The sequence below is a fragment of the Carassius auratus genome, chromosome 9 (assembly GCF_003368295.1).
Source record: "Carassius auratus strain Wakin chromosome 9, ASM336829v1, whole genome shotgun sequence".
Taxonomy (NCBI): domain Eukaryota; kingdom Metazoa; phylum Chordata; class Actinopteri; order Cypriniformes; family Cyprinidae; genus Carassius; species Carassius auratus.
In genome coordinates this window covers 21,053,130-21,114,077 of record NC_039251.1, presented here as the reverse complement: position 1 = coordinate 21,114,077, position 60,948 = coordinate 21,053,130, and the positions used below count along the sequence as shown (strand labels likewise).

Sequence of the window (60,948 nt, the reverse complement as noted above, 5' to 3'; positions counted from 1 at the left end):
TCTCTGTAGCCCATTTCCTGCACACGCCGTGCACGGTGGCTCTGGATGTTTCTACTCCAGACTCAGTCCACTGCTTCCACAGGTCCCCCAAGGTCTGGAATCGGTCCTTCTCCACAATCATCTTCAGGGTCCGGTCACCTCTTCTCGTTGTGCAGCGTTTTTTGCCACACTTTTTCCTTCCCACAGACTTCCCACTGAGGTGCCTTGATACAGCACTCTGGGAACAGCCTATTCGTTCAGAAATGTCTTTCTGTGTCTTACCCTCTTGCTTGAGGGTGTCAATGATGGCCTTCTGGACAGCAGTCAGGTCGGCTGTCTTACCCATGATTGCGGTTTTGAGTAATGAACCAGGCTGGGAGTTTTTAAAAGCCTCAGGAATCTGTTGCAGGTGTTTAGAGTTAATTATTTAGAGAACCTTTTCATGATATGCAAATTTTTTGAGATAGGAATTTTGGGTTTTCATGAGCTGTATGCTAAAATCATCAGTATTAAAACAATAAAAGACCTGAAATATTTCAGTTGGTGTGCATTGAATCTAAAATATATGAAAGTTTAATTTTTATCATTACATTATGGAAAATAATGAACTTTTATCACAATATGCACATTTTTTTGAGAAGGACCTGTATATATAATGGTAGTATGTGCATATGTGTGTGTATATATATATATATATATATATATATATATATGTGTGTGTGTGTGTGTGTGTGTGTGTGTGTGTGTGTGTGTGTGTGTGTGTGTGTGTGTGTGTGTGTGTGTGTGTGCGCACTGTTATTAGTTTATATATTTTAAATGTATATAGACAAGGTCAAAATCGTCTCATCAAACAAACTGTGTAAAATACTGAAATAAGTAATTTGGCCATTAAGGTTTTTTTTTTTTTTTTTTTAGATTCAAGCACTTAACACCTCATTCCAAACACTCAAAATGCACCACACCTTTTCACAAGCCAATTTGATGGGAGACATTAATTTTGCATATATTAATGAGCTAAGCACCACCTGCAGTACTACGGCTCTCAAAGTGTGAGCTGTGTTGCACAAAGCCCAGTGTCATGTGACCATGGGCTCTAGCACAGAATAAATCTGGGCATTCGCTTCATGTACACTGAAAATATCTGCCAATATTCTCCCCTGGGTTACTTACCACTTCAGTCCATCCACCCACACATTTTGATTTCTTGTTATTTGAAGCATTTAATGCAAGAATGAACTCTACAGCATGGCCTCTCGGCTCTGCTTGGGCAGCTGAAGTTCAGTGCCTACTTTTGACCAAGACAGTATGAAATAAAACACTGAGGTGTGCCGCTATTATGATATAATTCAGATGAAACATTCAAATTTTAGTCCCATACAATGCAAACAAACCATTTTTTATCTCCTGCTAACAAAACCACAGACAGAGATGTCTGTAATTGGGTATATATATATAAGTTTTTATTTGTTATTCAAATGTCATTTAAAAGACAATTTATTCTCAATAGACCAGTGCACATCACGGGATGGATTTAAGGGGTTAAAGCAAAGCTTTGTCTGCATTAGAATCATAATCATGGCTGTCTGCACATTTTTTATTGTCCTGTAATACTTCTGGGTTCTTTTTTAATTATTATTTCTGGATTTTCTTGTCTAGCACTGAAGTAAGCGAGCCTGTCTGGCATGTTCAACTTTTTTTTTTCTAGGTGTCAAAACGTAATGACAAACTAAGCCACCACATTCAATACAGGATCCAAGCTCTCTGTAAACTTCTTGTGGTTGGAGAAAAAAAAAAAAAAAAAAAACAGTATGTGTGTATCTTTTCAAAGGTTCTGCAATGAAGGTCTTGGTGGCCTGCCGAACTCGTTAGGTCCCTGAGTGAAGCGCAGCTGTGCCAGAGAGGTCACTAAAAGCTGCATCTCATTTCACTGCGTTATTTTCAGTCGAAATTTAGAGAGACGCACAACCCGCAAATCTGGTTTATGTCGCCCTCCTGTTCCTCCAGTACCCCTTCATCATTACTGCTTGAGATGCCAAACTATGAGGGATCTGATGCAGGGAAAAAGCTACAAGGAGGGATAGCTCTTCCCGTAATTACAGACTCTCTCTTATCTCTGGGATGGAATTAAAAACACATTCCATGCAGACAGTCTCAGCACTGGCCTGCGGGAAGCAAATAAAAAGAGACTGCTGTTCGAGAATTGGAGAGGACTTTGGCAGTTTGATTAGAAACCGATGTGATCACGCTGTACATTATCTGACAATGCAAAGGGCCCACAGAGTGACAGAGTTTATGAAGGAGGCTGCAGGAAGAAGAGCAAAAAAGAAATAAGGCTTTTTTTTCTTTCTTTCTTTCTTTCTCTTTTTTTTTTTTTTACTTTTTTCAAAATAATTGTACAAATTTTGCTTAGCTTATAAAAAAATAAAAATAAAATACATGTACCATTAAAAAAACACAAGATCACAAATACCTGTTGCAACAGACTGCAAATATGAGCTGCCAAAAATAATCACAAGTTTGCTATCAGGTTTCTGCCAAATAAAAGTTTGACAAAAAAAAAAAAAAAAAAGCCTGCCAGAGACCGCTTACATCCAATTTATTTCAAACTAAAATTATCCATTAGATAATATCAGTGTACAAAACCCATTTCCAAAATTGGGTTAATTTCCCTGTCACAAACGACCATGTACATGTATATCAGTACAAATATACAGCTTTTTAATTTTGCCATTGATGTTTTGAGGTATGATACAATGCGATATTTGCATTATACAAAAATATAATTATATGTATTAAATTATAAATGCGACTTGTTTTATCCAAACCTTTTTTTTTCAAGGAGCAAATATGAAAAAAAAAAAAAATCAGAAGCAGGGAACACACATTCACACACACACACACACACACACACACATCATTTGTTTCCTTTTTTTTTTTCTTCAGTGTCTTTTTCCAGAATCCTCTGGGGTGACTTCACATGGCCTCCGGTCCAAAGATCTCCACACATTCAATGAGAATGGATTCCACTATTTGATTCTGAAACACCATATTGACCTCCATGTTTCCGGATTCAAGCTCGGGCCACATGAGAGTCGGTCCAAACACAATGCTGATGCCCTGAGTCGACATTAAGTTTTTCTTTGAGTTCATCAAGACTCTGTAAAACAGAAAAACACCAGATCATTGAAGCAACACAATAGCAATGAATATAGTTTCCAAGTCTTGTGAAGATCCCTAATGGAAGAACTGACTACGACGTACAAGTACAATCATTTAAGTGTGCATGTTTCCTGTCATAAAAAAAACTACTCAGATCGTCGGTGACGGACCAATGGCAGGGTGTTTTTGAGGACTTGTGCCTGGTCTTTGGAGGCATCTAAGCACACTTTTAGTGGAATCTCTCTGAGCTGAGGTTTGGCTGTGGTGGAGAAACAATCAATACTGGGGTATTGGAGGACTCTTAGAAGGAGCCAGATTGGAGCCCTCTGGCTCTGTTATGGGTTGAGGCCTGGAAAGGGGGGGAGGGATTGTGGTGGAAGGCTTCCTTCCAAGTTGTCAACGGGATCCTGACTAAGAGGTGGGAAGCAGGCTTAACATTTAGAAGCACACTTTGTATGGCTTAACCGCGGCCCAGTTCTGAAAGGTACTGATTAGGAGTGTGTTGGGTTTACTGCACTCACGTACATTGCACCGTAGTGTAACCGACGTCATGTGCCATCTACGTTTATGGTCACATCTATCAAAATAATGGTCTGCAATTATGCAACACAACTCAATGATCTATAATCGCTGCTTTGTTGTCAAAATACTCACGCACTCTGCTCTGAAAAAGGTAACGTTGGTGCTACATGTGACGTCCCTCCACATAAGTGTTATTGGGACTTTGGGAAGCCATTTCAGTCGAGAAACACAACTTAAGAGGCAGGCCAAGTGCTCTCAATAATTCCCCATTAATGTGTATAATTAACCTCGGCCATTTCGTTTCCCCTACATCACAGCTAGACGCTTGTCCTGCCATGAGCATTTTTAACCTAATTAGCGCACTATGATGTAAGGATCCCGGCTGCCATTGCTAATGGTCTGCTAATGATCTTAAGGAGAGAGACTTCATTTCCGAAGACATTTTTCAAAACATTAAATATGAAGCTTTTTGTCGAACCTTTTAGTGTTTTTTTGGTAATTATGCCACTGTGACACCACTATATACATGACCCCCACACCTCCCCCCCACCTTCACATTCATCTCTGCTATCAGTAATGCCAGATCGATTAAAATCATGATAGAAGCTTAATTACAGTCATTATCATTTTCAATTACGGTAGCAGCACACAGTTGGAAGAAGTGCAATTCGAAGACACTCTATGGAAGTGGAAAAAAATGATGTGACTCTGTACATCAAAAGAGAACCGCGTAAAAGACAACATACTGTTTTATATTTAAATAGTTTATATATAAATTATATCAAATTCACAAAAAAAATAATAAGATAAAAATACATATGCATAGGTATTTTCTAAATTTATTTTTTCCCTAAATATCCTGATTTTCTATACAGACACACACACACATATGTGTGTGTGTGTGTGTGTGTGTGTGTAGATACCATGTATATGAAAAAATAGTATCTATTTGTATTGTTTTATATAAAACATAAACATAATTTAAAGTGACAGTCCTGGTGACACTTGAAACATATTTACAAAAAAATAAAAAAGTAATTGCAAATAAATAATACAGAACAAACAACCAAACACATTAAATTAAGTACACATAAAAAAGTGTAGATATGTTATATTTCTATATCTTCTTTTTTTGATCAGATGCTTGTCCTAAAATAATGCATATTAAAAGGTATATATCATAACATTGTATAAATGCATACATTTTATATAAACGTTTTCCATTGTCATTTTAAAATCTTGAGTTAAAATAGTGTCTCGTCTAAAATACCTCAGATTTAGAGAATGTATTTGTTGTACACCTTGCCTAAATTAACACTTTCAATTAAGAAATTTGTTGATTTGGAAAAGGGAAGGATGCAATCTGGTCCTCAGTATCTGGGTATTTATGGCAAAATGCACTCATTAAACCATCAGCTGACTTGGAGCCCAGTGAAGAAGCTCTGGTGCCTGGGTAAGGGCCAGGCTGTGGGCAGCTTGACCGGAGGTGACTGCGTTACGCCTGGTTGAATCTGACAAATCATTGATATCCCGTACATAAGCCGATGTGTACAGCTCAAGATGCCAATGGTTATTAATTAGCATCTCGTTTGCAAGCGGGGCATGACAGGAAATGGAGGATAGCTCACAATGCCGTAATTCCCCGCCTAGGAGGCCAGTGCTAATTGGGTCAGCCTAACTGGCTCCTGAAGAATCATGGGACGAATAATAAATTGAGGCAGGGTGGGGGTTACAGAATCGCTCCAAGCTTTAAACTGTCATTTTCGTGTTATAAGATGACGGCCTTGACTGAACCTATAAAAGAAAGGCTCACTTTTATCAGAGATACTTTGATTTTCCACTTCCGATATTTGAAGTTTGCCCATTTTTTATTATTATTGTTTATTACTTCCTGTCTGCGCCGTAAAAGGTCATAAACTGCTGGGCATATACTTTGGTGGATATCAAAAATTCACACAACGGCAGTTTTCTTCCATCTAATTTGAGAGACACCAAACATAGATGAGAAGAAATGTTTTTTGTTTCTTGGCTTTCCTGATCAGAGGTTTCTCCAGGTTTCTTTTCCAGCACAAAGACGAACGGAACCTTGAATTACTAACAAAAAACAAAACCTGTGGCCTTTTAAATCACTTGTGGTAAACGGGAAATATGAGGGGTGGTGACAAAACCTCCCACAAAAAATGACATAAATAGCCCTACTGAGCAAGTGTACTGTTGAGAAAATCTGGTTGCCTTGACCACATCATCACAATGCGAGCACACAACTGGTTATTGAATCCAGGCTCCACGGACCAAAAGAAAAAAATGAACATTGGTTCCATGCGGGCACAGAAAGCGCCCACAACAAAGAGCTTTTGACTTTCACCACTTTAGATGAGCCAAGTCAGCGCAAAATATAACCCACGAAGGCATTACAGTAGGGGTTCAGAGAGCTGCTTCAGTTACTGTAGGTATACCTGTGTTATAAGAGAAAGACAGGAAGTGTACAAGCGAAAAGTTTGAGCAGAGATTACGCATATTGATACTTTGAGTGTGAAAGACGCCAAAGGCAACAAAACAAGAAAATGGTGTGTGCAATATTATGAATACTACCACAAGCTGCAAAGCATCTAACCTCATTGTTCTTTCTTCATCTCACTCTGGACTGCAAAATTACTACATTTGTCTTAGAAGGAAGGCAAATACAACACACACTCTAAGCTAATTCACTGCGACCGCACATTCCTTGCCTTTATTCATGGGAAAGTCATCCTGATATTTAGAGAGGGAAAGCAGTAGACAGAAACAAGTATGACTTAAGTGAGAATATAAAATAAACAGAACCACATCACTTGGCCGGGGTGTGGTGCCCACAAAGCAAACTGCGCTTTGGATCCGAAGCTCTCTTCCCGTTTATTGCTCTAATAGTGAGAGAAAGGAGCAGCGGGAACGTCGCTGTGGAGAAGGAACAGACTTGGTGGCACTACAGGGATTTTCAGTGTCACCACAAGTTCCACTGTAACAGCTCTTTGGTAAGCAGAATAAAAGCTGAATGGATTTTCTAATGCCACCATTCAGTGAATTTATGACAATGCTTTGTCCTCGTGCCTGTGTGTAGATCTGACTACAGATTTGGAAATGCTGCCGGTGATTCCCAACTATGGTGGTACTTAAGTAGGTTTGAGGGGCAGTTTGTGTAGATTCACAATGACAGTGAAATATATGTGCATATGTGTCATCTGTAAAAATATCAGAAGAAAATGCATCTAATAAACACAAATCAATACAAATCTGCAATAACGAGTTATATATTATCTTATAAAGCTTGACAAGTTTTTATTTATTTATCTGGTGAATAGTCTAGAATATAAACCTGCTGCCTCCTGTCCTACAGTATCCATCATGAGATTTACAAATAGTAAATACAATATTTTATATCATACAGCAGTGCTTTCCAACTTGTTTTGTCTCATTTACTTTACTACATCAAGCACCCTTTCATCAATTAATAGGTTATTTAAATTATTCTTTGTATGCAATTTTTTTTATTTTATTTACTTTCTGATTTTTTTTAAACTTTCTGAATATTGCTTAACATTGAATATTATTATTTTTATTATTATTATTACTGAAAATGTAATATATTATATTATATTATATTATATTATATTATATTATATGTTTTCCATTTAACATTGATGTTTTAGTTTTTTTACCATATGGTTTTATTATAAACCATAACATCAATGTTAAGTGGTAAACGATATATAGAATAGAATAGAATAGAATAGAATAGAATAGAATAGAAACCCTCAGTAATTAAATAGCAATAATAATAAATGTTAAACGATAGAATAATGCTTAAAAAAAGTTAATTAAATTGCATGAAAATATTAATTTAAATAACCTATTAATAGAGGAAAGGGAGCTTGATGGAGTTTTGTAAATAAAACAAAAAAGTTGGAAAGCACTGCTGTATAATATTAAATATTGTATTTAAAATTTGTAAATCTCATGATGGATACTGTAGGACAGGAGGCAGCAGGTTTGTGTTCTAGCATGTTCACCAGATAAATAAAAAACTTGTCAAGCTTTATTATGGAATGCAGACCTAGTTTTCTTTAGCACGTCAGACTCTCAGAATATCGTGTTCCTGTCTAAAAATCGACTGTTCAATGAGTGTCTCTCTGTCTCTCAGTCACACATTAGTGTTTTCTGATTGGGAGACCTGGCATGAGCTACCCAACAGACTTTAGCACTAGTGCCAAAGGGCATGTTCCATTGGGGGAAGGGAGGAGGGGGTGCTCATCAATCTGAGATGAGTCCTGTGGCCCTCCTGTGCAGGGTGGTAAATGTGCAGAAGGGTAAAGTGGGATAGAACACCCCTCCTGGGAGATGGAGACTAGCCATATGGCCTTCTGGCTGTGCCAGTAACGCTATCATGGACAAGGACTTGAGCGTTGACACACGGAAACACGCACACACACACACACATTATGGTTCATATTGAGTCCTCTCTTCATGTCACATCCTGTTAATTGAGGACTTTTGTGTAAAAGGTTTTCAGATTGAGCAGTATTTGTTGATTTCACTCTAAAAAAAACTACTTTGTAATCTGTGACCATCTTTAATCTGCTAACATTATAAAAATACGTCACAAACTTTCCATTTGTAAAAACGGGAAGTTTCCATTATAGTCTAGTCTGGTTTTGTACTGTCAAGGTCAGCTGGCAGTGCAGAGCAGTGTGATGGGTTACTGACATCTCAAAGGGATAGTTCTCCCAAAAAATGTTGTCATTAGTTCCCTCACACCCACATGCCATCCCAATCCTGAATGGTTTCTGTACCTACACTGAAGTTTTTCCTTCAATGCAGCTCAAAAAAAGCTGAAATCAGACTTTCAAAAAAAGGATAAAGTATTAAACAGACAACGTCTGACCAGTTTTTTGAAGAAAGCTGAGCCACATGCAGTTAAACGAAAAGCTAGAAAGCCTAATTAAGTTGATACAATTAGCTAGATAGTAAAGTAAATGTCAGTTCTGTTTAATTTCACAAAGTAGACAGGCGAAAAAAAAGGTAAACGTATAATGAGAGCTCATACGCAGAGAGAAGGTCAAGCACATTTTGTTGATCATTAGTGAACAAAGTGCAAGGTTTCAGACCACAGAAGTTTGTGAAACCCTCTGAAGGTGACAGATACCAGTGAAGCTCAGATAAACTAAAATTACACTGATAAGAAAGTTCTAACATTTAAATTACAAAATGATTAATTTACTGTGTAAAATGTCCTACTTGTGATTTCCAAAAATAATATAATAAATGTAGGCGTTATCCTCCTACCACCCACCTAAATGTCCTGTGCGAGACCCAATATTTGGTTTCCGCCCATGGTTGTGTGTATGGATGGAGACTTACCTCCTCAGGTGCTGGAAGAGTAGTTTCATGGTGTTGTGGTTGGGTTTGGGGAGTTGATGGATCAGTTTCTTGAAGGCCTGAATCTTCTGTGTGGGCTCCCTAATTTCTGTTGGCAGGGAAGAGATGATGAAATGTTTTGATTTGGGTATTGCTCCTTCATTTGAACCTCTAGGTTCAGAGAGAAGCTAATGTCTTTTCCATCACTTTTTCATTAACATAGCTCATCTAACATCAAAATATTCCCCAATACTGGACCATTACCCCTTTCTCTATTAATTATAGAGACATGCTTGAGAAGGCAACATGCAGAATATGTCCCATTCCAAACTGCTGACTTACCAAAACGCCAATATATAATCGAACAGATTACTCCATTTATATGAAATTTAAATCCTACTTTTGATTTAATTTAGTTCTTAAATATGAATTTCTTTAAAATGTACAGTACAAGATAATCTCTTTTTAAGATGCCAAAATTAGCAGCATTTAGTCTGTGCTTATGCAGCTGTGTTATGCAGCAATAACCTTTACGCAGTTATCCAAACACATTTAGTACAATTGCATGGATATCTGACACCATTACACTTCTCAGCAAAATAATTTTGATTCTGTGCAATCACTTTATAAAGCATCTCGCTATTAAATGGATGTAATTAAAGACGTTGTAGAAAAATAACCTATTCCGCCTATAAAATCAAAGCATAAACACCCCTAAACTTTTTCACTCTGGCGTTCAGTTTTCCTACATGAAAGCACATGCGAGCGGTGCTAATGGTCCGTAATAGTCCACGTCCATTAAAAGCTGTTGTGCTGTAACACAAGCTGAAACCGGTGACCTCTTGACCCCGCTGCTCTTTACATGTCAGATGGATGATGACCTCATGGCAAACTCCTGAGAGGCACCAACCTGTGCGCTGACTGTTCTACATCAGTGTCACTACCTGACCTTTGACACTGACGTTCCCTGAACCCATTATGATGGATATAGTAATATAGCTGATTGTATTATTTCAAACACTGTTAGTGTAAAAAAAAAGCTTGTGTGGTAAACTAAGTAAAAGGGTAATTTATTGTTGATAAGGCTTTAATTTGGAAGGGTATTTTAATAATTTAATCGATGCTTTTGATCAATATCTTTATGGAACCTGAGCAGATGTTGAAATGGAGCTTTCACAGGGCCACCTGTGTGCACTCCAAACTCCCTCAGCTCAGATTTCACCTCAACAGATTTGGTTAAAAGAGTATTAACAGACCGTAAAGATTATACAGCCAACTATACACTACCATTCAAAAGTGTCCATACCAAGATTACAGTTATTTGCTAGAATTAAAATACAAACAGTAAGAGAAATGTAATAATTATTAAATATTATAACAGTTTAAATTAACTGATTTCTCTCATTTATCCCCGTGATGTCAAAGCTGAATTTTCAGCAGCAGCAATTACTCCACATGATACTGCACAAATTGTTTTAATACATTCTATTTCCATCCATGATGTGTTTTTCAGCATTCTTTGACTAATATAAGTTCAAAATATTTTGTAACAATGCACAAGTCTTTACTGTAATTTTGTACTTTTAAAATGTAATGCACCCTTGCTGAAAATAAGTATATATATATATATATAATGTAAGTGCTTCAATTCTGCTTCATATCACATTTCCAACTACAATTGTCTCATGCAGTCAGTGTGAATGTGCATCCAGGCATCTACACTGCTGACATTCACAATTTCATTAGACTGTACAAATACCTTTTATAGCACGCCGTTTAAGGTTCAAAGTGCATCTTAAAGTGATACCTGGTATAACTGTATTGATTAACTATCACAATGAAACAAATTGCATTGTATTATTGTAAATCAATTTAGATTGTTTACATTCTAAACAGAGCAAAATCTCTTCTGTCTTCCTCCCGCTAAGAAAACATCACTGGTTATTCCTACTGTGGCTGGCTAACAGCTCCACCATGCTATTCATGGGATGTGCCATGGAAGGGAGCTGGCAGTAGTTATGCCCCCAGTCTACTGTACTGCCCAGGATGCCCCCTGGGCACTAATGGAGCAGATGTCTCCGTGTATACACCGCGCTGGCACAGGCTCTGCGAGCAGATGCCCCTGTCAGATGCCAGGTCTGTCAGTTGAGCACAGACAGAGACCATGTTCTAGGACAGAGAGCGAATCTCTGACCCGCTACTCTAGGTACCACTAGCAGAGGGACAATATTTTGTGCTTTTTAATGGAGTTAGCTATAACATTAGGGTTTAAAGCTGTGCGTACGATGCCCTAAACCACTCAAAATAGAGTGATAACATCAATTTTAATGTCAAGGCCACATAATTAGTGAAACAATGTGTGTTGGAACTAGAATTCTTCACTGCAGCTTTCATCAACATTTTGTCTTTTACTTTATTCAAGCAATATCTTCTTTTATGACTTTCTCGTCAAGCATTATCTCAGTGGAGGGTGTTAGCTTTCTTTTGGCTTTGACACTGCATGGCAGTCGGCCTGTAAAATATTTAATCTAGTCATTATTGCTGGCATTATTGCTGTCATTAATTACTTTGCCTTTGGTGGCTAGCATATTGGAGATGGTCCCTTGTCCTGTATTTTGGACAGATGGTGGGGACAGTGTCATTAATATAAAACTCGTTCGAAATGCCTATACCCTAAATCAGCATGAATTCACTATGGTAAACATTGTTCTTATGGTACTTGAATGTATTTTTTCCATCCAGTTTTGCATTATTACAATACAGAACTAATTATGAAACACTTTTCTTTTTTTTTTTTTCTTTTTTTTTTTTTTTTTTGGAGAAGTCATTTTGGGAGATGAGATATTTAAAAAAAAAAATAATAATAATAATAATAAAAATATTATATATATATATATATATATATATATATATATATATATATATACTATATATATATATATATATATATATATATATATATATATATATATATTAGTGCTGTCAATCGATTAAAAAAAATTAACTAATTAATCGCACAATTTTTTAAAATTAATCGCGATTAATCGCGATTAATCGCAATTAAAAGACTGAAACTTTTTGGATATGTAAATGTAAAATGTAAATAATTAATGTAAACTCAAGACAAAGAAACTATTTAAATTCAAAATATGATTGTTTATTGGAATTTTTGTTTAACTTGTAACACAGATTTTCTCATGTAAACAACATACCTGCAATAAACCATCAATATCCTCCAAATTAACTGTTGGCTTGAAAGCCATATTTATTACAGAAATAAAAACACAGGCATGTAAGTACCATTTGAATTTCAAAACAATCAATGCCAATAAAAAACTAAAATGATTTCCATGTTGAATTCTAAGTGGACTGCAAAAAAATGCCAAAGTATAGTCATTGCCAGTGCTTTAAGTGGGCCGGTATGCACCAGTACTCAGTACCGCCACTTCCAAATATAGCTCTTGAGCGTACCGCCACCTCTCCGTGCGCCCAGAACGTGCTTTTAGCGTACCGGTACGCTCATTTGGACATCTGTTTTAATAGAGGTTTTAATCTTTTTGCCGATTTTCAGAGCGCCCTTCACAATGCAAGCTTCCTAATTCATCCCACCCAGAGCAGAAACTACATTACCCATTCACCCTTAAGTTATACAAGTGAATAGCGCATGTGTCACTTTTCCCACTGTTAAGTGTCAACAACTCAACGTGGCCGGAGAAGGTGTGGGAAACTCGTTGTGAGTTATACTAAAGCAAAATCTTGAGTATTTATTGTCTGATAAACATTAAGAACTGTCTGCGGAGGTTGAGTCGTCCTGCAGCCCCCGCTGGCTGCTCATTGGCTGCAGCATCTTTTTTCTAAGTTCTAAAAAAATACCGTAGACGGCAAGGCACAAATTTAGATATTCATTTATCTAATTAATCTATAGCCTATGCACAAAGACAATATGATCTTTTTGTCCCCTTTTTGTTTTAAAGCTTGACGAAGAGAGAGAGCGCAAGTTGCTGCAGCTGAGGAGGACAGTGATGCACGCGTACAGGAGTGATTGACAGTTCGCGGCACTGTGTACAAAAATACTCCGCTACACAATTATTTCTTTATTTTCGTTTAAGCTTATTAACGTTAGCGTTACAGAAAGGTCTGATTTACGCACTGTTACAGTCATTGTTTTTTTTTTTTTTTTTTGCTGTTTCTTGTGGCAGACTAAATGAAGAGTAGGCTAATGTTTCTTGTGGCAGACTGAAGAGTAATCCGGCAGAGTTTTATACTGAAACTTTCCGTCTAAAAGTCCTTCCTTGGTCTTATCCATATTTCTTTGCACGTTGAACACACATAGGCCACAACTGGAAATAAAAAAAACTGCAACCGCGTTAATTGCGTTATTTTTTTTTAACGCGTTAAATATTTCAAATTAATCGAATGCGTTAACGCGCTAATTTTGACAGCACTAATATATATATATATTTTTTTTTTTTTTTTTTTTTTTAGGTATCATTAGTAATTCCTAGTAAATGTAAAATGTAAAAGTAAAATGACAAAACAGGATGTCACTTTCTAACACTACAGTTCAGATAAAAAAAAGAAAGTACAAAATTCTATTCCTACAGCTGCACAAATGCGGCAGAGCCATTGCTACAGTGCACACTCTATAAATCAAACTGAGAGAATCATTGTTTTGTGAAAAGAGCTGATGTACAGTAAAGAATAGATGCACTTTTGGTTACAAAAATCTGTGAATATAATCCAATTACAAACAATGAGACCATCTTTACTGCAGTACAGCTTTGCTTCTCAGTATAAGCCCATCTGCGAGCTTTGTCTGCGGGCTTCTTTAAGCCCCGTCAAGGCAAATATTAGCACACTGCAAATAGTCCTGCAGGTTATGATTAAGATTTTAAATGTATCCCAATTGAATACTTTGCTTTATGAATAACAAAGTCTTAGAGGATCGGCGCTGTAATTTATTAAACATGAAAAACTTCTTGATGAAATATAGAGGCTGGGAAGAGATTTATGCATCTGAAAATATTTCTGCATGCTAGCTTTGCATGGCAATGAGGCCACGTTGCACAAATGAGGAAAGCTGCATAGAATGTAAAGCCTTGTGATTCACAGACTGAAGTTTGAACTGTCATCTGAAAGAGCATAACATCAGAATAGACAAACAATTATGTTATGACAGATGTACTGTGTGACGCAGCTCTGATTGGCATTATTTCAGCACATTGTACACTACAATTGCGGCACTGTGGATTCTCACAGAAGAAGTCAAGCTGGAAATCTTACAATCTCGCTTTTTAAAATACGCGACCGGTCATCTTCAAATGTGATATAACGATACAGTCCATCTGAATGAACTTTCCAGATTACTACACAAACGCCGAATTGTGTGTGTGGGCCCGGAGAACAAAGCCTCCATTTGTCAACAAGTATGTCTTCGCTTTGTACAACAAGGCGAGCTTGTCTATTGGACAGGTGGCAGGACAATGTCGCTAAGATACCAGGCAATATGAATAATAGATTTAGTCCATCGTGAGCCAAGAGCTGGTGCCTGCCACATCCACAACAGGCTCCGAGAGAAAGAATGGAAAATTAGGCCAACTGTTCACCTGAGGACCCCGGGAAGCCCAAATGTTGGTTTGCGGGAGTGAGTGCGTACATGTTAAATAAACATACAGATTGCAAGCGAGAAGGCGAAATGTGCTCTGAGCATCTCGCAGATCGTGAGTGAAGGCGCCGTTTAAATGCTGGGCGAAGTCTTAAGCCTGAAGATTACATATTAATAATTGGCCCAAACTTCCAGTAAGCTTAAATTACTTTGAGTTCCACAAGATTTCAAGAAGCAGTGTGCGATTGGGCAGCTGTCCTAATTGAATGGATCCTTGTCCAAAGTACCATTCCAGAGACCTTTAGTTAATACCACCCATTTAAAGGGCAGCCATGGTTAGAGGAGCTGTCCTCTTTTGACAGTGATGGACCAATACAGAAGACCTGAGCCACTCAAGTATCAGCTGGATTCACTGAAATTGCTTGTCAGTGGTCTAGTGTGAGATCAATGAAACAGGATGTTGGGCAGTTTCGGTAAATGAAATGTAAGACGAGCTTCAAGGTTTAACCGTGCCAACATTGCAGACGGGGAGGAGCTTTGTAACCTACATACTAGAAAAGTCTACAGTGCAAACAGTCCTGTTCTACAGATATGGTTAATTACTGTCCTGTCCCTATATAATATAATATAATATAATATAATATAATATAATATAATATAATATAATATAATATAATATAATATAATATAATAATATAATATAATATAATATAATAATTGTCTTATAAGATTAGGTTAGTCTCAGAAATAAACATACAAACAAAAATCAATATTTAAAACGTAAAAAGTAATTTTTAGTTAACTAATTCAAATATTTTCGGTAAAAAAATATATATATCGAGAGATTCAACAAAGAGATGCACCAATCCTACTAAGAATGGAAGGTTAAGTTTAATCAAACTATTGTCGTGTATAAATTAACTCCAATTTGCCAAACAATATTTAAATTGTCAAATCAGTCTGATTAAATTCGAGGTGACACTTTAGTATAGGGAGGGACTAGTTCTCTGGCTGCTTATTGGCATGCCTATTATTAATATACTGACTGTTTATTAGCACTTATAAAGCACATATTCTGCATGATCATATTCAATACCCCTAATCGTACCCAATATCTAAACTTAACAACTACCTTACTTACTATTAATAACAGCGGTTGAATAATTAAATTGTAATAGTACAGTAGTACAGTAGTATGTTATATCAACATACTCATACCCTAGGTTTTAAAGAGACATGTTGCAGGTTGAACTAATTATACCTCCTGCTATTAGGGGCATTTAACAGTAATAATTAGTAGTCTACACACTATCTGTAAGTGATCGGGCTCATCTACTGATTAATTGGATACAAGCAGTTTGAGGTACTTTGGCCTACATGCAGCATGAGTAAATATTTATTAGCAATTTACAAGATCACCCCAGGCCTGTTCCCATTCTGTCTTATGCATATCTCCTTCCATTGGGGAAATACTGAGGTGCTGTGTTCATAATGATATCCCTGCGCTTATTACATTGAGAGCGCTGGCCTTTTGGGTCATATCTCAAGACTCTGAGAATATAAATCATTCATCGAATTAAATAAACTAGAGAGAGAGGCATATTTTTATTTTATTTTATTAATACAATAAAACAAGTATGGGATTTGTAGGTTGATTTTCTCTAAAAAGCATATAGTAGATATAGTCGGACTATCAAAATATTGACTGGGAAGCTTTGGAAACCTGTGTGAAAACAATCGTGATTTCTGCAGTTATGATTGGTGATACTATGGGGCAACAAGAGGGCCACAAGAGGGTGCTAGGAAGTCCAATTAAAATTTTGAGAGAAAAAGATTTATGAAAAATGATTGTAAAAAACATAAATCACATTTAAACCTGTATCATTTGATAATTAACTTGATACAGACAACATTAAAAAAGTATATTTTCCAATTTATTTTATCATTATTTTGTTTTTATTATTTGTTTTGGCATTAGTAAAATTACATGGTTGAGGTCAATTATTTATTTACTCAAATAGCAAAAAATAGCTCAATAGCTAAATCTGCTGGTTTAGTGTTCATTATCAATGTTAAAATCTTTTTAATATTTTTGTGGAAACCATTACATTTTTTTTTTTCATGATTCTTTGATGAATACAATATTCAAAAAACAGCATTGTTAATATATATATATATATATATATATATATATATATATATATATAATATCTTATTGAGGTCTGTCATTTCAGCTCAATTTAATACATCCTCAGTAACAGTTGAATTAATATATATATATATATATATATATATATATATATATATATATATATATATATATATATATATATATATATATATATATATATATAAAACTGTTTGTGACTGACTCCAAACTTCTTAACTTCATTGCAATTTTGGGTTCTGGGCATTAAAAGGTTCGAAAACTTCTACTCCAAACTTATCTTCCGTCATTCCTGTACACAGTGTTTAAGTCCATAAAGCTGCAATTGTGCCTGCACTGTTCAGCACTCTCTATTTGCTCTACACTTACTCTCTATTTACTTGCCCGTATACGGCTTAGTACATAGTTTATCGCCACTATGCAGTTCACACGGCCACTAATCTGAAAGTGTTTGTTTTTAAACTAACAGGGCTTCAGAAACCGAACAAGTCATAAAACAAAAGAGCAGGACAAATGTTGTTTTAAGCGCAAAGGTACATACATATATTTCACAAGGTACATGCCTTTCAGAAGGTAGACTGCCCAAGAGCAACACACTGGCGTCAGCTGGACGCTCAAGAGTTTGCTCTGTGCTGCTGGAGGGAGGTTACACGTGACACTAAGGCCGATCTGGTGACAGTTTCTGTCTGGACCACAGACCCTGACTTTGCCCTCTGGCCTGAGAAATTCCCCTGTTCCCCAAACAAGGAGTTTGAATGATCTCAGCACCTCCCTGTCAAAGAGCGACCCCTTTTGGCTGACAGATCTGCAAGAATGCGTCTAAGAGAGTCAATCCCAAATAGCACGACTCAACCCAAGAGTGGCGAGCGGTTTAGCCATCCGCGGCTTGAATTACAGCTAGGAGTACTGGGTCAAACTGAGCTGTAACCCATGAATGGAAATAACTTAATGTTGCTGTGGAGTACTTGAGCATATTTTGAGTATTCTGCAGTCTCACATCTCTGGGAAAGGTAATTAATCATTCCTTGTAATACATTTTAAGGTTCTAATCCCAAATATTTGTAGCAATAACACTGATTTGCTCGTATCGATTTCAGTACTTACTAATGGCTTCCACAAACAAGTCGAAAAAGCGAAAGGGAAACAGGGGCTCTGGCAGTTCACGGAAAAACATCTTTAGCGCTCCGGTGATGACATGGATGTCCTCCCATTGGCTGTCGCCCAAGTCAAGCTCCTCCTCTGGGGAAAGAGAGACACAGTCAGAGAAGCCAGCAGAGAGAATTAGAACAACAGTCGTTTGATGAGGAAATTAAAAAATGCTAATCATTATGTCAACGTTAATACGCCCCTTGAGAGCCAAACACATTCTCCTGCTTGCATTTCACTGCATATCAAACCACAGTGAAAATCCTTATCAAACAATTTGTGGCGCCTAATACAAACGAACCAATTTATACCTTTCAGCTAAGCCTTTAGAACCAAAATGATAATGTGTCATTTAGATGAACACTGATTTAGCTGGCTGGCCTGAAACCAGCCACTGATGATTGATAATGACTGAATTCAACTTACCTTGGTCCACTAGGAAGCGTAGTTTCTGGATAATGGCCAGATTGCCACTCACCCTGTATATCCCATCAGCCTCCAGGCCTGTGAGGACGGGGTAAAGACATCTGTCAGTCAGTCAGCAAGGCACTACCACAATCATAAAAAAAAAAAAAAAAAGAAAAAAAGACAAAGAAGCAGCTTTTCTGAGCCATACCTCGTTTTTCTACTTCCTCCACACACAACTTCACAAATTTTGGCACTGTGGTCTTTTCTCTCTCGCACAGGGTCAGCATGTGACATCCGAACACTCGGTCTGTGAAAAAAAACATGACTTTGAGAAAAGTATAGGATTTGCTAACACTCTGTATTACGCAGTCCATGTCATAGGTGTTAATTTATTAATATTAAAAGTATCAATAATGATTAAAACCAATCAGTAATATATCATTAAATTCGATGATTAAATCAATATCATTAATGCAATTATTATTACTAGCAATACTAATAAAATAACGATTACCATTATTAATACGATAATAATGATAATGATAATAACTCTAAATTTAATGTTAATTTAGCATAATTAACTTGAAAATGCATCTTAAATGAGTATTAATAATATTACCAATATAATAACATTTATTAACAGTTATAACAATAATAAGTAGCATAAAGATTATTAATAGTAGAGCTGTCAGTTTAATATGGTTATTTAGGACAGTTAATTATAAACAAATGCATTTAACTTAAAGTATCTTAAAGGAATAGTTTGAATATTGTTATCATTTAGTCATGTCATGTTGTTGTACAAGTTTCTTTCTTATGTTGAACACAGAAGAAGATGTTTTGAAGAAGCAAACAGTTGTTGGTCCCCATTGACTTTAATAGTAGGGAAAGAAATACATTGGGAGTCAAAGGGGACTAACAACTGTTTGATTACCAGCATTCTTCAAAATATCTTCTTTTGAATATTTAGCATTTTTGGGTGAACTATCCCTTTAAATTTGTGCATTTCAGAGCATGAGACTGAAAAACCATGTTTATGTGAATGAATTATGTTAATGTTAATTATGTGGAAATAAACAAAATATTGACTTGTTGTCTTGTCACTTGTTTACCACAATACTGTCTTAAATCTGAGGGCTATTTTTCAACAAATAGCTGCAAGATATCTGTATCAATGACTCAACATATCATGTAATTAATTATTATTATTGTTTTAAATCATTGCCACTTATTATAGCGATAAGTGGGCTTTTAAATTACCAGCTGCTTCAAAAATATTTACAGCTTATTTAAGGACACATAATTATGAGCGCCATAATGTAACATGTGACCCAGGAATTTCACAGCTGAAATGCATAGTGGAATGTTTTGAGGCAGTCACATTTCAAAGACGGCCCACAAAAGATCAGAACGCTCCATAATGAGCGAACCTACAGTTGTCAGAGCAGAGGTGCAAGTCTCCTCATCATTTGGCTTTCTGAGTTCATATAGGACCAGGCGAGCTGTCCCAGAGGCTTCTGGAACATCAAAGATGTCCTGCTCTCATTTCGGCACCCGAGAGGAGCCGGGGGAAGTGGCGATGTGCTAAATGCATAAATGACTGCAAGCAAGCCACCTTTGCATACAAATGCACATTCAGAAGGTTTCCTAGAGAAATATCAGGCAGGAGGAGCATTTCGCAATAAATTGCTTTTGAAAAGCATTGGTACAATGTGGAACGATCCTAATTTGGAGATGGATGTTTAACGGGCTAGCTGGCCTTGGAGCTCCGCCAGCGATAGCTGTGTTAGGGGCCACCTGCGCTACTCTGTTAATCCCACACTAGTTTTATTCATTCCCTCAATATTGTCCTCTTTGATCTCCCATTTACCCCCACAGATACTACATTAAAGGCTCTTTTTTTGACACCAGAGGAAATTAAATATATCATTACCTCCATCCGAGGGTTCCAAGTATGCTTAAAATATCCTTTAATGTTATATTTGGTGTATGCCATGAATGGAATAAATTAGTTACAGTCTTTAAGAATCGGCGTCAGGGATTGCTTGTTGAACTGTTATAATGTGTAAAGGAAAAAGAATGTCTTACTTCACTTATTATTATTATTTTTTTAACTGGGTCACAGTTGTGTTTAATATGGAAACGCAGAACCAAAACACACTAATGTCCTAAGATTGCTCTTTCAAATGTCATCACGTAACCTGTAATTATGTAGCATGCAATTATGACTATTAACATGGGCTACAACTGGGTGAAGTTGTTAAATGAATAAAACAACATTTTTTTTTTTTTTTATCTGGTAGTCAGCAATGAGTTTAACATTGTAAAAAGATGATTGTAGTTTGAACATTTCCCTTGAAATCTTAGCATTCCCTTACTATATACGGTGAAAAGCTGTAAAATACCTAACAGTATATATCATGCTAATTAAAATATTATTGAATGTACAGTTTATGGAAACAAAAAGAAAGTCATCTAATAATTTATAATAATAATACTAAATTTTTTGTAGTAGTAGTAGTAATAGTAGTTTTTTTTTTTTTTTTTTTTACTCTTTTTTTCATATTATGTATTATCAGTTATATCTTCTGTTGGTAATTATTTGTTGCCTTAGTGTCATGTGTTATCAAGATGTTTTTTTCTACTGGTGTATGACATGGTGCACTTTCTATATATTAAAATATACCTCATCTTATAGAAAATATATGCGTCATGAACTTTGCACTTTTTGTGTGTGTGTGTGTGTGTGTGTATATATATATATATATATATATATATATATATATATATATATATATATATATATATATATATATACACACCTTCATGTTTGTTCTTTAAAGTTGTTTACATTTTTTTAAATGTACTTTTTACAGAACTATTTTGGAAACCACAGCTACAGCTTTTTTTTGTTTTGTTTTTGGAAATTAAAAACAGGATTTAATTTTGCAGTGTATTTTGTGGAGCGCATATAGTGAAAGCATCACCTTTAATAAGGCCTTTCTCCTGTAGCGTTTTCATGGAGGGCCGTCTGGAGATGAACTTCTTCAGTCTGTTCTTAACTCCATTCTTGTCGGCGCTGTCTGAGGCGCTGTAATTCAGCTTGAACACTGTGCGGGGGATCAGAGGAGACACAGGAACAATGCTGTCACTGAACACTTGCCACATTCTTTTGAGGCTGTCTTTGTGCAATTCCTCCTCATGCAAATAAGAGTGTTTCCTTTCTCCACACTGCTCAAAAGCACATCAGAAACACTACTTCTGTTGAAATATTCTCCAGTGTACGTGAATATCTCATTCCACAGCTTTCATTTATTGATTCCAGCCAATGTTAGTGTCAATATTGCAACATCTTCACAAGTCCAGTGATTAGTATGTGACGAGCGAGAGCTCGGAGTTACTGGCCAGTATTCAGTACAGTAGTAAATGAATTCTCTTTGATACTCATTCAGGGCAGAAAATGCTGCAATTACCAATGACAGAAGCGTTTGGAGAGTGTCAAGTAGCTTGTAATTTATAATAATGATTGACAGAGAGCAGACTGACTCAACATCTCAACGGAGTTCAGAACAGCCGTATTCTGAACTTCAGCTTCTGTTGGTCTCTGTCTCATATGTTAAATGATGTAATGAGATGTGCTAATGTGTCTGTATTTTACAGTCGTCATGTTAAACGCGGATGTTCTCACTGTAACGCTGTCTCTCAGTCACCAAACTGCATGTGGTCAAGGTGCTGCTGCGCTTCCTGTTCAGAATGTGACCACAACTGCACAGACAAAATGATCTACAATGTGCTGTAAAAATGAATTGCACAAAAACATGTCCATGGTCACATTTCATCCCAAAATCAAAAGAGTAAAAACTGAAATTATATGTTACTCTTTTTGTAGATTTGCGTTATAATCAAATTTTTGGACCATTGCAATATTTATATATTAAAAAAAAAAAAAAAAAATACAAATTCATAACAAATTAAGTATATTTTACAGATTTTAAATTTGAGTTTTTTTTTTTTTTCATTGTTCTCATGAGAATTCATTTCAACGCATTTTTTATATGATCCTACAGTAGGGTTTATTTTTCATAACTAAAAAAAAATTATTTTTAATTACTCTAGATTTTTGCTTTTGATTTTGGGGTGAAATGTGATCTAGACAGGCTTGGTGAACAGACCAAGCGTATCATCTGTACTGCTAAACTCATGAATGTGGATATTAAGCAGTGGTGAAGCGAAGCTGCAACTCCGACACGCTCACTGTTTCTGAACTCTCTGCGTTTATTGCCAGTTATCACCTCTCTACCCCTCTCTCTCTTTCACACACACACACACACACACACTCACACACACGTGTTACTCACTGATGGAGCGTCTGTGTTCAGATTTGGTCTCTTTCGGTTTAGGTTTGGTGGGTTCACAGGTTGGTCTGGACAAGCATTCTATGCTGTTGGACCGGTGTAGGGCCGCTCTACCACAGCTCTGGCCTCCAGCTCCACTCGACTGCACCACAACATCATATAAAAGATTCATCACTTAGATGCAGAAATAACATCCAAAAAATGCTGCTATTTGAAGTATTTATTTCAGTCTTAGATGTTTAGCTACTTATGCATTAGTGTATTTAACCATTTATTTACCTACACATGTTTTAAAAATATAGTTCTTCATATCAGTAAGGCCCACAATTAAATTCTCCAGTGAGTACATGCTAAAAAAAAAAAGTATAAAAGCAATTTTGTCTTTTAGAAATTAACTTACCAGACTATCCGCTGCTTTCTTGATGGCATCATGCCATTTAGAGATGGTTGGAAAGTGATCTGCCTGCAGCAAAAACTCATGCCCATTCGAGGTGGTTATCTGTTTGCAAAAGACAGTTGAAGTGAAAGTTTAAAAGTGGAATTCAAACAAACACAGCTAGCAAGCTAGCACATCCCCTGCCAATAAAAGACCTATGTACTGTATTAATTAACATCACAACTCCAGAACTGAATATAGCAAAATAATACAATCTTTCATGGTTTGCTTTTTCTAACTGTGAATGTAACCATATAAATGTTAGATTTATGAAGAAATTAATACTTTTATTTAGCAAGGATAAACTGGCACTGTGGCTTAGCGGTAGAGCATTGGGTTAGCAGCACAAAAGGTTGTGGGTTCAATTCCCAGGGCACACACATACTGATTATATTATATAATATAGACTAAATGCACTGTAAGTCACTTTGGATAAAAGCATCTGCTAAATGCATAAATGTAATGTAAATTGGTCAAATGTTTCTCAAGGACCAAATCAGTACATTAAAATTATTTCTGAAGGATTTGAAGACTAGAGTAGTGTAATGTGTAATGTGATTGCAATCACAGGAATAAATTACATATATAGTATTATTATTATCATTATCAAATAAAAGCATCCTTAGTGAGCATTAAAAAAAACCTACCAAACCAAAAAATTTGAATGGTAGTGTATGAGTCGAAAATAATAATAAAACAAAACACACATTTTTTCACATTAAAAGCTAAAAATGCAAAGTCAATCATAAACATTGTGTGAAGACAGAAGATCTCAGGGATACAATTACACAAAAATACAAAAAGATGGAAAGTGAGAAATCTCCAATGCACTAAGCCTTTTGACGAGCTATTAGTTTGATACCTGACTAAACATTAGACATTTAGACTCAAGACTGCCATAACATCACATGGCACAGTCGCATAGAATAAGTGGCCTTCCCAGCAAATAAAATGCAAGCAAACACCAACGCTAAGGTCAGAGTTGTCAAAAAATGTTGCATAGAACAGATACTTGTTATTTTAAAAAGAGCTGACACCGCATATTTCAAAAACCTAAAATCATTTTAGAGAGTGGTCAGTCTCTAAAAATACCAGACTGGATCACAGAATACATTTCTCCTTCCCCCCCGTACAGTCACTTCCACATAGACGTCCAAAGTTTTAGCCCGTTTAAAACAGACTTTTCTGACTTTGAGAGAGGGTGGCAGGGGGAATCAAGCAGTCTCTTTGGGGATGGAGTGAATATAGAGGGAATGGTTAGGGGCACAATTCTTGTCAGAGTGTGTTTGCGATCCCTCTATTCTTCAGAGTGGAACATCCGAGAGAGCATGTTTGTTCTGAAGCTGCTTCTTTCCTGGAGGGTGCCTGCGGACATGACAGTAATAGTTTGTATTGGGGTGGACTTGTTGGAGTCCTCGTTGGCGGTTTGAACGGGTGAAACAGATCCACTTTAATGAAGGATATTTGTGCTGCAGGTCATCAGAAACTTTGAAATGGCAGTTTCAGATCTCTTTCTGGTTTTGCTGTCGTACAATGCGTGCAATCTTGTGCAAATCAGTCCCCTTAAATGCAGAGTCAATGGTTATTTTATGCATGTTACAACTTTATTTTTTCTCATTCTTTTCGGACATTGAACATCATTGAACAACCGTATGACGTATTACCATTTGACTTTGATTCAGAAGAAAGCGCAGTGATAATGTTTCACAACCAAGCACGCGATGTATCAAATAATTCAAGTATTTCAGGATTTCAAAGCCAAACCAGCCTTAATAAATTCAACACCAAAGCTCGATCAAGTTAAACTGAAACACATTTGATGTCTTTCAAAACAGCTCATCCTGTAAATCAAGCCGTTTCAAAACCGAACGTCGCACTTGTCTTTAATTTCACGAAGATTATCTGGCTGATGAGTCATGAGTTTTGTCCATTCTGCTTCTGAAAAAATGATAATCATCTTTCCAACTACCCATTGCTATATTCACCAATACTTCCCTAGAATCAAGCTCTCATAATTTATACTGTGTTTCATCTCTGCATGTGGTGATGTCCAGAAGAGCCCATAGATGTAATGCCAATGTTACTAGTATGCACATATTTCTATGGACAGTTAATGCTGTTATGGACAGCTTACACAAAAAACCTTGCACAATTTTCACTGCTTTTGTACTGGGATTTATGATTTGCATCTATCTTCTTCTAACATCTGCTAATTGTAATTTATTATGTATATGAATAGCTACATATTTTTTCTTTTTTAGATAAATGCAATGTCTATTCACTTTCGGCATCACTCCGTATATGACAGTTAATTTTTTACATTAAAAAACAAGTTACATATTCAACATAGTATTACATTCCTGGTAAACTTCAGTATCTCGTATTGCAGATGGATAGTCTGTTACACAATCTCTCATCAATGTTGTTTATATATATATATATAAACATATAATGTTTGGAAAGAATATTATTGGTCAGGAAAATGGCAAAGTAGCAGAGGCGCTGAATGGAAAGCAGGGACTGTTGGAAAGTTTTGTGTTGCATGAGTGGAAATAAGAAAGAGTATAAGATAAAAGCACTACGCTTTTAATCACACTGTTTAATGAGGAGGAATTTGAATATCTGGGCTCTCACTTTGACTCTTCATTAATGTTTAATTAGGCAGAGCGCTACAAAAACCCGAATGCCATTTGTGACTTAACATTTGTGTTTTGCTGTTAAATTAAACATTAATTTGAAAGCTACATAAAGACACAACTCAACTTTGAAGCGCTTTAGATAGGAGGGTTAATTATCTCCAATTTTCCACAACTCCTGAGATGGGTCTGGCTAAGAGAGCTATCGGCTTCCCAGCGAAAAACAAAAGCTAATATCAGAGGAAATGGAGGAAGATGCACTGCATTTCCCTGATGCTTTCTCCTGCACACTGTTTAATTCAATGCTTCAGACTGCACAGGCCAGATTAAAAATATTAATAATAACAATGACAGAAACAAAATCTTTGTAAAATGTTTCACGAGCGGGAAATACTGTTTCTGTAACATACATTCACCGGATTGCGATTTTAAATGAGCAAGCTATTCTCGTAAAGGATTCAACCATCAGTGGATATGATAAAAATTGTGAGTTGTAACATGCAAATACAAAAACTTCCACAAATGAACAGCTGAACTAAAAGTTAAAGTTAGAAATAGCACAATAATGAATCAGAACACGGAAGCAAGCAGGGCTAGTTGTCACACAAGGACTTTGAATGTGTTCTCTCTAGCAATGGTTTTTTATGTTGGTTAAACGAGCGTTTCTTAAATTGAAAAACCAAAAGTGAGTTCTTTATTTTTTCCTGAGTAAGAACTATTTGTCCTGAGACACTGTAAATCGTATGCTCTTGCTAAGAAAGAGTGATTTTGCTGCTCTAATCTCTTTTGTAATCTGCTGTCTGAATCTTAAATCCTTCCATTCGCCCCATGATTATTACTGAATATAAAGTATATTGTTTTGTTATGAATACTGAAATTAATGCTCAATACAATATAAGCAGCTTTGAGGGCAAGCAAATACCTTTCCCTCAACTCTCTTCCAAAGTGGTCTTAAGAAAAAGATTGCATGATCGCAAGCTTAAAGATACAGTAATATATTTCATATCTGCAGTAATATATTTTGTCTCTTGGAAACATTTTATCTTGTCATACATTTTTATACAAAAAATGACATTTATGTCTTTCGTCTATTGTTTTACCATTGTCTCAGGTAATATATATATATATATATATATATATATATATATATATATATATATATATATATATATATATATATATATATAAAATTAAAAAATGACCACATTTTAAAATCTTTGATAATTCTTAAACGTCTTGAACTGACTTTTTTCAAATGAAGTTGGAATTTTATCAAAATTAGGCAAAAATAGCAAAAATATTGTTTAACTTTATGTATTTAGGGTACATAAAATGCTATCTGCAATTAATTTTAGTAAAGATCATTACACACTGAATCCAAAATTCTGGACCGAAATTTTTGCATGGTAAAAACTAAATGCGACCTGATGTTGTGTCAATCACGTTTACACACTGCCTTTAAAACTTATATCCGTCAATAAAAAAAAAAATTCTAATCAGGTAAGATTTTCTACGTTTTCGTATCCGTAACAAGCATTTTAATAGGAAAGGATGACTAATATGAAAAAGAAAAAGTTTGTAGTAAGTAGTAAGTTTTTTATTTTCTTTTTTTAAAGGACAAAAACAATTGTTTTTGAGATGTGGTTGGATGTTTTGAAATAAATACATACATATATAGTGAGAGAGTGAAAAGTGTTTTAAACAAGTGGATGTGACTCGAAAATTTATTGAAAAATTCATTCATATCTCTTTACATGTCACTCATCTGGAGACAAAGAAACAATTTTAAACCTTTCAACCTTTAAAGTACTTTGCAAAGACTGATCCTTCCAAGTGCATCGTCCTAACATTGCTCACAAATCGTTAAATACGCTACGCCTTTAGCCTGCAATGTCATTCGGATCAAATATATTTTGACAGAAATACCGACAAAGTCCAGCATTGAGTGTCCCACTACTGTGACGGTCAGGTTAAGGCTGTTTACATGTACCACAATGAGTGACAATCTAAACAACATCCTGTAATTAGACCATACACCACTTCATTAGCTCGATTCTGTAAAGCGTCCTTTCAAGAGCACGATATAGTGGTCCTTCTAGGCAAGCCATTCGAAGCGTCAGATCTCTCCTGCTCACTGAAGGCCTGTCAGTCTGTCATAATCTGCAGTAAACATGCCCGAAAGGTGCCGCTTACACAAGACACAAGATCTGACAGTGTCTGGCCAAAGATCTTCACTTCCATGGACAGTTCAGGAGATGGCGTATGGACACGAACCACATGCTGCTTATCAAACATCGCAATAGCCTCCGCTGGCCTCATTCCAAATGGTACAAATTGGTTCATAATTGCTACTTATTCTCTGCCCACTTTTTGAGGAAGGATTCATTTGTTCATTTATTTGAACCCTGTCTGACTTTAGTCAAGGATTCTCCTTTAACTCTTGTTCAAGTTACACTGCATGCTTTAAAACCATAATATTATCAACTAATAGTTGTTGTAGTTTAAGATACACACAAAGGAAAAATGTCAATCTACAGGTGAAAGGGCAATGCAAGGGTTTGAGTTTTAGCTCTGCTGTCTCTCCAGCTTGACACCACATGTCGGCATATGATATTTCAATCAACATCAGATGTTTCCTCTTGATACTCAAACACTCATGCCAGGCACCTATTGTCAATAATACGAGACAGTTGTTAGGTCTTAGTTCACTCGCTTTTGTGTAACAGGATTGCTGGATTTGATAGTCTTTTTCACGCAGGTGACGCAAACCCAGGACACGATGAGACTTGGATTTCCATCGTCTGAATTTTTTCAGGAAAACTGATAGGCTGTTCGGGAAAGTTCTTTGGTTTTCAGGATGCATGTTTTGGAAGATAATAGTTTTCTGTGGGTTGAAAAATAATCTATATTTGATGTTTTTTTTTTGTTTTTCTTTTTTTTTACACAGGTAAGATTTCTGTCATTGTTTACTCTCTCTCTCTTTATAGTTCAAAACCTTTGTAACTTTCTTTCAGCTGCAAAAGTGTTTATATTGTAAAAAAAATCTGCAATTTAAATAAAACAAAATATAAATAATAGAGGAAAAAATATGCTCAGAAAAATAATAATAATAAAAATAAAATAAATTTATTAAAGCTCAACTGACATATATTTAAAAAAAAAAATACAATAAGTAATAAAATTGACAGGGCCATTCTGAAAATTAAACCTGAAAATATACAAATAAAATAAAATATAAAAATATACTATAATAGTATAAAACTAAAATTACACTTTGAAATAAAGGTAAGTAAATTATGGCAGAATTCACAATTCCTATATATGGAATTGACTATACAAATGATCAAATTAAACATGCAGGGTCAAGGATCATGATTTTAGTTCTGTGTTAAGTTTGATGTGATTTGCACAAATGTGTATAGGTGCATACATGCTAGAATCAGTTGTTTCAGTGCTCTTTCTTTTAAAGAAACGTGGTGTTCTCAGCAGCTCTAGAGTTTCATCTGTGTAGGAAAACAGATTTAGTTTTGTGGGAGCTTTGAAAGTGATAAATGCATATGGCTCCCTGGGTCCATAACCCTTTTAAATGAACCAGAAAGGCTGTGTGAGTCAAACCACTGAACAACAGCGTTATGAGAATATCTAGTGAAGGAGATTCTTAGTTCAAGAAGAGGAAAAGTGCATCAGGATTCTTACTCAGTACTTGACATAAATGCTATGTGCTTTGCCACACATCACAGAAGGACGTTTGAAAAAGTGACAGTGAAGACATTTATAATGCTTCAAAAGTCTTCTGTTTTTTTTTTTTTTTTTTTTTTTTTAAGTGAAACTATAATATTTAGCAGAGAATCAAATGAATGACGCCTTGGTGAAACATTAAAAAATTAAAATAAAAATTTTAGAGACTCCAAACTTTTGAACAGCAGCTCATGTCTTAAGCAGAAGTTATATACTAGCCATTTGCACACTTGTGCACAATTTCCATATTTTGGCCATTTTAAATGTTAATTTGCAAACATGCTAAATACAGCACCTCCAACGTTGTGATTGCGATTCAAGGCTGCTAAGTTTCAACTGATAAATGCTGTAATCCTGGTATTAGTAGAGATATAAGCATCTGCACCAGCATTTAAGGTTAATATCGGCAGTGACAGAAGCACAAAAAGGAATGAAAGTCAACTCCAGCTGCTTAAGACGATGATCAAAACCTCCAATGAAAGAACGTGAACTTCCTTAATCACAACTATCCCTCATCTGACACCAGTGTTTTGTCTTGCCCTAAGCCGAGCAGATCTTCGAGACCCCGGCTGAATGCCTCACAGATTGCAAATCTAACTCTCCACGCTGCTGAATTAACCAGCCTCCACACTAATTTCTAATCCTGGTTGAGGTTGATTGACAGCGGTGGTGGACTACGAAATGGCTTGGTACCGTCATTACAAGCACTTTTTCTGTGTGAGAGTTTGGGATTATTTAAGATTACGGTTTAATGCCTTTTTAATCTCTCCTGCAAAAAAAAAAAAAAAAAAAAAAAGATTTCTGGGCAAAATACTGGACAGCAAGTACAGTGGCAGCGATAAGATATTATAAGTGTGCGACGAGATCGTGATGAAATCGGCTTTTTATCCTCGCTTTGCTCTCATTATGTGAGCTAACTCTGCTATCAGTTTATTGATAAGCGTTTGGAGCACCCAAAACAGCAGCCCGAAAGATTATCTCGCTTTACATAAATCCTAATGAAAAGTCTTCACAACAACAATGACTGGACAGAAATGTCAGGAAATGCTTTTGGGTGTTAAAGAACTCCGAACCCTGAAAGATCCATCCAGTCACTGTGTGCAGATAAAAGACTGCGTATATTTTCTCTTGAAGGTTTTTGAGAGGTATGACATTAGCTCCGACAGTTCTTGCGCCGCTGGCCTAGTGAAAGCCCTAGATGCTGTTTCAATCCCTTGAGACTTCATACATGTATTGTGCAACTTGGTTAAGCTGTTATCTTACAAAGTTTGAGTTTTGGGATAGATTATAATAGATGAAGAAGGAAGCCCTAGTTGTTATTTGCACTTCTGTCAAATCATCACTATCAAGATTTAGATTCAAGTGCAATCATTTGCATTTGCATAGCCTTTCCTGTTTTAATGGATGATAAACAGATTAACTTTCGCGCCCCCCTGTCCTACCTGAATCACGTTTTTTCGGCTGGATTTCTCTGTTGTCCACTCGATTACAGCCCCACACAGATCCACACCATCTGGTTTACCACCTGGTTTCTGTGAGGAAAGTACAATTATTTGAACACGTTTGCCAAGACACTAAATAGAAACACCACGTTTCTTGTGTCTCTTACGTGACTCTGTGAAATAACACACAACTGACGAGCACAATGTTTTGATACAGGACAGATCTCCTATAATAATAGATCACATTTGTCAGGAGATTTTCACATTTAGATTCAAAAAGCTTTGCATGCGAGCGGCAGAAATGAAAAGGCTCCACGTCAGTCAAGGGGCTTTTCATACAGTCCTACAGTTTTAATGAGGTGGCAAAAATACTTATCTTCATCCTGTATCGCCCACAGAAATGGCAGAGGGCTCGGGGGCTTTATGGCCACTTGACCATGAGTGATGTTGAAACTAATATGAGTTGACCCCATCGATGACCTCGACATACCATCTACAAGCATGGCAAGCCTGTGAAGGTAGCAAACCTCTTCTCATCTGAACCTCCTGTCTCTATCATGGCCACATGCTGCTCAAATCGGCAGAATAATAATACGGCTGGAGAGTCCCGTGCATGACGGGTAAATATGTCTTTTTTCAGCAGTGTTTTAAATAGTCGGGATCAAAGGCGAAGTTAAGAAGTGAGAGAAATATGGAAATCATTATGCTTCCCCGCCCAGTCGCTAACCGTTATTCTGCTTAATGCACATCTGTGGCTATTCATTAAATTCTGCTGTTTATGTTTCAGTTTCATGATATTACACATTACATATTTATTTTGTTATAAAGGTAGGATTTATCCGGTTTACTGTATGTTTTTTTTATTTTTATTTTTTACCTAAATACATGTGCAGTAGCCAGTTATTTTTTGTTGGTGTGTGTAAATATGTGTTGTGGTCTTACCAAATTTGCCACCACTTCTTGTTTGCTCTCTTTATAGAACAATAGTTGATTGGAGCAAAGAACAACCCAGGTTGAGGTCCAGTTTTTCCTGTGAAAATAAGCTTTAAAATCTCAGTTTTGTAGACAAAGAGACAGACAGAGAAAAAGTGACAGACAGACAGACAGACAGACAGATAGACAGACAGACAGATAGATAGATAGATAGATAGACAAACCGTAATTTCTTTCCTCCTTCAGCAATTTTGGCTTTGTTCAAATATTCTCCTTTTAAAATAGTCTGTAAACAGTACACAAACACAAAAATAATTAATCTTCCAGAATTTAAAAACTACAGTAGAAAAAAAAAAAAGTTTGGAAACAGTCTGGTTGGCTGCTGCATTTTCATTTATTTTGCTGGTTAATTTACTGACTAAAAAAAATAAAATAAATAAGAAGGCGTTTTGAAACCAGCCTTTAAATTTATTGTGTAATGAAATACTGAACTCTGTTTACACAGCTCATATTTCCGTTCTTCAAAATAATGATTATATTCTGCACTATTGTGAGCGTAAATCAGTCAGTGCAGGCTCTTCTCGATGACACATGTAAAAAGCCAGTTGTGGTAATGGAGGAGGTACGACAGATCATACCTGCGGCCCAACAGAACCATCAACGTTATGCTGAGACTGGTTCCTCCGGTGACGGCTGATCTGAACAAAGAGCATGTGTTGCTAAATGAATATCTCTCTTGCCTGTTTGAAATTATGGACTAAGTTATGACCACAATTTTTGGTATTATAATTCATCTAATATATAATGTAATATTTCATGTATTTATTTATTTATGTATATATTTTTGGAGAACTTTTGTTTTATCAGGTTACTTGATTTCTCTTACAATTGATACAATTGATGGCTTGTTTTGTTTAAACTGTAATTTACATGCATGTTACAAAGATTTACATATTTGTAAGTAATCTAATATTTAATTGAATTCCATGTATATTTTATATTCCATTTTATTTGTGATTAAAATAAAATGTGGTTCTTTTTTATTATTATTCGTAGGTATCATAAAAAAATAGATTATGACACAAAATGATTACAAAAGTAAGAAGCAACACAGATGCAGTGCAATTTTTGGGTTGGTGAAAATGGCTCCATGTCCGCAGTGCTGGCCTGCCCTCTGCTGTTCTGTGTCTGTGTTTCTAAAAACAGCCATTGCAACAGGAAACTGCAAACAAGGTGTTGCATGTAATGCAGTTTCCCACACTGGTGCTGCATGAATTTCCAGAAATATCATGTAATTGGTCCTGGACCGTGTGAATGCACTCATGCTCACAGGTTTCTGTAGTGTGTCAGGTTCTGGTAGGACCATAGACTTTGTCTGGCTGAGTCTCTCTCCAGTGCTGCTTTGAGAGTTCTTGATCCTCAGCTGAACGGCTCCAGGAAGCACCATTGCTGGCTGCTTCTGCATCGCTGTGATACTGAGCAAAAATAATAGCATTAATACAAAATCTGTCATTTTTATTGGCTTAAAATATAAACTATGCTTGAGTCAGACACACAAAATAGTAAAAGCATTCAATAAATAATTGTAGAAAATTACACTACAACAAATAAAAGCATGTGACAACTTGCTCCAACTCAGTATTTATTAAAAATATCCCAACCTCTTGAAAAAAAAAAAGAAAAAAAGTTTGCCTTAATTTTATACTTTGAACTTAATTTTATATTTGACACTTTTTTGAACATATTCCAGTGTGATCCTGTTTTCACTTGTTTAAAAGGCAGCTCATTTTAAATTGGAGAGCAGAATATAATTTTGAACAAGTTTCACATTTGTGTAACCAAACTTTTGTCTGAAAACCTTATAGATGTTGAGATTTATCCGGGCAGAAATGTAATATATGACATATATTGCCAATATATGTTACCTTTAAATGGATATATGATTTGCAAATAGTGATATATAGACTGCATATAGAGTATATATATATATATATATTTTATATTGTCTATCATTTATATTCCCTTATATAATATTAACATATATAAATGGGTTTATACATGACTAATATGCCCAGAAATGTATTACACATTTAAAAAAAACATATAGGCTACAAATTTATATGGACTAGACATATAGATTTATACATTAAATTGTTCTAAAATTTCTGTTTCATGTATATTTTTACTTCACATGAGAATATATTACATGTGCATATGAATAGGCCTAGTGACAACTTCCCTGTGTGACAACTAGCCCCGGCCTGAACTAGCACTGGTTTTGTAGTAGCATATGCCTCTGTAAAGTTCTTTAAAATGTATCTTGTTCACAAAATTTTGTCACTGGAGACATCAAACTAGAATTGCAGGCAATTCCACTGCAGTTCAGTCACACTGATAAAATCATTGCATTTTTTTCAATATATCAAAATGCAACTGGTACAACTGGTACAATAACAATTTCAGCTTTTATAAAATGTTTACATATAATGATATATAGACTACATTCAGTTGTTTCGATATTATGTCAATATTTATTTTGCTGTCACACTTTTCTTTTATTACAGCATCTGAGCTATATCACATTTTAGCATTGATGCACATATACATATCCACACACACACATACACACACTCTTAAATAAAAGGTTTTCATATTTGGATAATTTGCCTTCACTTGTCAAATGGTTTACTTCAAAATAAACAGCCGACTCTTGCAAAACTCCACAGTGCATTTCACACTAACAGCCTTTTTTTTTTCTTCATTATTGTAGCAGGTTTCAGACAGTGACAATTCTGTCCGCTAGTCTACTTTCAATTCTGTCCGCTAGTCTACTTTCTTTTTGTTTTTGTCACTTTCTTTAAGATGAACTATAATTAGTAAACTTGCCATGATCACAGTGTACAGACATAAAGATCATTTACAGAATAATGCGGAAATCACATTTTATTACATTAATCGTAAACTAATAACTAATTATCATTATTTTTCCTAATTATATTGAAACAATTATTTTTGATTTGATTTGATTACTATTATTTGTTCATCTGTGGCAATACAAAGACTCTGATTGTGTGTGTATGATTATGTTTATATTTAAAATGTTTCTGTAGTTGATAAACCATGAAATCCACTGTTGCTATGATAGCACATGCATGGCAGGAAATAAATAAATCTTCAAAAGACAGAACAACGGAAACAGTGCCACTTTCAGCCGTGCATGACGTGTTGGTTTTTTACACAATGGTTTTAACAGTGGGCAACAGTCTGCAGTCTCCTCTGTATAAGGGAATTCATTTCCAATAAAAGTTATAAATACATATGAAATATATTATATCATATATCAAGATAATATATATTATTATATCATAAAATGGCATATGCATGCATTTAAATATATATATATATATATACATACAAATTTGCTATATATATATATATATATATATATATGCATGTAAAATAAGACATATCTGTCCCTCTACATATCTTTTTATTATTATTATTATTATTATTTTACCTGATATCCAGTAAAGATGTAAATAAATAAAGAAATAAATAAAGATCTAACTTAGAAACGTGCAGAGAAACTGTAAGCAACCATCAGTAATCCTTCAGTAACCAGCTGCCACCCACAAAACATTTCTTTTGTCGCATCATCTCTGTTCATTTCATGTATTCTGTCATTACCCGCTGCTGCTGAAAACAAAAAAATGAATTAAGTGGAAACTCGTACCTGGTTCTCGGTTGTAATCCAAAAAAACTGCTCAAAACCTTTTTCAGCAAAGACAGAGAGAGAAAGTGTCGTTTGGAGGAAGTGTACCAAGTCACATGGGACACCCAAACTGTGCAAGCATAAGTGCATACATGGGGCTTCTGCTATTACACTCTTCACTTCCTGAGGCCTGTCATAACAGTTTCGATCAAGATGGCCGCTTTGGAACAGATGAAAGGAGATCAGTGCCATCTCAGCCTGAGACATCCCCACATATGAGGGTATAAATGAGTGACTCTTATTTCAGAAAAGATCGGTTAAATTAGGCCAGGACCAAATAACTTGGATTCCATGTCTATAATAAGGCTGAGGGAAGTGATTTCTATAAGATTTACATAATGCATAATATTCTCAGGTACCACAGGTTACTGTGATAACTGCCCACATTATATTGTTCTCCTAAAACTACAGCAAATTTCAAATGTAATAACGATGATTTTTTTATGCTTTCTTTTTTATTATTTTTTATATCTTACCAGTTCACATGCAACTATTTCGGTTTCATCTGTCTGAGGATGTATATTTAAATATACATTTGGTGAACCATAACCCTATTTGGCTCAGTTCATACAGGAAACAGTATAATAGCATGCGGTTTGAAGCCTCTCTCCCCTCTTAGCCTTTTTAATTTTGCACTAAACTAAAATAAGGGATGCAAAATATATCTAGGGGCTAGAAGAAGAAGAAGATGAAGAAAACTTTATTGGTATTTAATACATTATTTTATTATCTATTTAAAAAATGTAATATTTTGTATATTCTAACAGAAAAAAATATATATTTAATAGTAACTTATAAGTCAAATACGTTTATTAATAATTTAATTAAAAGGGTTACAATCAAACAATAATAGTCTGATGAGGTTGTTTGTATAATGAGTACACAGCAAAGTTAAGCCACTAGATGGTGACCTTCATTTTAAAGCAAAAACCAAGTATTTTGCTATGTAAATTACATAACCGAATATAACCGAATTCGACCTTTTCGACAACAACTCGTGATTTTTCTGAATTTCTGCACCCATAACATATACAACCAATAAAATGAATAAAACTAATACACGTGGCGTACTGGCTTCGGCCACTAGATGGAGACAAACACTCACTCACAACATGAGAATCTCCTGCGTGCCACTGTTTAGATCTTTTTATTGGTTAGTTTTAATATTTTATTTTATTATTTTTATATTACATGTTTATAAATCAATCCAAAATAAACGAAAACAGATCGGATCAGAGCATGTTCAGACAATTGCCCTTCTTGGCTATATGATAGCCATTATGTCTTAAAGTATCAAGGAAAATTTGACTCCTTGTGACAGAATTTCAGGGTGAAATACGATCCAGACAATCTTTGTCAGATTCACTCATGCAGGTATTGCAGTAAGGCTTTTTGGATTTTAAAGCAGCTTAAACAGGTAATATGATACTATAAACTTAGTGCAGTACTATAGTATTGATCAGTTCAATAAATAGCACAAAATAACACGTAAACCAAATTAAATACTAATTTATTTAAAAAAGGCTGACAGCCTTCGTTAAATGGGGGGGGGGGTGGTTCTCTCAGTATTGTTAATAATAATTTGTCATTCATATAATGTATTTTAAAATACATACATTTCATGCACACAAAATAAAAATAAAAAACTTTGTGATACTTTATTTTTTTTTCTTTGATAATTAATAATGAGTAACAATTTATTCGCAGCCCTCTGGCTTATGGTCAATAATACTTTATTCATACTCTGAATAAAGATTTTATTTAATCCCTTTGTCCCATTTTCCAATTCTCCTTAAAGACCTGTATTAATCACACTGGCAAACTTAGCTCTTCAAAGAATGAAAGCGTGGACATGAGCTAATGTTCCAGTTTGCAGGAGGTGGGGGACTGTTAAACAGAAAAAAGAGAATTAGAGGCAGGAATGTGCTGGAGTTCACAAACAATGTCAGATTGTATTACGGCCGCAGGGGCGTCACCCTGCGAGCGAGGTGCTGTGTGTGAGTGGGGTTAATCCACTGTTTATGAAACACACAGGGTGAATAGCCGGCCCGGTCACACTCAAACTCCACTGCTGTGTGATGTATGTTTGCTCTGTCACTTCATCTTAGAGAGAGCGAACGGCTAAATGAGACCGAGGAAGAGAACAGGGACCAAAGGCTTTTTCTTTCTCTTTAACGGTGAGGACAGGTGAACAGGATCTTTAAGCCCCTTGATAAACAAGCAACTTTTGAAACAAAGCCCTGAGCAAATAAGAAGAGAGGTTTCACAGAACATCTTTGGTCATGAATATTGTGAGAGGTGTTCAGGTCTAAGGCCGAGGCCCGGTGGTGTGGTTAGACCTCTTTCCGTGTCTCCGCCGGGACATATGGCCAGTGCACTCGGTTCCCATGTCTGAGTCTAGATTAAACCCTGAACCAGAGGTGTGTTAATCCCAAACAGCACCTCACATTGACAGAACTGGGGCTCTTTGATCAGACAAAGAGAACGAGAGACTGAGTGGAGGAGGGGACAGAGAAGAGAAGAATGGGACAGAAAATAAAGGTCTCAAGTCTTAATAATTCAAGTTAAAATCATGGGAATTTATATGATGTAAGTGTACAGACCTAGAACTGGCATGAAGTCCAAATCTCAAACTGAAATCTTGAATGAAAGCCGTTCCTTTTGAGCTTATTTGTACAATATTTTATCATTTCACCATTGCAACCCATCATTATTATGATTTTTGTTGAGTTTCGCGTTTGTGGTCTGAAAAGCAGTGAATATAATAAATATACTAGCGTACAAAAGTTCGAGGTCTTTCTCTATTAACATTTTTATTCGGCAAGGATGCATTGCATTCATCAAAAGTGACAGTTAAGACTTTAACATTGTTACAAAATACATATTTTTCAAATACGTGCTGTTCATTTGAATAATTATATTCATTTAATTATATTAAGCAGCACAACTCTTTTCAACATAATAAGAAAAAGAATTAATGAGCACCAAATGCAGTATATTAGAATGATTTCTGAAGGATCATGTGACACTGAAAACTGGTTGATTCTGAAAATTCTGTTTTGCCATCACCAGAATAATTTTAATTTTAAAATATATTAGAATTAATAATAATAATAATAATAATAATAATAATAATAATAATAATAATAATAATAAAAACAATGGAAGGTTATGCCAGTTAGTTTGTGTGTGAAAGAAAATCTACAGGCAAGAGTCTGTTAAAAAAAATCTATGCCTCTATGAAATATGGTCAATAATAGAGTGAATTGTCAGTGTGGAGTGTTTGTTTTATAAGGCAGCAGAAATGAAGAGGGCTGTTGATTCAATAGCAGGAAACAGAGCCCTCAGTGAGTACAGACACGTCCATGAGGTCTGGCGTGAGAAACTTCTGTTCACTAAACATACACATTTACTAACACACATCAGCTTATATGATATACTGTAGCCTATAGAGCGGGTGCGGCCGTTTGTACATTTAACGTGTCTGGCTTCAAGTGTCACTCGCTCCCAAGTATTTTTAGCTGTACAAAACACCTCGTTTAGTGGGATCTTATTTTAAAAACGATGTGTCTTAGCATATTATTTGAATGTGTTATCCTAATTATGAACACACTGAACTGTGTTATTCTTCTCGTTATTTCCCTGTAAACCGAAAGTCTCACACATTTGACAGAAAACGTCTTACTTCCGCGTTGAAGAATAAACTGGATTTGTTACAAACCAAGACTGAAAGTGTGATGCTGGTTTTCCACTAGAGGGCAGCAAAGTCCAGAACATCACTGCTGACACGTACACGACCCTACCGCTCTCTCTTTCCAAAAACCAGACAACTGGATGAAATCGATTTATATTTGATGTGTCTACGTGCGCGTGTTTTCATATGTATATGTGCAAATTTTAAATGTACATGTCAGGAATCATAAACGTGTTTCTGTTTAATATCCTGCCTTGTCAGGTCCACTTTTACTCTCTCACAATCACCCTGTTGAGTCTCTCTCTTAGCTTTAACATGAAAGGGGAAAGTTTGACACACACACATACAACATATGTGTGTGTGCTCTAGTTGGAGTCCATTAAAGTCATTGGCCCTCTCTAGTAAATGTCCAGTGTGACAGCGATGTCACAGAAGGTCAAATCTCCTCAATGCAGCTCATCTTGTCACAGAAGCAAACTTCTGCCTCTGACCCCCCGACAGCTTTGAACTCTGACCTCATCTTCTTAGAACTCTGCCTCTCTTCCTTCTTTTTCTTTCTTTATGAGCGAGCAAACAAAGCCATTCTCTAATCATTGTCCGACCGACAGGACAGGAGGTAGAAAGATATTATCATCTACTTAAAAGAGCTTTATTCATCTGTCATACGACCAAAAACATGGAGCTAAAGTGCAGTCAGCATAGCTGCATCATACTGGAATCTGCTTTTTTGTCAGTTTTACACAAGGACAGTTTTCAAATGTTAATAATAATTGATAATGCTATATATATATATATATATATATATATATATATATATATATATATATATATATATATATATATATATATATATATATATATATATATATATATATATATATATATATATATATTAATACAATGCCAGGGAATCTGTCTAATTATTTAGGGTCAACTGGCTAGGCCTCAAACAAATTAACCAAGATTTTAATTTGTTTTTATTTTTGAACTCAGTGAGCCTCATCTGTGAATCATGAGCAGCATTTCTGTGTATAATAATTGAATGTAATATTTTACATAAGAATTGTTTTACAAACAGTTTACACTAAAATACATTCTGCGCGTGTTTCAAGAATGTGGCACAACGTCAACGTGATTTCAAAATAAAGATATGTAAACACGGCCAGCAGTGAAGCATTTTATCACTAATCAAACTATCATTAATTATCTAAAAAAAGAAAAAAAGAAAAAAAAGTGAAAAAAAGCATTAAAAGGAGGATTAACTTGAAATTTGTTACAAATAAAAACACCCATCGCTTCCATTTTCTGTCAAGAACGTGAGGCAGTTTTCCATGTAATAGACAAGAGAGGAAAACAGCTCTTTCAGGTTTGTGAGTAAAAGGACATGGGAAAAGCAAAGATGGAAGAGTTTCATGCAGACACCCCTCTGAGCGGACCGGAAAAAAAAACACTTTCCTGATACATCCAGGAAACATTGTATGGAAAATAAAAGCTGGGAAAATGTGGCTGTCCAATGACCCATCATATATACATTTTACTATGCCATTTTAAATTGACAGTGACAGTCTGAGAGGTGACAGCAAACAACAGAGTGAAGATGGGGTTGTGGAATCAGGAAATGACCCCTGCGAGACTCCGGTCTCGAGTTGGCTGCACATAAGAGCCAGCATGCACTTCATGAGAGAATATGCAACACCTGCCGCCAGGCCACATGCTGACCTCAGGGCTTCCTTGAATGCAAATTGTGGTCCTTGTAGCAACAGGTTTAGTGACATATTCTGTTTACATCAAATATTTACTTCATATTCGTGTCCTTTGCCATTTTGTACAAAATGTACAAAAACTATTACACTAGTAGATTAATATTATTATCATATAATGAATATTATATATTATATAAACATATACATACATTTAAATGTTAAATAAATCCAAGTTTCTGTGAGTTTTCTATCAAATAAACAAAATTAAACCATTCAAAATATACACATAAACAAAAGGTTTTTTTTTTATTTAAATGTATGAGAATATTTTGTCTTGTTAGTGTGTGTTAAGGCTCAAAAACAATGTAGAATTTACTGAGATCACATGAGAGATGTCTGATGACCAGTATCCTACAGACCAGTTTATCTGACATCGCACTTTACACATCAAAGATATAAAAAATTGCTCATAAATATCTGACAAACACCTCTCGTTTTTAAATGTTAAAGCTTTGATCTTAACCATCAGTAGTTTAAAGACACGGACGATCTATATGTTCCCCCTCAGAGTTGGGGTCCAGTCAACAAAATCAGGTCAGCAAAGACTCGTCTATGCGTTCACACAGATAACACAAACTCTGCGCTTATTGATTATTGATTGTGTTAAATATTTCTCTTTGAGTCTCATCTCATCCATATTTGAGGGTCACAACCATCCATTGATCTACTTTCTCACATGCTCGTCTCGGCACTTCTCAATTCGTTATCATTATCTGACTGTTTGATACAAACAAAGACAATGCTGCAGATCTGCAATGAACGACCAGGGAGAATGTCAAGCTTTGGTTGCTGATACACTATCATGTGTTACAAGTACAGTGGGCAAACAAAGAATTCTCTTGCCCCCATAATGAGAGCTTTTAGGGTCTCACACACACGCAGGTGGTGTGTGAACAGAGAAGAGCTGTCTCTCGCATGCCTGATTGTTATTGTGGGCCCTGCTGGTGCACCGTTGGGCTTCTGCATTAATGCCACAGCGACAGGAAGTTAGATATTGTGTGAAACTCTGCGTGCCTTTGAGTTACTGCAGAGAGAAAATAACACAGGCGTTTTCTCACTCACTCAATGGGCTTTTAGCGGATTAAAGGACATTCTCTGCTTATCACAAACGGCAAAGCTATGAGAGCTATGTGTTTAAGTGTGTAATTTATTATTGTGCGTCTGAATACCTGGAGAGAATGACTCTCTTCACTTTAAGGTCAGGCCAAGTCTGATTTTATGTATGTGTGTGTTCGAGACTTTCTCAAGAAGGTCAGCCATGAGAACCGAACTAATGCTGTAGCGAACACAACAGGAACCAAGCAGATCCGGGCAGGAGGATTAGATACGTTGGTTGTTAATGTCACCTATTTTGTATAATAATGGCATGCAATGTGTAATACCATATATTGCCATTTATAAAAACAGTTCCTCCAAGATTTTTTAAAATGTTTTTTGTCTGTGATGCAAAGCTGAATTTTCAGCAGCCATACTTTATTTGTTACTGATCCTTTAGAAATCATTCTAATATGCCAACTTGGAATTCTCAATATTAAAAATAGTTGTGTTGCTTAATAGTTTTTATGTTAACCATAAACTATGTTGTTTTCCGGGTTCTTTGGTGAATAGAAAATAACATTTAATTAAAATTATACAATCTATTTACTGCCCCTTTTGAATAAATTAATGCATCGTTGCTGAATAAAAGTATTAATATCTTTAAAAAAAAATGACATTAGTATATATTTTTATGAAAATATATAATAGCTTTGTGTGAAAAAAAAATATTATATTAATATTTGACCAATTTGAATGTTATTATTATATAAAATCTTGCATATCTGTGTCTCCGACTCAAACCTGCAATGCATTTTTATTTTAAGTTCAACTATTCCTTTTACAGAAATATTCCTAGAATCAATGTGACAATATCAACTTGCAGCTAAACAGTATTCAGCAGACTTTAAAAGCTGAAATGTGAATTTTCTAGTATCCTTGCATGTATCATTTGAAATTTCTCAGATTTATCGATTTACCAGAGATATTTGGAATTTAGTTTGGGTCTAAACATGAAATATTTTGTCTAAATATGATAAAAGCTTTTACAAAATGTTGTCGATAGAGCATAACGTGTTCTGAACCTGAAGCATTCCTCAAATTGCCTAGACCTCCCTGTTTCTTACAGTGCTTTATTGCTTTTCACACCTGCATCCCTCCGGCAACAGAGTGTGTAAGACTATTTGCCTTTTTCACCGATTCACACAGAAACTGTGTCCTTAAGTTATAACAACACATGATTGCACACTTCAGATTCCCTCTCCCCGTCTCTCATAAAAGAAAGGAGAGATGTTGTAGGGCTAACCCCATCATTAAACATCTCAGAGCCCGTCCTGACCCTAAACAAAGCCCTGGAATGTTGTCCCACCGGCAGGAATGCTCAGGAACGAGGGGGAGGGAAGGAAAAGAACGAGAGAATGAAAGTGCGAATCTCTTTTCTTCTGACCCTCCAGCCAAGCAAAGAGGGTGTGAAATAAAAGGAGAGAAGGAATCGAGGGTCAGAGCAATAGGCCGCTTGTCTGCGCGTGAGAAGTGCATTGTAGCGACACGGCTCCTGGCTAGCATTGCTAATCACAGGAATGAGCGGAATGAGACGAACGGCTCGACATGAAAGAACATATATGGCCCACAGTTCATTTAGACCCATCGGGCAACCCTGGGGGAACCGCAAACACATCAGTATATCTACATATCTCAATTGAAACCATATTAAGCTATTGTGTTACATTATTTGACGACCCACATGTCGAAGTAACTAAATGTCTGCTACAGCATGAACTTTGTTTGACACATTTGACCACCCTTGAACTGTTCCAGCGACATTACTAAAGCCAATTAGCTTTTTTCAAATAAACATTTTAATAAACACATTAAGAATTAACTGAATGGCGCCCCCTGGAGTCACATAGTTCAGTAACATAAGTGGCACAGTTTACAAAACTAGTATTAAGCTAATGATCAATCAATAAATCAATTAAACATCATACTGAATACGATTAAGCTGCTGCTGGAATCAGTGTAATATATATATATATATATATATATATATATATATATATATATATATATATATATATATATATATATATATATATATATGATCAATAAGTCATGGCGACATTTTTTTCCATTACTTCCATTACATTACTTTTCCATTTTTCATATAATAAAACAATGAAATAATACAATATAATTTAATAAAGTAAGTTTAATATAATTTAAGTTGAAATACCTTGTAGAGCCAAATTAATTAAAGGCTATACTATAAATTTAAGGCAGCAAATGAATTTGAAGTAGATTTTAAGGCAGCAACTAGACTTGAAATTGAAATATAGGTAGATTTTATTTAATTTTTTTATTATTATTTTTTTATGTAAAGTAAAGCTTTGGATTTAAAGTAAAGCTTTGGATTTAAAATGTATATTTCATTTGCTGCATCATTTTCAATTTTGAAAAACATAGCCTTTAGCCTATATAATTGAGAAATATGAGGGGGGAAAGTCTCAGATTGCAAGAGAATGTATGAAATCATATACTGGTATTCACTACAACTCAAAATGTTTGAGGTCAGTAAGATTTTTTTATGAATAATTTTACTGAAACATTAAACTGACCAAAAGTGACAGTAAAGACTTCATATGGCAACAAAATTAATGCTGTTCATTTGGATTTTCTATTGAGGAAAAAATGTTGTATCAAAAATTTCCTCAACACCAGAGCATCATATTAGAATGATTTCTAAAAGATCATATGACACTGAATACTGAAGTATCTGCATATTTAGTGCAGTCTTGGTAAGCAGAAGAGACCTTTCAATTTCTGAACGGTAATATATTAGGTTACAGTAATAAGAAGTACTGCAAATGCAAGAGGGTTAGGGTTAGGTGTAGGGTTGGTGTAGGGACATAGAATATATAGTTTGTACTGTATAAAAACCATTACGCCTATGGGATGCCCCCACTTTTCACAAAAACAAACGTGTGTGTGTGTGTGTGTGTGTGTGTGTGTGTGTGTGTGTGTGTGTGTGTGTGTGTGTGTGAAATATACAGTGTTTGTTGGTGAAAACAGGCTAATTAAAAGCTAATCAACTTTGCAGTTGCAGTACACAATGTTTGGCAATATAATAATTTGCTTATTAGCACATATATATCTGTTAATTTTAAAACAACACTTGTGTGTGGGGTTCTTCATCTGTGAGGCCTGGGGGAAGAGTTGTGTTTCATGACAACAAAGTGAAGTTTATCACTCCACCTGCCTTACATCAGCCCTCAGGAAACTTTAGTGTGTGAGGATTGTGATCTATGTCTAATCTGATTTCACTATTAAAACGCACATTCTCTCATACTTGTGTCACGACCTCGCAAATATTTACAACCAGCACAATACGCTCCATCTGTTGCATGCGCAGTTGATCAGATATCCCTCTATCAGAACTTGCAAGCTGAAGATAAAGAAATCTCTCTTTTGTCATAAGATCTCAGGAATTGTTTCTGGGTGTGTAAAGTTTATACTCTGAAACAAATGCAGACATAAACAATGAATGTTTTATGCATTCGACATATTCAGAAATCACATAAATATGTGTTACAATGTCAAAAAGAGTGCCAAAGACACAAATCAAGAAGAAAAGAGATGCTGTTTAAATAAAAGGAGTCCATTGTTTCTGTATTTTCTTCTATAACTGCCAGTTCAGAAAAACTATGATCTGAAATAACGTCATCACATTCGTTTCATTGTTTTTAACGGTTTTAACTCACACATAGGTTGCCAAACTCATATTTGTGTATGAACTGAACTATATGATACTATTTGATACAGATGTAAGATGCTGAAGCGGTGTAGCTGCATATTCATAAGCCAAATCAAACACGTGGCATTATATTAATGACTGTTTTCGTTCAACACCTGCTCTGTGTGTTTATCCACCATATTTGTCTAATTTTCCTTCCTCCCGCCGGCAAGGCTCATGTAGCTCTCTTTCATCCCTCGTTCACATGAGAGAGAGGAAAGCTAGAGCTTTCAATCACACGCTACACAGGAGAAAAATAACAAGAGTCAGGATATACCGTCGCTCCCAGACATACGCTAATTCATTACAGAGAAACAAAACATAACATTAGCGTGATTTCACGAACGCTCAGTTTCTCACACTAATGCAGACACAAGGAGACCGAGACGTAACAAAGAACAAGAAAAGAACGGATGAACGTGCATACGAGACAGGCTAATTCACATATTAGCCTAGCATATGATCCAATTATAGTGTTTGAATAGTGAGGGAATTGAAAGAGACAAACTATATATATGGATGGGCGAGTAGAAAAAAGAAAGAGGGAACAAGGGAAAGTGAGCTGATTGAGAGGAGGTGGGGGACGAAGAAAAAAAAAAGAGTTGAAAGACTAAAGCAAGAAAGAGGGGCTCAAGAAACTAGTGCGGTAAGAGTGCTGATCCTAGATTAGGTCATGTCATCCTTATTAGCTAGAGAAAAAGAGAAAAGAAAACAAGGGTGAGTGGACGACGGAACAAAAAAGAAATAAGAGTAATCAGTTCTCAGGGTTTAATCCCAGTGAACAAGTGAGAGGTAACGTCATAATGGCAGTGGGATGAATGCCGCAGAGGTCGGCCGTAATTTTCAGAAAGAGTCTGAACACTTTGCCAGGGTGTTTAAACGCGTGTGTCTGCACGCTTACGAGTATGAAAATGTTTAACCTGAGGTGAAAGTTACCGGTAGCAGCACTGTTTTGACCTATTTAAGATAACCAGGGCAGCAGATAACACACACACACACACACACACACACACACAGCTGATAACATCTTGGGATGGGATTAGAGACAATGAAGGTAGATTTGGGGGTGAGAGGGGAGGTCGAGGGGCAGTTTGGCAGGGGAGGGGTGTTGTCTTTGTGTGTATGTGTGTGTGTGTTTGTTATCTTTGTAAGAAAAAGGCCTTTGTCTATGTCTTGCCTGTGCTTACACTGAACTCTCATGTGGACAATTATATTGTTAAGACATCACAGTGATCAATGTAGTATTCAAAATACTTACTATATAAGAATTTCATTTGTGCATTTCTTAACTTACATATTAAATGTTAAATTTATAAAAATTCCTTCAACATATTATTATTTTAGGTATACTTTTGCGTTGTTATTTTTCCCACTATCCCAAATTTCCAATTATAAAAATAACATCCATCATATAATTAACATCTTTAAATAAACTATTTCCATCATTTCCATTATGTCAGTAAATGGAATATATAATTTAAGATGTAGTTAAATTGACAGTGTGGAAATGTTTCAGGAAATCTGTATTCATTTCAATCCAATCAATTTCAATCCAAATATTTAGATAGAATTAAAACGAATGAGATGGTATTTGAATCCCAAAGGCAAAGCAGAGGATGCGGGGTGGGAGCCACCACAAAAACAAAAAACAACAAATCATTATTATTATTATTTTTTAATTATTATTATTAAGTTACTCTGAGATTTCCCATGTTGGACACTCTTATTAAAATAAATAATAATAAAAAATTGTGACACTGTAAAAAAATGTTTTAAGAGAGTTTATTTCCTAAAATGCCAAGTGCCCATAGTTGTTGAAACACCCGTATATACACCCAATATACACTGAACTGGGGAAAGCCTGGGAATGCGTGCTTGTGAGTAGGTGTGTGTGTGTATAGTGGCTCTTTGTGTTTTTGTCCCAGGCTGTAGAAAGCTGCAGAGGCAGATCTCCACTGATAACAGGAGCCAGCACAGGAAACAACACAATAGCAGGAGACTGAGACAGACCTCGTAAGCAACTTTAAGAGAAGGACATTATTACGTAAAAAAATAAAATTGGTTTGTAATATCATCTAGCTAATAATAATAATAATAATAATAATAATAATAATAAACATTAATATTTGTGTTCATTTGAAAATAAGAACCATTTTGGAGAATTCAACAGAATGAGAAGATTTTCAATTTTAAATCTCATTTTATTAGCACTTGCTGTTTAAAATTATTGACACATGCATATGTAATTCCATGTAGCAAATGTACTACTTATGCACTGAATTTTGCATTGTCTTAATAAGCTGGACATAAATAAATATTTAAAATGTGTCCCCATTCCCTTAGTCTCTCATGAGAGTCAAACACATCAATTTGCGCTCAGAAAAGCACGAACAGAGAACTGAAGTGTGCAGAGAGAGAAAACGGCTCCTTTATTTGAACTTCTAAGCAGTTTCACCGCAAACTGAAGCGTGAAGACGACAGCACAATTAGCGGGCGCAGAAGGAGGGATGGGAATGAGCTTGTGAAAAGCCGAGCTATAGAAAGGCAAAAGGATACAACTTATTTGGCGCACTCTTAGCCTCTCGAATCCCACCACCAAACTCTACGTGAGCGCAGACCTCGCGAAACATTTCAATCCAATAAAAACTAATGAGACTGCATTCGAATCCCAAAGGCAGAGCGGAGGAGGACAGGGGGGAAAAGAGACGACAGAAAGAGAGGAAGGTCCTGGAGTGAGGGTCTGCCCCCTGCAGATCATGCCATTCTACCTCTCTGCCCCTTTTTCTCGCCCGCTTTTCTCTTCCATTGAGCTCGGCGGACCTCGCCGTCTCTCAATTGGATCTTTTCTTTCCTCCGCTCTTTCTTTGCGAGCCTAATCCGCCGAGGAGCTGAGAAATACACTCATTAGCGAGAGGGAGAGAAAGAGAGTGGAGAACATATGGCTTTGACTTGCGATCATTCTAAAAATCTCTTGTCTTGCGCCGGTTAAATAGTTTGTCTGTTTATCGGCCTTCTCAGAGAGAGGAGCAGATCTGAGATCACAGAGAGGAAACTGTTTAAAAATGAAACATGCTTGAAGGAGAGCCACAACAATGATCCCAGAGCACTTCAGAACAAAGTCTTCCCGAGGGAAAGAAAAGCATTTGTGATTTTCTGTCTCGCAGAAGGAGAGGGGGGTGGGGAGCGAGGAAAAGTGACAGAGAGTAATGTGTATGCCACCTGTAAATGCTTCTATGACCACTGACATTATCAGGTTTCACATGAAGTCTCCGGCTGATCCGGCGGATCCTTTGAACGAGGGGAAAAAAGTGTCTGCCCAAGGGTCTGTTCCCTTGATTTCCTCTGTTTTTGTTTTCTTTCTCCCTTTCTTTCCTTTCTTCTCCTTCACTTTAACTATTTTCAAACAAGGTGAGAGAGTCAGTGTTAACGCATCTGAACTCCAGTGCTGTCAAAGGTTAACACACACACACACACACACACACACACACACCTGAAGGAAAAGCTTTTAGCACAGGTATAGGGGAGGCCTTCCCATGAGGCCTTTCTGCAGCAGCTGCTGGTTAACGGTGTTGTGACATGTGAGGACAAAAGAGGAGTCTCAACTTCAACCTGAAGACAACAAAACCAGAGGGATGGATTACAGACAGGACCGAGATAAATGTTTCACTTCTGAAGGAACTTTCCTGCTAATGCTGGTACGTTGTCAATCAAGTACAATTTTGTAAATAAGCAAATAAATGAATAAAATATCACTCCAATTAATTCATTATTGTTGTAGCTTTGAATAAGTATCCCATGATCCTCTTTGGTGGGTGTGCCTCAAGAGCAGTGTTCCACACCAGTGGCCGTTCACTCTACCACGCAGGGGCTGATGGGTAAATGACTTCCTCTGCTAATCCCTTTAGAGACAGAAACAAGAATTCCACCTTCATTCTTCTTCTTCTTTCTTCTTGACTACTTCTACTTGTAATTCCAGTCTAGTCTGAGTGTAATTCCAGTTCATTTCCTTTCCTTCACATGCAAACACTATATTTCATTTTGCAGATATGTTCCAATTATTTTCCATTTCGGAGCATGCCGCAATGAAATGAACAATATTTACAGATACATATGAGACAAACACATTAGTTCAATTTCACAGACTGAACCCTATAGGAACCGAACCCTATCCACTGTGATTAAACCTTAAAAATTCATGTCATGCAGCTCGGAGCTCAATTTATTGCACGTTACCATCTCTACAAGCACCTTTCTTTCCACTCCCTGCAGCCCCGAGCCTGGAAGAGTCCTAACTGAGTGTTAAAATATTAACAGGATGTGGCTCATTAAAATGCTGTTATGTGTTTCACTCATAGAGACCTTTTGTTCAGCAGGACACCAGCAATACCACCAGACCTCCAACCCCACCACTGCTGCATCCTCTGCCCAGCGTGGGGCCTTCACCTCAGGCACGGACAGCAGCGTCCATCCCCCCTGGAGCCTGGACAGAGACACACAGAGAGAGGGAATAAAGATGGATAGATCTGTGTGTGTGTGTGTGTGTGTGTCCATAATGTATTCTGATACCTTCCTCCGTCTTCTCTCCTTTCCTTCCTTGATTTCGTTCTCTTTCACTCCCGTCGTTGATCCCCTGTGCTCTAAGTGTATCCCGTCTCTCCAGGAGTCCTTGATATGGGGATTAACTCCAAAGTGTCAATCAATTCTGTTTTTCTATCTCTCCTTCTTTCAGCACACAAGCATTTAATTGACACAGAGAGAGCCAGCCAGTGTTTTGAGTCTTGTTTCATCCCTGCTCTCTGCTCCAGGTCATGGGTTTTAGAGATGGAGAGAGGGCGAAGAAAGAATGAAAAGTGAACTGCGAGGAGAGGATTTAAAAGTGCAATTTCCTTGTGCACTGTAATGTTAGAAATACATGAGGGAACTCCATTCTGCTTGGCCAGCTCTTCTAAAACCTGTATTTGATGAATGATTGAAGATTTAGGACTCAGCTGAACAATTTTTGGGATGTTAAAAGACTTTATTCTATCCCAACTTAATATGTAGAGACAACTGTAAAAGCAATTTGTAGGCTGCTTTCCCCAGAGTTTAGTTTAACATCTAGTAGCACCTCAGCTTTAAGAATATTTTCAGATGTCACTAGTTTGAGGTCAATAATTTATTATCATTTGTATTTATTTATTTAAGAAATTGATAGTTTTATTCAGCAAGGATGCATTTAATTATTGTTAAGTGGCAGTAAAGAATTTTACAAAACAATTCAATTTCAAATAAATGCTGTTATTTTATCAATCAAATAATACTTAAAAAAAGCATCATGGTTTCTACTAAAATATGAATTAGCACATCTATTTTCAACATAATATTCCCCAAATCAACATATTAGAATGACTTCTGAAGGATATTGTGACACTGAAGACCGGAGTAATGGCTGCTGAAAATTCTGCTTTGCATCATAGAAATAAATCACATTTTAAAATATGTGAAAATAGAAAACATTTAATTTAAAATGTAATAATATTTTAAAATATTGCTTTTTTATATGAAATCTTTAATACAGCTTTGCGAACAAAAGAAACTTCTTTCACTAAAAACTCCAACCCAAAATTGTGTACCATATACAATAATTTCTTTAGCTTACTTCTTGGTAGAGAAAGTTAGGCCCCGTCCACACAGAGACGTGTTTGGCTGTATACACTTAAATTTAGTATCATATAGGTGTTTCGTCCACACGGATCCAGCATTTTGGGAGAGTGAAACCCGATATTTTTTTAAACCGGGTCCCAAACTGAATAAATCTGAAAACGCTGCACTTGCATTTTCGTTTGGACAGCGAATCTTCTGAAACGATGACGTCATCAGCCCACGTCTCATCTCTGGTCAGACACCGCAACGTCACATAAAAGAAAGAAACCATGAACAAGGACTGAATGATTGTCTTTTTATTAACTAACATAAATAAAAAACAACTGATTAATAATTAATGATAATGTATTTGTCCATGTTCATTTAGGTTTATTTGCATAGTCCAAGTCTTCTTCTCCATTTTTAGCCTATGTCTGTGGCAGAATTACAGTGCCACATAATGGTCTGGCATGTATAATACATTGTTTTGTGTCAGTTTTGTGGCTTCAAGTAGATTTTTCTTGAGATGAGAAAAAAAAAAATATATATATATATTCCGATAGGGAAAGCACTGGCTTCATGTGGATGAAGCCTAACACTCCCAGAAAACACACACACACAAGGAGTGGAGTGTATTACTGATTAATTTAATCAATGGCGATGCCCTTCTGCGTGCTCTTCTCTATCTCTCCATCTGTCCTTCTATTCTTTTCCTCCTCCACTTCACACCTGGAAACCCCTTCTCTCTCTCTCACCTGCTAACAGGAGTTATTTCAGGTTCATTAATCTCTGTGACCTCCTGAGGAGACATCGTAAACACACAGATGTGTGTGTCACCTGGCAGCAATGCGTGAGTTGTCTTTTCTGTGTCCACATTACCCAACAAACCCCTGGGATTCTGAGCAGGACCGTAAAGCCATTTACACCCCGTATTCTTACAATCCATTCAAAACAAGACTGTATCCTGATGTAAACAAGGTCCAACAAATTGAGATTACGCCACATCTGCAAGGAGTCTATACCACTTTTGACCATATTATGCTTGCAGTTTGATGAGGACTGCTCATTTTATTTTCAATAAAAGTAGCAAGACAAATATTCATTATATTGGGGGGAAGTCGTGGCCTAATGGTTAGAGGGTTGGACTCCCAATTGAAGGGTTGTGAGTTCTAGTCTCGGGCCGGACGGAATTCTGGGTGGGGGGAGTGCATGAACAGCTCTCTCTCCACCTTCAACACCACGACTTAGGTGCCCTTGAGCAAGGCATCGAACCCCCAACTGCTCCTCGGGCGCCGCAGCATAAATGGCTGCCCACTGCTCCGGGTGTGTGCTCACAGTGTGTGTGTGTTCACTGCTCTGTGTGTGTGCATTTCGGATGGGTTAAATGCAGAGCACAAATTCTGAGTATGGGTCACCATACTTGGCTGAATGTCACTTCACTTCACTATATAAAAGCAATTATATTTTATTCAATAGTTAAAATTATCTATGAGAAATTGGTAATTAAACAATATTTCTACATGGTATTTATGGCTAACTGTTATTATGCAGTTAGCTTAGCAACATGCTAACTACAAACTATCTCAGCTGTCCTATTTAAAGTGCTATTTTGTGGTTCATTAAGTTGTTGGAAAAGTAGAATTAACAAATTGGTCTCTTACGAGGCTCCATGAAGGTTGTAAAGGTGCCTACATAGGCAGCAAACAGCAGGCTTACTAGGATTTGGAGCACAGTTAATGTCTTCCAGGATTCCCTGATGGCTAAATCCGTTGTTGTTTAGATGCATTAATGTCTTAACGGCTTAGTGTTAAACAGCCATGTACAATGCTTAAGACAATAAACATTAATAGAAGTCGATCTCCTATTCACACAGCAAGACACTGTTAACACCTCAAACCTGAGGATGCCTATCAATATAAAGTAAAACATCTAGACAGTCCTTTAACATGCTTCATAACTGGGCCAAAGAAAACATTTACCCAACAAATACCTTCAAACCTTAAACTGTGAGCAGCAAAACAGCAGCCAGTTCTCATGTAACCTGCTTCAGAGTGGATGATTCCGGTAGATTATGAAATCTGTGAACTTTTTTCGACTAGAACAATAGTAAGCGGTGTAGCGGAGTGGACCCCAGCTCAAACTCTCACCAGCAAAATATGGCTGACCTGAAGAAAGCACAACAGCCCAGTGGGAACCAGACATGCTTTCACCTCACAGCCGGGCAAATAAACACAATCGGGCAAGAAAAACAAGCAAGATAAAGCACAGAATGTCATGTACATAAAGCACTTGTTTGTACCTATCAAACATTGTGCGTTTGTCTGAGATAGAGTAAGTGTGTGTACCAATCTGGACACCATGTGTCTTTTTGTGTGCGTAGTGTGGTAGACGGCGGGACCGGACGTTTGCATAGTGATCCTCGCGAACGTTATTTCAGGTCACTGGGTATGATTAATGTCACGTCAACATCACTATGGCATTGGCATTAATTTGCAAGAACCTGGTAGTTTTGCAAACTGAGAAGCCCACTGGGGTCCTTCATGTTTTCCACCCAGTCCATTAACTATGACCTGTTATACCATATTACACATCCGATTTTTCTAAACCGAAGATTAGAAGACAAACTCAACCCCCTGGGAACCGTATGTCAGAAAAGGTCAGTGAGCTCAGCGCGTGTGTTTGTGCATGTTTGTGAGAAAGGAAGAGACTGAGACAGAAAGAGTGTGATCAGGCATGAGAGAGTATGCCAAGTGTCACAATTAGAGGATCAAACTGAACTCTATCAGATGACCTCAGGGGTCAAGGGTTAATGTGGATGTTCAGTAGTGTGTGTGCATGTATTTAAACAGGAACAAAGAGAGAGATAAGGAGAGAGACGTAAATTTAGTTCCGAAACCTAGTAGGCTGCATACCTAGATGCTGGTTGCATTAAAGGTTTAGACTAGTCTTAAAAGTTAAGGCTGATTTATATTTCTGCGTTGGAGATACGCCTTAGCCTTTACGCCGTAGGCTATGCATCAGTTTTCATTTATACTTCTGCGTTGTTGTCCACGTTGACGTGAAGTATACATGCAAACCGCTAGTATGCAGTCTCCACGGGCATGTTGCTGGTGTAACCTGCAGTACTACGACAAAAGTCAAAGAAGAAGGGGCTCATCAGAGAAGCATTATAGCCGTGACAGTGGCAAATAAATATCAAATCATTCATTAAAACTACAAAAAGGAGACAACAACGGAACAAGAGAAGATGGCATTCTTTCAATCTCCACAAGCACTTGTACCAAGGCAGATCAACATTATTGATCGAGGACAACTATGATGTATACTCCTATGTAGTATAATAAATAAGACACTTGATCTTTGCTTTGTTTAATTATATATAAGAAGGTGTAACATTAAAATACATTAAAGTGCACATAAACATATAAAAAACTCAAGCACATACGGAGGGACGGGTTCTAGCAGACCAATCTCAGAGCTTGCTGTCCACATAGAATTGACCCGATATACTACACATAACCTACAGCATAGCTGCCTTCTGAAATAACTTTGACTAACGCACCAAATATATTCTTAAAGAAAAAGACCAACCACAGCAACAAGTTAAATTTAAATAAATATATTTAAAAAAAAAAAAAAAAACCACGAAAAATTGGCACTCTCAAAAATCCACACAAAGCTCCACAGATTGCCACACTACTCTTTTGCAAAAATATATACATTACTCGATCATTTGTATTTAATTTGTACTTTGTTTAATCAGATTATGCTTTCATCCAACATTAAGAGCTCTCACAGTTTAATTTAACACATTTTTGGAATTCCAAAATGTACATCCTTTATTATAAAAAATAAATAAATTAAAAACTAGATCTAGGCCTGTTTTTGATGTTCAATTTCAATTATGATGCTTAGAACTTTAGGACTTTTTTTTTTTTTTTTTTTTTTTTTTTTTTTTTTAGAAGTGACATTCAGCCAAGTATGGTGACCCATACTCAGAATTTGTGCTATGCATTTAACCCATCCAAAGTGCACACACACAGAGCAGTGAACACACACATACACTGTGAACACACACCCGGAGCAGTGGGCAGCCATTTATGCTGCGGCGCCCGAGGAGCAGTTGGGGGTTCAGTGCCTTGCTCAAGGGCACCTAAGTCGTGGTATTGAAGGTGGAGAGAGAACTGTACATGCACTCCCCCCACCCACAATTCCTGCCGGCCCAAGACTCAAACTCACAACCTTTCGATTGGGAGTCCGACTCTCTAACCATTAGGCCACGACTTCCCCGCTCCCTTTAGAAGGGAGCTGCCATGTAGACAGAAGACAGCAAGACAGTTGAGTTGAGGAAGAGAGAGAGAGAGAGAGAGAGAGTGAGATGGAAGTAGTGATACGACTTTGGGAACTGCTCTCCACGTTAGCATGAAACAGGATTTTCTGCTGTGAATCCCATTTAAATAGAATGACTCCAAGCCCTCATATTTCCTTAATCTGATAAATCAGTCTTAATCAAAAAGGCTGTTTTGTGTTGCTGGTGTCCCCAAGTGCTGATTAAAATCTGTAACGGTGCTGTTGTGCTTTTAAAAAACAGATGATCTTGCTATGATTAGGTTTGGTCTGTTATGTTATAGGCCACAGCTTAACCTGTGGATGTTACCACTCAGCAGTCAAACCTTGATCTCTTTTGCCCTTTCTCTCTCTGTCTTTCTCTCTTTTTCTCCTAGGCTAATATCTGAACAGAATGAAACCACAGTTCTGAGTTTCAGATCTGTTTAGGATAGCCAATGGCAGTCGGTACACCAGCGGAGAGCTCTATTCTTCCTGTGTTGTCTGTGAATAATCATAACCACCCATTTGACTTATGGAGTCAACGTGTCTGGTGGAGGAATGAGGAAGAGGAAAAGATACACATTTGTGAGAGTGTAGATCTCAGCCTCTCTGGAGTTTTGCTTGAACAAACTGACAAACAAAGTCACTTTACAATTTAGTTACTTTTGTGCACAGTAAATCAGGGCAAAAACTAAGCATGTCGTATGAAAGTGGACGATTCTCTAGTGCAATACACTTAAGAAAAAATTAAATAATTTAACTTTGAACCCAGTACTCTGTGAATCCCTGGTGTGTTGGGCATCTGATGATGTTAAGAGAGTGACATCAACAACTGCTCAGTTAACAAGAACATACAACAGCACTGACAGTGTCATCTTCACTCACTTTAATTAGTGTGTGTGGGTTAAAGACTGGTGGTGTGTGTGGAAGCCAACGTAACCTCGTCTAGATGTTTCCCAACCCACCCAGAGAAAGAGAATTAAGCATAGGGCAGTAAATCTGTGCAGTAAACTTGTGAGTGTCCATTTGCACTTGTGTGATGCCTGTATGGATTATGAGGTGAACCCCCCCCCCCCCCAATTAACACACTTTACATCCTTGTTAAAGCACTTTACAGTACTGTGTTACACTGTTTTTGTGACTTTTAGTTGTCGCTTGTTTCTCTGTTCAACCAAAAATGAAGGAAGTTAAACAAAGAGGGTTGAATATCGGTTCTTATAGCCATTCTTTAAGTTTGCAGTTTGTTACCCTAGTAAAAATAAATAAATACAAATTAATAATAATAAATAAAAATCTTATGACATAATTTATTTCAAATAAATTTATTTCATACTGAGTAAGTTTCAAATCATTGACATTTATCCACAAATAAATTAATTCCTACTGATATAAAATGATAATTAAACCTTATGAGTATTTCTTTATTGTACAATGCACATTTCTTAATATTATGCTTAAAATGTATTTTAATACTTTTAATAAGGATTTAAGTATAAGGTATGACCTCTGTATAATATCAGTCTTTAAATGCAATATACAGCATTTAAAGTGTACATGAAGTACTTGCAATAGTGCCACGGCAAAATCAAATTCACTTAAGTATATCTTTAGTTGGACTTCAGCACTACTTTCCGCACAATTAAAGTGCATCGAGTACAAAATAGTTATACCAGAGAAGTACACCAAAGTATTGCAGAGTATTTTTAACACACATAAATAATGCAATTGCTTTTGTAGTATACTTAGCACAAAATTTATTTCAAATACTTTTTTTTTTTTTTCACTATGGTAGTCTAATTAGTTCTCGTTTTTCTAACAAATTGCTCTGTAATTTATCTTTATTATGTGGTAAGTGTAACTTTCATCTTCAGTAGCTATTATTTGGCCAACCTGGTCTCACAGAATTCCGTGAAATGTCCACGGGTCCTTAACTCAAAATCCGTGAAGCCATCACGGAATTGCCCCAAATTCCGTGACCCGACCACGGATATTTCTCCAACGCAAGTCAATGACACTGACCTCCCGTGATCCACACACGGATACCCCTTTCAATGAAGGAGTACAGAACTCGCTGAACGGACGTGCTTTCTCATTTGGAAACGCAACATTTGACGTATTTGTTTCTTTTCCAATATCAAATGCCATAATGACATTAACCAGACAGCTGTTGTAGTTATAGCATTGTCCTGTCAGCATAAAAATTACGTTTGTTTCAGTTACAAAAGTCCCGTGATGGCACGGACCTCCACAACCTGACCTCACTCACTTGTTTAGGAACTTACACGCTTTTCGTCGACACTGTTGCAATGGCATGTAATTAACTTGGCATTTTTTCTCGTCCTGTCATCATAAAATCCAGTTTGATGGCGTTTTACACACATTTTGGCTATAGTCAGAACTAAAATCTGTGATAGGAGCACGGAGTGAGTCTGTGCTTAGATCACGGATAACTCTAACGCAAGTCAATGACACTCATCTTCCGTGGTCCGTACACGGATCGTTTCAGTGATGGAGTACAGACCTCACTCAATGGACGTGCTATCTCATCTGGAAACGCAACATTTGAAGTATTTATTTTTTTCAACACCAAATACCATGACCAACCTGACTGTTATTGTAACTATTGCATTGTCCTGCCATCATACAGATTCACTTTGATTCTGTTAGCCTAACTAAAATCTGTGATACGAGCACGGAGTGAGTCTGTGCTGAGATCACGGATAACTCTAACGCAAGTCAATGACACTCATCTTCCGTGGTCCACACACGGAAACCCAGTCTCACGGCAGTTCGTGATTTTGTCACGTAATTTAATCTATTTATTCGTGGCAGGCACACGTTTATTTCCTTATTTTCATGATTGCAGCACGTTTTTTTAAACTAATGCATTTCAACTGGAGGCATCTTTCGTGCATCAGCACAATATTTTCTGATTAATTATTATTATTATTATTTAATTTTTCACAGGACAACAGAAGAAACTCACTGAAACTTGAAAAAAAAAATCGGAGCTTAACTTACTGTACAAACTGAGCAACATACTGTATTGCTGGTGAAAAAAACACATTAAAACTTTTTTAGCTGTAAAATGCGCAATGGTTCTTTTTTTACTTTTCATTGATTTTTATTTTTTTCATAGGCCTAGATTTATTTATTTTTTAATTACAGAATTCAATATCAAGTCCTTGACACATAACTGTAACACATTTTCACATTAAGAAACAATTTAGTTTAAATAAAAAGAACAAAAAATATCTAAAAATAAATAAATTATTTATTAGCGATAGGCCTACAGATTTATTTTTTTTATTTATTTTTTATTTTTTTACTTTAGACTCTAAAGTTAAAAGTTTTTATTAAGGCTATTGTAAAGGCTTCTTAAAAATGATGTCGCTGATGAGCCTCTGTCAGATTCTGTGATATGAATGTCCGCTAATGGGTTTAGAATGAGCCCCGCTCGGCCCGTGTTCTGGCTTACTGTAATATTTCACCTGTAATAAGACCGAAATAATATAATTAAAATAAAGAAATGAATGAATACATGATAACATCTAAATAAATGTTGATAGATTTAGCGTTATAGTTTTAAAAATATTAATAAACAGCAAATCAACACAGAAAGACCTAAATAATAATAATACATAATTAATAAACAGCGCCGCCCCTCCCACTACGCGCATCACGCGCTGTGCGTCAACCCCAAAGACGTCAACCGTCAAAAACTGAAGCGTGGTCAAGCGCCTCTAGCGTCACTGACATGAGATGTTTATCGCTTTGAAATCACGTTCAAGAAGTCTCATTCAGCACACATCGCGATACTTTCCATCAGTTTGCAAGAGCCGCAGGTTGGGTGAGTTATACAGTCTATGGTGAGTAGTAGTAAATATGCTCTTTTAATGCCTGTCCTAAAACGTATTCTGTCTTCTTTATTAATCAGATGAGCGCCTTATGTTTACTCTCTGTATTACATCGGTCATCCGAGGCTGTCTTTGAGTTTCATTGTGTTTAACTAAATGAACACAGCTGCTAACTGGTTAAACTCTATCGGTCACGTGACGTGACGTGCCACAGACCTGGGATCCGTTTTATATTCATTTCAGGTTCAAAGATGTAAGTTGTATTTGTAGTAAAATCATGGTAACCATGACACCTACAAAAGTAGGTAAAACCCAGTAAACAAGACATTTACCATGTTTTTTTGTTTGTTTGTTTTTTTACCACAGTAACTGTAGCTTTACTGTAGTATAGTAATAGCACATTAATCACCAAATTAACTATAGTTGTACCACTGTAATGGTAGTGTTTTAATGTGCTTTTATATGACTTATTTCACAGTAATCACATTTACTGTACCATGCTTGTAATACCTTTTTAATGTAAAAAAAAAAAAAAAAAAAAAACATTTTTCCCATCTTGCAGTTCAATTCATATTTGTTTATATCTTAAATATTTTGCTCACAGATCACTATTAACATTCTGTATATAATTCTGTTTTATTTTCTTTCCCCTTGTATTAATTTTTTAGCTGAAAAGACGTAAAGTAAGCAGTCACCCCAGTGGTGTTTGTGGAGAGGTATTCCTTCAGAAATGGAGAAGACAGAAAGCTGCAGAGGCAGGTTGGTCTGTGATAGTTTGTCCCTTTTATCAAACATTCCTGTTGTTATCATTTGCACAGCATTTTGTTGTTTCTTAAACTGTTGTACGGTCCAAATACCCACACTTGCCATCTTTGCACATTTCCTTTATTTGGCCCAAGTGAGCATGAAGATCACAATGTGTGTCGATCTTAACATGACAAAGTTCGTTTCAACTTTGTATTTTAAAAGAAACTTCTAAATGTCTTTTCAATAGTCCCTAATAATACATTTTAATGCGCTTTTCTAGAACCCAAAGCGCTAAAATTAGCGCCCTATTAACCCTATTAAAGATGACAATTTATTTTGTGGTGCTTCTAATTAAGTGATAAAAAGAAGTTACAAATGATGTACAAAATAAATATACTTTTCTGTGCACAAAGAAAACATGC

General features: G+C 36.3%; 1 protein-coding gene and 1 long non-coding RNA gene across 3 annotated transcripts; both read right to left on the bottom strand.

Moving 5' to 3' along the window:
• Nucleotides 1–2,561: 2,561 nt before the first annotated feature.
• LOC113108703 (rho GTPase-activating protein 15-like) lies at nucleotides 2,562–35,786 on the bottom strand. Of its 2 annotated transcripts, XM_026271982.1 has the most exons (14): nucleotides 35,651–35,774; nucleotides 33,248–33,392; nucleotides 32,556–32,615; nucleotides 32,142–32,203; nucleotides 31,927–32,014; nucleotides 30,985–31,074; nucleotides 23,133–23,231; nucleotides 22,736–22,874; nucleotides 21,365–21,487; nucleotides 18,586–18,684; nucleotides 18,396–18,473; nucleotides 17,928–18,062; nucleotides 9,055–9,160; nucleotides 2,562–3,136 (listed from the first exon to the last, which is right to left on the bottom strand). In XM_026271982.1, the coding sequence occupies exons 2-14, from the start codon at nucleotides 33,380–33,382 to the stop codon at nucleotides 2,953–2,955; spliced, it is 1,398 nt and encodes a 465-aa protein (XP_026127767.1). In that variant the 5' UTR covers nucleotides 33,383–33,392; nucleotides 35,651–35,774; the 3' UTR covers nucleotides 2,562–2,952. The 2 variants fall into 2 exon arrangements, with proteins under 2 accessions (XP_026127767.1, XP_026127768.1); XM_026271983.1 differs by lacking the exon at nucleotides 32,556–32,615 and having other exon boundaries at nucleotides 35,651–35,786.
• Nucleotides 35,787–48,252: 12,466 nt separating this feature from the next.
• LOC113109365 (uncharacterized) lies at nucleotides 48,253–51,790 on the bottom strand. Its single transcript, XR_003292944.1, has 5 exons — nucleotides 51,610–51,790; nucleotides 50,538–50,923; nucleotides 50,331–50,451; nucleotides 49,462–49,580; nucleotides 48,253–49,364 (listed from the first exon to the last, which is right to left on the bottom strand). It is a non-coding gene; the product is annotated as an uncharacterized LOC113109365 (long non-coding RNA).
• Between the last annotated feature and the right edge of the window lie 9,158 nt (nucleotides 51,791–60,948).

Excerpts from the sequence above, each read along its gene's own strand:
- LOC113108703 (XM_026271982.1), bottom strand. The coding sequence starts at position 33,382 with ATGCAGAAGCAGCCAGCAATGGTGCTTCCTGGAGCCGTTCAGCTGAGG. Across the intron at positions 23,232-30,984 it reads GCCGAAAAAACGTGATTCAG|ATAACCACCTCGAATGGGCA; the intron begins GTAGGACAGGGG and ends TTTTGCAAACAG. Across the intron at positions 18,685-21,364 it reads GGAGAAAGGCCTTATTAAAG|ACCGAGTGTTCGGATGTCAC; the intron begins GTGATGCTTTCA and ends TTTTTTTCACAG.